Source organism: Arvicola amphibius, chromosome 12, assembly GCF_903992535.2.
Source record: "Arvicola amphibius chromosome 12, mArvAmp1.2, whole genome shotgun sequence".
Classification (NCBI taxonomy): Eukaryota; Metazoa; Chordata; class Mammalia; order Rodentia; family Cricetidae; genus Arvicola; species Arvicola amphibius.
In genome coordinates this window covers 46,155,491-46,227,579 of record NC_052058.2, presented here as the reverse complement: position 1 = coordinate 46,227,579, position 72,089 = coordinate 46,155,491, and the positions used below count along the sequence as shown (strand labels likewise).

The 72,089-nt window shown below is 38.2% G+C and overlaps 1 protein-coding gene across 1 annotated transcript; it reads left to right on the top strand.

The window, feature by feature from the left end:
• Positions 1 to 47,146: 47,146 nt before the first annotated feature.
• On the top strand, positions 47,147 to 48,100 carry LOC119827779 (olfactory receptor 2T1). The gene has a single exon (XM_038349668.2). It carries the CDS (start codon positions 47,147 to 47,149, stop codon positions 48,098 to 48,100), a length of 954 nt encoding a protein of 317 aa, XP_038205596.1.
• Positions 48,101 to 72,089: the final 23,989 nt, after the last annotated feature.

The following is a 72,089-nucleotide window of genomic DNA, read 5'->3' as shown; positions in this document are numbered from 1 at the left end:
ATCAGAAGAGGGCATCAGATTTCATGAGAGTACAGTTATAGACAGTTGTGAGCTGCTGGAAATTGAACCCAGGACTCCTGGAAGAGCAGCCTATATTCTTAATGTCTGAGCTGCCTCTTCAGACCTACAAAGTCATTTTTAATTTTTTAAGGTAGTAAGTCATATTAGAGTAATTGAAAACTAAGGAAAATCCTTTTCGTGTCGCTATAATTGAAATGAGTTCCTGGAATACTGGAATACAAGGAACTCATTTCCTTTTCTCTCTAGAGATGGAAGATGTACAGGTCTGTGATAAAAGTGATCATAATTAATTCAATGCCTTTCCACCAACCATAAGCCCAGAGATATTTTGGGATTTGTGCTTTTAAAAGGATGCTACATCATCACTAAGCCACATTATTAAATATGTTTAATGTGTTAATTTCATAATCCATTATAAAGAGTCTCACCCTTTTATAATTTTATTTAACAGCCTACAGTAAATGATACAAAATGCAGTTTTTAAAACCAGTTTCCCATTGGTTCCTCTATGAGCCATATGGGCAGCAGTGCAGTGGAGAACTGCAGCAACATCTACAAACAGCTTTTCATCTTCAGAAAGAGTCCCAAGAGGTGGTCAAGAGAGAACTCAGCCAGACCAAATGAACTTCAAGATGCATTACAGCTTCCTCAATAACAGAGTATAGGATACTTTCTATATCTCTACTCTAGTAAGGGTCTACTTTTCTGGTGTGCAGATATGTATACACTATATATGTGTTAATTATTTATGTATAAAACTACGAGAATAGCAGCATCAATACCTTCATTCGTTATCACTCTTGTCACTACAATCACAACTCTTTTTACAACTTATTAAGTTTGTTCTTAGACGTTGCATACAAGTCTATAAGACTTTCCTGTTCTCTCGTCTCTGCCACCTCCTCTCTCCCTGCCTCTCCCGGCAATCCCCTTTCCTTTGAGAACTCCCTTTCCTCACATTCAAGCATACCTGTATGTTTTGTGATCCACTGAGTTTAACCAGGTTCAACTAGGTAATGGTTGGGTTGGAGTTCTTCTTTGGAACCTAGTGGAATTGCCCATGGGTATACAACTGAAAACAATGACAACCTGTTTCCAGGAATGTGTCCGTCGTCAGCAGGGAAGGGTATAGCCCCAGACTCTGTCCCCTATTCATTACTGATAGTTGACAGGGCCAGTCTTGTGCAGGTCTGTGAAGAAAACCATATCTGCCGTGAGTTTATGGGTTCAATGGCTTTTTCATGCCCAGAAGATGGCTTTTTCAGCCTTCCTTCCTGTCTTCCGGCTATTAACTATTTCTACCCCACCTGGTTTCTGGAATGTTCTCTGAGCCCTGGAAGGGCTGGCCTTGTTCAGGTTTGAGCACTCAGCCCTTTCTTGTCCTCAGCAGCTTGAGCAGCTGTGAACCCTGTACTGGTGAGAGAGACTTCTGTAATCAAGGTGAAGAAGAACATTTGTCTACAGGAATAAGTGTAGCTATTTAGAAAGCAGTTTGGTACTAAGTTAGTTTAAGTAGCCAACAGTACTTAGTTTCCCCCTAGCGCCTATAACTTCCCCAGCAATGCTTTTTATTGGGTTTACAGGAACAGGCAAGGGGACTCAAATACAGTCAGAGAGCTTATGGTCACCTCAACAACAGTTATGTCTCCTGCACCCAGGGGCACATCTTGGGTTGGGAGCTGGCATTGGCATTCACAGTGCTCACAGTTGTGTAAGATCATTTATGCTTTAATTTCCCTATTTTTTTTTTTGCAATCAAGGTGTGTCATCTCTTCAGCTATAGGGTTCTAAAACTAGTTCTTGTGGTCAACCAAGAGAAATGAAAAGATCTTGCATTATTTTAGGACACTTTGGGGGGCATTCTTGACATTCTTAAGCAAGAACTATAAGGAGACAGGCTCCATCTGGTACAAGTATTTTTCTTTAATAGCCTATGGATTTGAAGGAGCTTTTCCCATTGTCCATCAACCGATAAATGGATAATAATAGGTGCACATACACAGTGAAGTTTCATCTAGCTATAAAGAAAGTGGAATTATGAAATTTGGGAGTAAATGATGGTACTAAAAAAATTGTACTGAGTGAAATAATCCAGGCTCAGAAAACCAAATGCTGCCATTCCCTCTCTTATATGGCGCTGGGCACTGACTCTTCAGATCGGCGTGTTTGACTTGGAGCATCTGAAGAAGCCAGGAAACTAGCAAGGGCCCTGTGGTGTGGAGAATGCCTTAGAGAAGGGTGTGATGGGTAGTGTTTTGCCAACTTGACACAAGCAAGAGAAGCTAATCCTGGGCTGTATAAGAAACCAGGCCGAGCAAACCAAGAGGAAAAATCCAGTAAGCAGGATTCCTCTATGGTTTCTGCTTCGGTTCCTGCCTCAGATTCCTGCCCTGACTTCCATCAGTCCTAGAGTGGGATATGAACTCTAAGCTGAAATAAACTCCTTTCCTCCACAAGTTGCTTTTGGTCTGGTGTTCATCACACAACAGAAACCTAATGCAATAGAGAGAGGGATAGCAGGACAACAGGTAATGTAAAAACCGAGAGGGCAGCCAGGCGGTGGTGGCGCACGCCTTTAATCCCAGCACTCGGGAGGCAGAGGCAGGCGGATCTCTGTGAGTTCGAGGCCAGCCTGGTCTACAAGAGCTAGTTCCAGGACAGGCTCCAAAGCCACAGAGAAACCCTGTCTCGAAAAACCAAAAAAACAAACAAACAAACAAAAAACCGAGAGGGCAGTTACTAGAGTGCAAAGGGTTTAGCAGGAACAGGGAGGCGGAGATGGGAAGGAGGCTGGGGGAGGGGGGAGGGCGCTACGCAACCATTTCTTTAGAATTGAGACACGCCCTCCTGAGGCCTGAAGAAGGGTCCTGAGAGCCCCAGCTGTGTGGTGATAAGATGGGGGAGTGCGGCCTGGAGCAGACTCTGCTGTCTTCATCCCGTGCAGGGATGAGTCCTGATCAGGATTGAATGCAGTGAAATTTTATTTCAATTTTTACAAAACAGATCTCATATTAAGCCATAAAGGAGTTTTACCAAGTAACATTTCTTTTTGTATTTGCCATTTGATGATCTTTAAATTCAGACATTTGGGTCAAAGAGAAGAAATGGTGGATGTTTGCTTTTTCTTGTGGCATTTTCCACAGAACCGGAGAAGGTGCCCAGAAGATGGTCCAACAGCCTGGCAGTGAGCCTTCAGATGGTGGCTATGCAAGAAACAAGAACGGAACTGGGCCTCTTATCTGCTCAAAATGAAGGCCTTGTACCCAGATAATCTCCACCTTCTATGGGTCCAACTGAATAAATAGAAACCTTTGCAGAAGTAAATTTGTTCAAGAAATGTGTCAGGAGAATCTTCATATGACAGAACTTTTCTTTCTAGCTGGAAATAAAAAAAAAAATCCAGAGAGTCTGTGTATGAATTAAAGAACTAAAGATAAGCACAGAGGTACACAGCGTCTACACAAAAACAGCTTTCACCTAAAAGGGAATAAGATAATTTATTCTAAAGCTAAATATAAGTGACAATGGACTGGGAAAGATGTTCCGACATAGCAGCAGTTTGACAGCTTTTATAATAAGAAAACAGTAATATCATAGATCAAGGGGCACTTTTCAAACACGTTATCCAACACTAAGGGGGTGGAGAAATCTCAGCTATAGGAAGGACAACCAGCAGGGCAGCCGAAGTGCAGGCGCTTCTTATTCTCCTGCGTCTATTTCACAAGTACTGTATCACAGAGATGCGCCACCATGCGCAACTTTCTGCAATTCTGGGGCCGGAATCCAGGACTTTAGGCATATTAAGCATGCACACACCAGCTAAGCTATATTCCCTCCTATAATCTAATGCCGAAACACTAATATTATTACTAATAGTCTTAATTAACACTAATAGTATTACTAATAGTATTAATAACCATCTATCATCTAATACTGAAAAGAAAACTTCAGGCAATGAGTAATAGAATGCAAATTATAGTAGAATCAAGGCAATGAAGCAAACTAAAAAGAATAAAAGAGGTTCGTTTAGAAACCATAAAACATTATGCACTTAATAAAATGTTTAATTCAGAATACAAGGAAGTTTACATTTTCTTGAACGAGAGGTCATGGATCAGGAAACTGAATCTTGAAACTGATTGATTACTAATAATTGTTCTGGTTCCAAGATGTAGATGTTTTATGTGGATGTTTTTGTTTTGTTGCAATATGATTTATTGAGAATTTCACATGTGTGGATATAAACTGGAGTAAGTGTGGGGACGGGGAGGAGCCTTAGAGAGGGTAAGAGCAGGATACAGAGACTATAAAGAATGGGACTGTAGAGCCAGAACTGTGCCCAGAATACCTCTGGAAGATCTACCCCCTAGGATTCTGTTGCAGGTTTCAGTGCCACCAAGATCTGGGCACACCTACTTCCACCTCTCCCTGACCTAGGACCATTGAAGCCCTCCCTTCCAGGTTTGTATCACCAGAGCCAACAGTTGTCTCTCTTGAGACCGTGACTCAGAAATCCTCCCAGAGGGACAAGAAAGACATCTGTGCCACAGCGTGGTTCTCTATTGACCCTGCTTGGAGGAGAGGCGTGGGATGTCCACACTGTACCAGGTCACCCTGTCCAGATGCCTCTGGAGACAGGGACAGAGATGAGAGTTCTATTAAATGTTGTTCAAACCATTGTAAACTAAAAAAGAATGAAATGAAAAGAACAGGGAGATTTAACTGGGACTGGGGGATGGAGGGCAATACAAAGGGAGGGGAGAGTGATAAAGAATACTAAGGGTTCCATAGTTATGTGCATGCACATACACATGTCAGAACTAAGATGTGGTTATTTGTTTAATGACAACTTCAGCTGAGCATGCACATAACTATGGATACATGAGATGTGGAAGATTGATTGAGCAAAAATTCTTAAGCTGTATTAGCTAAAAGTGGTGTCTGAACTTGTTTAATAAGAAAGTGTTGAAGAAAATCATCCAGGCTAGCCGGCTGAGAAGTATACATACGAGAGTCATTTGCACCTGCCTAGTCCATGGATTTATGCTGTGTGTCTGTGTTTGTACTAGTTCCGCTTTGTTTTATTACCATGGCTCATCTTAGCATGATTCAAAAACAAGAGCAGTGATACATCCTGCAATATTCTGTTTGTCCAGGATAACCTTTTCTTGATTTTCTGGGCCTCTACAAACATTTTTGGGTTGATTTTTGTCTGTGAAAAGGGTTCTAGTGCTTTGAATGAGGCTGCATTGAATCTGTAAATTTTTTAAATGAATTTAGTCAGTTTTGCAGATTAACTCTTCCAATCTATGATCATGGGGTACTCTTCCATCTTCTGGTGTCTTCTTTCTTGAGAGTCTTAACATTTTCATGGTACAGGTCTTTTGTTTCCTTGGTAAGATTTATTTCCAGGTAGTGTGTGTGTGTGTGTGTGTGTGTGTGTGGTGTTGTGTAGGATTGTCTCCTTCTTTTTCTATATGGTTTTCATAAAAGTCATTGATATACATGATAATTTTGTACCCTTTGTCTTTTCTTAAGATGTTTTAGCTCTAAGAGACTTTTGGTGGCAACTCTTTTTTTCTTCTTTTCCATTTATATTCTTTTTATTTGCTTTTCTTGTGGGATTGCTCTAGACAAGACTTTAAGGACTATATTGAAGTGAAATGGAGAGAGTGGACACTCATGTTCCTGATCTAAGTGGAAATATTTTGAATATGTATGATGTTACCAATAGGATTGTTGTACATAGCCTTTGCATACATTGCCTCCATCCCTACTTTTTCCATGATGTTTATTATGAAGGGTTCTAGATTTTGTCAAAGATGTTTTCTCTATCTACTGAGATGACCATGTGTTTTCTATCTTTGAGTCTACTCTTGTGATGAATTGCCTTTTTTTTTTTTTTCGAGACAGGGTTTCTCTGCAGCTTTAGAGCCTGTCCTGGAGCTAGCTCTTGTAGACCAGGCTGGTCTTGAACTCACAGATGAATTGCCTTTAATGATTTATGTATGTTGATCTATTCCTCAATCACTGGAATAAAATCAACTTAAGTCATCAAGAATGAAATTGTTGATATCATATTGAGATTGGATAATTTTGTGTATATGCTCATCAGGAGTTTGGTCTATAATTTTCTCACTTTTGTGGTATCTTTATCTGTTTTAGTATCATGGTAATACTGACTTCATAAAAGGTATTTGGAAAACTTTTTTATTGATTAATTTGAGTATATTTTTTATTAGTTATCCTTTGATGTTCTTGTATAACTCTACAGTAATCTGCCTGGTCCTTGTTTTTTAGTTTTAGTTAATTTGATGGCTATTCTTAGTTGTCAAATTGACTACATCTGGAATTAACTAAAACCTCAAAGTAGAAGGCATGCCTGTGAGGGACTTCTACTTAATTTGAACTGGGAAGATCTACTTTAGTCCCTATCTTTGAGGTAGGAAGATACACCTTAAATCCAGATCTTTAATGCAGATCTAATCTGGGCCACACCATCTCCTGGAAGCCATATAAGCACATGGAAGAAGGAAATTTTGCTTTCATCATGTTGCTAGCAAGTCTATTACTTCGCAGGCATTAGAGTACACTTCCAGGATTTCAGCCTATAGTGAAGAGCAGCTGAGAAACCCAGCCTCATGAACAACTACTGGATTCTTGGAGTTTCCACTCATACCCAGCCATTGTTGGATTAGCTGGACCACATCCTGTAAGTCATTCTAATAGATCTCCTTTCTACACATATATTTAGAGACTCATTCTGTAAGTTCTGTTAGTATATTACATGCATCTAGAAATTTCTCCATTTCCTTTAAGCTTTCCTATTTAGTGTAGGAGAGGTTTTTAAGGTATGCCCTTTTTACTTTCTAAATTTCATTGTTTCCTGCTGTAGTGTTTCCCTTTCTATCTCTAATTTATTAATTTGTGGTTATTTTTTCCTTCCTTTGGTTAACTTGGGTAAGGATTTGTTAACTTTATTTCTTCAAACAAATATATCCTCATTAATGCTTTGCATTTTTGTTTCTATTTTGTTATTTTATTTCCTATTTTTATTATTCCTTCTTATTTACAGTTTGCGGGTTTTCTTCATGAATCTGTGAGTTGTGGGGTTTCTGTGGATTTTTAGACCTTACAATATGTCAGACCTGGTCCCCTACCCTGGGTCTTCAACTTCTGCTCTAACTGCTGAAAGTTGTGAAATCCCTCCACATAATCTTATCAAGCATTCTTTTAAGCAAAATACAGTGAAGTATTTTAATGTATACCCTTGGTGGTTCTATTACTTTTAATCGATAAATTTAATTTATTTGTACTAAAAGTAATTATGTACAGGTTAGGCTTTACCAGAGCTATTTGGTATCTTGTTCACTAGTTTTATTGAAGTTTGCTTCTTGTTATTCTCTGGGGTCTTACTTTGTTGTTAAGTCATTTACTTGGCTTTAAAAATGTGCTGCTTATATTTTACATTTTCTGTTGTAGATTTTCTGTCCATTGTTACTGGGGAGTAAGAGAATATTTTGAATGTAAAGAAGCTATTTCAAAAATAGCTGAAGCTAAGCAGGAGCAGAGAGATAAGAAGCATATAGAAGCGGACTGGTGAACGAATAACAGAATGTATTGAATCTATCCCACAGATGCTTTTTAACTGTCAAGAAAAGTGAAGAATAAAATTTTCAGGTAAATGGGTAGAACTAAAGAGCATCCCACTAAATGAGGTCACGCAGACTCATAAAGAAAATACCGTTCCACATATTTAAATGTGAGTATATAGCCTGGAGCAGACAAAGAAACCAGAAATGTAAGGCAGCAGGCATGGCCGGAGGGGGAAGGGCAGAGGCCCTAGAGAGAGGCATAGTAGAAACAAGAGCTTTGACTGGAAAACGGAAAAATTGGGAGGTGAGGTCTGGGTAAAGAACGGAGAGCGGGGTCAACACTGAGGGTGAAGGAAGGAAGAGGGATAGATAATTCTAAAGTTGTTTGAAAAAGCCATAGGAAACGGTATTATTATTTCACGTTTGTCTAAAATTGCATACATATACATATAAGTTTACACACACACAGAATCACCACTTAGGAGTAACAACATTTCCCACCCACCCTTCACCCCAAATCCGTAGATTATCTAGCAATAACATACAGTATCCAGATTCTCTGTGTATTTTTCATTTTTTTTCTGTGGCTTTATTTTAAACTCTATTTTTTTTATTTTTATTTTTAATTTTTGGTTTTTTGAGACAAGGTTTCTCCATGTATCTTTGGCTGCCCCGGACTTACTCTGTAGACCAGGCTGTCCTTGAACTCACAGAGATCCTCCTGCTTCTCCCTCCCAAGTGCTGGCATTAAAGGTGTGTGCTACCACACCCAACTACTGTATCTCTTTCTTTTTTTTTAAAGGACTTTATCATTTTTCTTTTCCCTCCCAAGCCTAGATATATTTTTAAACACACTGTAACCCGTTTAGAGGTTTTTTGCCTTTGAATCTATCATTACTGTATATCTCTTTTTCTGTTCATGTGATTCTTTAATTTGTTAAGTAATATGACTAGGATTAACGCTATGGCTTTAACAGCTAGATCCACCCATTCCTTAGCTTTCTGAGAGTCTCTAGTTTCCTGACATAGGTACTGGCAGCTGCCATGTTTATTGCTACAACTCTATGGATTTTCAAAGTCCCTGCTACCACCAAGAAGCATGCTATCAAACATTTATAAACATCATTTAAGTGTTTGGTCGTGGGGCCTCTTAAAGGAGCTGCAAAGTTTTTTCAGCTAAAGCCGAGTCAGGAAGCCTCTCTTAAATGAGACAGCCTTGCCTCTAGCAAATAGAGCCCACCCAAGAAAATGTCGTTACCAAGAGACTGTGCTTAACTCTGTTCTTTTGTTTCTAGTATTACTTCCAAGCTCTCAGGTTTTATGTAGATATAGTTGTCCATATTGGCACCATTTGTTGACAGAGGTTTCTGTCCTGCCCAGTCCTGCAGTTGTTTAGTCCCAAAGAAACACAGAGGCTACACTGATTATAAACTGGTTGGCATATTGCTCAAGCTTTCTTATTAACTAACTCTTACATCTTACATTAACCTATAATTCTTGTCTGTGTTAGCCACATGGCTTGGTACCTTTTATCACTGAGACATTCTCATCTTGCTTTCTCTGTGTCTGGGTGATGACTGCAGGCTGAGCCTTTCCTTTTCCCAGAATTCTCCTATTCTGGTTTCCCCATCTATACTTCCTGCCTGGGTACTGGCCAGTCAGTGTTTTACTAAACCAATACAAGTGACAACTCTTTACAGGGTACAAGATCATTGCCCCACGGCACCATGGCACATAATATATATTACCATTCCAAATGGAGGAAGGGGAACAAAGTGAGTAAATAAATGCTGCACTAAAGCAAGATGGCCCACCACTCCGTTGTTGGAGTAACATAAAATATCTTGGACTAAAGTGAAAGTCCTGTACAACAAGAGCTTTAAGTCTTTGGAAAAAAAAGAAATTGAAGGAGACACCAGAAAATGGAAAGATCTCCCATAAACTTGGATAGGTAGGATTAATATAATAAAAATGGCAATCCTGCCGGGCGGCGGTGGCGCATGCCTTTAATCCCAGCACTCGGGAGGCAGAGGCAGGCGGATCTCTGTGAGTTTGAGACCAGCCTGGTCTACAAGAGCTAGTTCCAGGACAGGCTCCAAAGCTACAGAGAAACCCTGTCTCGAAACCCCCCCCTCCAAAAAAAAAATGGCAATCCTACCAAAAGTAATCTACAGATTCAATGCAATCCCCATCAAAATCCCAACATAATTCTTCATAGACCTCAAAAGAACAATATTCAACTTCATATGAAAAAACAAAAAACCCAGGGTAGCCAAAAAATCCTGTACAATAATGGAACTTCCAGAGGCATCACCATCCCTGACATCAAGCTCTATTATAGAGCTATAGTAATGAAAACAGCTTGGTATTGACATGAAAACAGACAGATGAACCAATGGAATTGAAATGAAGGCATGGATATTAGTCCAAACAGCTATGAACAGCTGATTCTTGACAAAGAAGCTGAAATTATACAATGGAAAAAAGAAAGCATTTTCAACAAACAGTGATTGTATAACTGGATGTCAGCATGTAGAAGCATGCAAATAGATCAATATCATTCTGCACACACAAAACTCAAGTCCAAATGGAAAAAAGGCCTCAATATAAATTCAGCCACACTGAACCTGACAGAAGAGAAAGTGGGAAGTAGTCTTCAACACATGGGCACAGGAGAACACTTCCTAAATGTAACACCAATTGCACTGACACTGAGAACAGCAATAAATAAATGGAACCTTCTAAAAATGAGAAACTTTTGTAGAGCAAAGAAGACAAAAAGGCAGTCTGCTGAATGGGAAATGATCTTCACAAACCCCACATCAGAGGACTAATCTTCAAAATATATAAAGAACTGAAGAAACTAGACATTAAAATACCAAATAATCCAATATAAAAATGGGGTACATATCTAAACAGAGAATTCTCGACAGAAGAATCTCAAATGGCCGAAAAGACACTTAAGAAATCACTCAACCTATTTAGCCATCAGGAGAATTCAATCAAAACGACTCTGAAATACTATCTTACACTAGTCAGAATAGCTAAGGTCAAAAACACCAATGATAGCTTATACAGGAGAGGATGTGGAGTAAGGGGAACACTCCTCCTCTGCTGGTGGGAGTGCAAACTTGTACAGCCACTTTGAAAATTAGTATGGTGGTTTCTTAGAAAATCAGAAATCAACCTGCCTTAAGATCCAGCAATACCATTCTTGGGCATATACCCAAAGGATATACACTCATACCACATGGACATTTGCTCAACTGTGTTCATAACAGCATTATTTGTAATAGCCAGAACTTAAAACAACCTAGATGCCACTTAACTGAAGAATGGATAAAGAAAATTTGGTACATTTACACAATGGAGTACTAATTAGCAGAAGAAAAAAAAAAAACAGTGACATCTTGAAATTTGTATGCAAATGGTGGATCTAGAAAAAAAAAGTCATTCTGAATGAGGTAACCCAGACTCAGAAAGACGAGCATGGTATGTAATCACTCATGAGTGGATATTAGTCATAAAGCAAAGGATAATGAGTCTATAGTCCACGACCTCAGAGATGCTAGGTAACAAGGAGAACCCTAAGAGAGACATACATAGATCCCCCTGGGAAGGGGCAATAGTCAAGATCTTCTGAGAAAATTGGAAATAAGAGGGTGAGGGGAGGTAAAGGGGGGATGAAATGGGAGGAGAAGTGGAGGGAGGAGGAAAACTTGAGGGGACAGGGTGGTCAATATTGGGGAAGGATAGAGGGAGAGAAAGGAAAGGTATCTTGATTAAGGAAGCTATTATGGTATCAACGTAATACTTACAAACAGTATTTTTTAAAATAAATATAAGACATTACATTTATAAAAGGAGTTTGGAAACTTTTCTTTATTTTTGGATGATTTGAATAATATTGGTTTTAATTCTGTTGTGAAGTTCTCGGCTTTTATTTGTCATGAGAACATTTATTACTGCTTCGATCTCATCACTGGTCAGTTATTTACTCCATCTTGGTTTAATTTTGGAATGTTATGTATCTAGAAATTTATGCATTTCTTTTAAGCTTCCAGTTTCATTGAATGGAGATTTTCAAAGTATGTCCCTGTACTTTTTTGAACTTTAATTGATATCAGCTCGACATCTCCCTTTTCATTTTTTATTTTATTAATTTGTGTATTCTCTCCTTTTCACTGATGGTATGGGTTTGATAATCTTGTTTATCTTTTCAAAGAAACATCTCTTTGCTTTCTTTATATAATTTTCTTCATTTCTGTTTAATTAATTGCAGCCTTAATTTTGGTTATCTTTCCCCATCTACTGTTTTGGGGTTTTGAATGGCCTTGCTTTTCCAAAACCTCAAACCCATAACTTATTAACTTAAAACCATTAACTTATTAATTTAAGATCTCCTAAAAGGCTTGATGCTGGCTCTAACACTAAAAACTTTCCGATTAAGACTGTGGCCTTCATTGTGTCTCATGTATTTTGATATATTGTGTTTTTATTTTTGTGTAATTCCAGGAATTAAATTTTTTTTCTTCTTAAATTCTATGAATTTATGGGACTTGAGATGAGCTGAAGGTGACCATTCCTACATTAATTCTCCATAATGAATAATGTTGTATGTTCAGGTTCAGTCCATTCCTTAAAAGAGGAAGGAGCAGATAAACATCAAAGGTTGCAGTTGAGGTTTGGAAACTTTTAACCCAGGTATAATCTAATTTAAGTCCTCTAGCAATTTTTGGAAATCCTTTAGAGTTTTTAAGGTGTTCTTCCTAAGTTCCACCCTTTGAAGAGCCATCACTGAAGCCTTTATCAACTTTCCTAAACATTAGATTCAGGTAGTACATTGGATTTTCTTAGGAGTTATAATCAGTCCATAATAAGTTGATACATTTTTTTGCTTTAGCAAACAATTCTTTTAACACTTTATTATTTTTAACAGAAGGAAGACTATAACTCATACAATGTATAATAAAAGCAAGAGTAAACAGCTCTCTAGCTCTCTTTAAAGCAGCAGTAGCAAATTTTCAGCTCAAAATTTGTCTCTTTGCCAGTATAGAAACAATCCTTTAAATTTAGCATTATAGGAGACCACTCTTTAGGAATAGTAACTAACAGGTGTTAAGGCCTGGTTGTAAAGCTGCCATGAATTCCATGATGGCATTTACTAAATGCATATCCTGCCACTGAAGCCATTATTCTGACTTATCTTTGTTAGATGACTGCCAATAATTGAGACACCATTTCCCCTTAAAGAGCTGCAACCAGAGATAACCCAATATAAGTATACAAAGACCCAATATCCCAGCCCTACACAAAATATTAGAAGGAAAACTCCAACCCAAGGAAGTTGGCTACATCAACAAAAACACAGACAACCGATGGTCTCATAAGCAGCAAATCCCAAAGAAGGGAAAAACGCACCAATTAACATAAAAACAATGAAAACTAAATTAACAGGAGATAGCAATCACTGGTCATTAATATCCCTTAATATAAATAGACTCATTCACCTATAAAAAGGCACAGGCTAACAGATTGGATACAAAAACAGAATCTATCCTTCTTCTGAACACAAGAAACACACCTAACCTCAAAGACAGACATCGTCTCAGAGTAAAGGGTTGGGAAAAAATATTCCCATCAAATGGACCAAAGAAACAAGCTGGTATAGCTATCCTAATATCTAACAAATAGACTTCAAACTAAAATCATTTAAAAGAGACAAAGAAGGACATTTCATATTAATTACAGGAAAAATTCATCAAGAGGAAATCTCAATAATGAACATCTATGCCTCAAATACACGGGCGTATGTAAAAGAAACACTTAAAGCTTAAATCATACATTAACCCCACACACTAATAGTGGGAGACTTCAACAGTCCACTCTCACTGCTGGACAGGTCAGACAAAAAATGAACAGAGAAATAAGAGAACTAACAGATGTTATGACTCAAATGGACTTAACAGACATCTATAGAATATTCCATTCAAACATAAAAGAATATACCTTTTTCTCAGCACCTCATGGAACCTTCTCAAAAATTGACCACATACGTGGTAACAAAACAAACCTCAACAAATACAAAAACATTGGAATAACCCCATGTATCTTATCAGATCACTATGGTTTAAAACTAGAAGTCAACAGCAATACTAATTCCAGAAAGTCCACAAACACATAGAAATTAAACAATGCTCACCAGAATGATCAATGGGTCAAGGAAGAAATAAAGGCAGAAAATAAAGACTTCTTAAAATTCAATGAAAATGACCACAAAACATACCCAAATTTATGGGACACAATGAAAGCAGTGTTAAGAGTAAAGTACATAGCACTAAATGCCTACATAAAGAAGTTGGAAAATCCCACACTGGTGAAATAACAGAACATCTGAAAACTTTAGAACAAAAAGAAGCAAACTCAACAAAGAGAACTAGATGGCACAAAATAATCAAATTGAGAGTTGAAATCAACAAAACAGAAACAAAGAAAACAATATAAAGAATCAATGAAACAGAGAATTGGTTCTTCAAGAAAATCAACAAAATAGACAAACCTTTATCCAAACTAACCAAAAGGCAGAGAGAGAATATCTAAATTTACAAAATCAGAAATGAAAAGGGGGACATAATAACAGACACAAAGGAATCCAGAGAATCATCAGGTCATATTTTGAAAGCCTGTACTCCACAAAACTGGAAAACTTAAAGGAAATGGACAACTTTTTGGATAAATAGCACTTACCAAAATTAAATCAAGAACAGATAAGCAAATTAAGCAGACCTATAACTGCTGAAGAAATAGAAACAGTCATCAAAAGTCTCCCAACCAAAAAAAAAAAAAAAAAAAAAAAAAGCCCAGGACCAGATGGTTTCGGCTTAGAATTCTACAAGATTTTCAAAGAAAAACTAATACCAATACTCCTCAAATTATTCCACACAATAGAAACAGAAGGAACATTGCCAAACTCTTTTTATGAGGCTACAATTATCATGATACCCAAACCATATAAAAACATTACTATGAAAGAGAATTACAGACCAATCTAACTCGTGAACACTGATGCAAAAATACTAAATAAAATATTGGCAAATCGAATCCAAGAACACATCAGAACCATCATCCACCATGATCAAGTTGGCTCTATCCCAGAGAAGCAGGGATGGGTCAAAATATGAAAATCTGTCAACGTAATCCACCATGTAAACAAACTGAAAAATAAAAACCACATGATCTTCTCATTAGATGCCAGAAAAGCTTTTGACAAAATACAACATCCCTTCATGATAAAGGTCTTGGAGAGAGCAGGAATACAAGGAACATCCTAAACATAATAAAGGCAATATACAGCAAGCCAACAACCAACATTAAACTAAATGGAAAGAAACTCCCAGCGATCTCACTGAAATCAGGAAGACAAGGTTGTCCACTCTCTCCATATCTATTCAATACATAGTTCTTGAGGTTCTAGCTAGAGCAATAAGACAGCAAAAGGAGATCAAGGGTATAAAATCAGAAAAGAAAAAGTCAAACTCTCACTGTTTGCTGATGATATGATAGTTTACATAAGTGATCCCTAAAATTCTACCAAGGAACTTCTACAACTCATAAACACTTTCAGTAATGTAGCAGGATACAAGATCAACTCAAAAAAAATCAGTAGCCCTCTTGTACACAGATGATAAATGGACTGAGAAAGAAATCAGAGAATCATCACTCTTCACAATAGCCACAAATAGCATAAAATATCTCAGAGTAAATCTAACCAAATAAGGTGAAGACTTGTATGGCAAGAACTTTAAATCTTTGAAGAAAGAAATTGAAGAAGACATCAGAAAGTGGAAAGATCTTCCATGCTTTTGGGTACGTAGAATTAACATAGTAAAAATGGCAAACTTACCAAAAGCAATCTACAGATTCAATGCAATGCCCATCAAAATCCCAGCAAAATTCTTCACAGATCTCAAACGTACAGTACTCAACCTCATGTGGAAAAGCAACAAACCCAGGATGGTTCAAATAATCCTGTACAATAAAAGAACTTTTGGAAGAATCATAATCCCTAACTCCAAACTCTACTACAGAGTTATAGTACTGAAAACAGCCTGGTATTGGCATAAAACAGACAGTAGGACCAATGGAACTGAATCAAAGACCCAGATATAAATCCACACACTTTTTGAACACCTGATTTTTGTCAAAGAAGCAAAAAAATATCAAATGGAAAAAAGAAAGCACATTTAACACATAGTGTTGCCATAACGGGATTTCAACATGTTAAAGAATGAAAATAGACCCATATCTATCACCATGCACAAAACTCAAATGGATCAAAGACATCAACATAAAGCCAGCCACACTGAACCTTATAGAAGAGAAAGTAGGAAGTACACTTGAACGCATTGGCACAGGAGACCACTTCCTAAATATAACCCCAGTAGCACAGATACTGAGAGAAACAATTAGTAAATTGGACCTTCTGAAACTGAAAAGCTAATGTAAAGAAAAGGACACATTCAACAAGACAAATTGACAGCCAAAAGAATGGGTAAAGATCTTCACCAGCCCCACATAAGACAGAGGTCTGAGCTCCAAAATATACAAAGAACTCAAGAAATTGGTCATCAAAAGACCAAATAATCCAATAAAAAATGGAGTACAGAGATAAACAGAGAACTCTGAACAGAGGAATCTAAAATGGCTGAAAGACACTTAAGAAAATGTTCAACATCCTTAGTCATCAGAGAAATGCAAATCAAAACAACTCTGAGATTCCATCTTACACCTGTCAGAATGGACAAGATCAAAAACACTGATGACAATTTATGGTGGAGAGGTTGTGGGGAAAAGGGAACATTTCTGCATTGCTTGTGGGAATGCAAGTTGGTTCAACCCCTTTGGATGTCAGTGTGGCGATTTCTCAGAAAATTAGGGAACAACCTTCCTCAAGACCCAGTAATACCACTTTTGGGTGTATATCTAAAGGATGCTCAATCGTGCCACAAGGACATGTGCTCAGCTATGTTCATAACAGCTTTGTTTGTCATAGCAAGAACCTGGAAACAACCTAAATGCCTCTCAACCAAAGAATGGATAAGGAAAATGTGGTACATTTACACAATGGAATACTACACAGCAGAAAAAAATGACACCTTGAATTTTTGCAGGAAAATGAATGGAGCTAGAAAACATTATTTTGAGTGATGTAACCCAGACCCAGAGAGACAATTATCACATATACTCGCACATAAGTGGTTTTTAAACATAAAGCAAAGAAAACCAGCCCACAATCACAATCCCAGAGAATTAGACAAAAATGAGGACACTAAGATTTACATAGATCTAATCTACATGGGTAGTAGAAAAAGACAAGATCTCCTGAGTAAATTGGGAGCATGGGGACCTTGGAAGAGGGTTGAAGGGGGAGGGGAGAGGCAGGGAGGGGAGCAGAGAAAAATGTAGAGCTCAATAAAAGTCAATTAAAAAAACGAGAAGAAAGCCATCCCTCTAATTCCTCAGCAACCAATGTGGCTGCCTAAGAAATACCTGGAGAAGAGCAATAGACATGCTAATATGGAATGGGGTCGGGTTGGGGGAGTTTCAGGGGCTCCACCCTTAGACAAAAAACTATGGCAACTAAGGAATGCGGAGAGTAGGACGAGTCCTCTGATTGGTTATCAAGTGTCAGGTGGTGAGTCTTGAAACTATATACATACAAGTAATATGAAACAGACTGAGCAAATTTTGTTCAGATATTTAGCCACATGGAAGTCATTGCTTCACACACACATATGTGTGTGTGTGTGTATGTATATATATATATATATATATATATATATATATAATTTACATGAACATATGCATGCGTATGTTCCAATGACAACTACAGAGAAAGAAGCTATGATTTTGAGAAGGAGTGGCCCAGGGTATAAATGGATGGAAATGCAAGGAGGAAAGGGAAAAGAGAAATGGTGCAATCATATTTTAATTTAGAAAAACAAAACAAAACAAAGAGAAGCTCTGAGTAGAAAAATGTCAAACCCTGAAGGAAAAGTGGGTTATGAGCAGTAGACAATGATATAGATGACATTAATGACAACTTACGAATACAACACCATGATATAGAGAGGTATTGAGAAAAGGCTTTTCAGTCAAATGAGATACTGGGCTTCTATAGATTGAAAAGCTCATCATTTCAGCAGGGCGGTGGTGGTGCGCACCTTTAGTCCCAGTACTTGGAAGGCAGAGACAGGCCAATCTCAATGAGTTCGAGGCCAGTCTGGTCTACAAAGCAAATTTCAGGAAAGCCAGATCTACACAGAGAAACCCTGTCTCGAAAAACAAATCAATAAAAAACCCTCATCATTTCTCACTGAATTTCTATACACATAGTTTATGACACACATTATTTAATGTCAAGAAAAAGTCATTTTAAATTAGAATAAAAAAAATTTGAATTTCTATTTTTAATAAATAAATGGAGTGGGTAGTCTTTGGTATCTATTATAGATAATACAGCAAATAGTAAATCATGATGGTATTGCTTTTATTGTATACTATATGAATGTAAATGCTAACTTCTGCTCATAAGAGAAATAAACTTTAGGACTTACTTGGTTTTTCCAAAATTTTCTTCAGATTGCCTACCACGTATATACATGCTTGTGTTCAAAAACATACCTTTCATTAAATTTTATAAAATGAAATGTTTATAATTTATTATGTATGTTTTGTACTTACTCCATTTAATTTTTCTCTTTTATATATTTGTTTTATTTCTTCATGAAATTGTATTCATCAGTTGATTTCAATGTCATATATTTGTATGTAAAATTATATAAGACATAATATTAAAATATATTAAATATAAAGAAATATGATGCAAATTTATAAACAGAATGACAAAAATAGTTGTAAAATGTGTATGATCCACAAAAATAGTCCAAAAAAATCTAGAGCAGTAAATATTGAATCAGCAATTTACCTGTATCAGACTGTATTTAAACATGTAATTTTTACAGTAAAGTGATTACTAATTACTTTAGTAATTAAAATATACAATATTTCCATAAAAGATACATCCATGAGCAAAGAATATTAAAACAAGTTTTATAACCTGCATAGAAAGTTAATTTATATTCAACCAAAATGCCAAGAGTATCTAACAATAAAACAATTTCTTCAATAACGAGAAATTTAAATTAATTTTTAATTTTACACACATGGGGTTAGGGATGTTCACTAACAAAGGCAGCAAGGTACCAATCAAAGGAAAATAAATGTTCCTGTGTGAATTGTGGAACAGAAAGTTCTTAACAAGAAAGTAGTTTTTTAGAGACCCATTAAGTCATGCTTTGGGGATTGTGGCAGAAAACTTTTAATGAGTTTGATAACACTGAGTTCCCAGGAAGTCTTGCCAAATAGCTTCCCAATTATCAAGAGCTAAAACTTTATTTTGTTCCCGTATGACTTGTGGTTAATTGGATCCTTAATATACCAAAGGAACTGCAGTGAATTGTCTTAGAGCAATATGGACCCTTTAGCAGCAAATTCAAAACATACAAAGGCTCCAGTGTGTCTTTCTCCTTTGACAGTTACATGTTGTCTCCTTGACTCTGCCTATTCTCTCTATATCTCTGCTCCAATTTCCCATCTGGTTGAATTCTGCTAAGCCATTGGCCAAAACAGCTTTATTCATTAACCAATAAAAGCAACATATATACAGAAGGACATCCCACATCATCTCCCCTTTTCTGTCTAAATAAAAAGGAAGGTTTTAATTTTAACATTGTAAAATTACATATATAAAACAGTTATCAAGCAAGATTATAGTAACAATATTTAGTCCATTTACATTTGACAAATTAGGGAAAATACTCTATCATCTATCCTATCTTTGTGAATATAAGTTTTATATCTAATTTATCTTTATCATAACTGAGGAAAAATATAATTGTAACTATCTATTCTTCAACTCCATCAAAGACCCCAGAAGGATATAATATTACTTAAATAACATAAAGTATATTGTAAGCAACTTCCCAAACTTTAGAATTGACAGAGACATCTTGCTGCCTGGGCAGTCACTCAAAATTCTTCTGTAACCTTGGATTATCCATCTTCAACCCACAGGCCCATAGTATCTGGCAGACTTTTCATGAAGCAGGAAATTTGAAAGACTGTTTCACCTATCATGGCAGTTTGTCAGTCACTTTCGTCTGTATCCTGCAGAATGTCTGTCAGTTTCTTCTGTGAATCAGGAATCCTGAAGGACCATCTTGTATTTTGGAATGTTCAGCAGTTACGTTTCTGTGTGTACTGCATGTCCAGTTTATACAACATGCCATCAAGCAATCTAGGCAAGAGCAGTTTCTTACTCAAATGGTTAGCATTGTTACATTGAAGGCAAATTCTATAATAAGTTTCTTCAATGACCATAAATCTCTCTGAAGTAATTGGTGCTGCCAGAAGCAGACATGTTTCACTGTTGAGAAAAGTCCAAGTTCCTAAAACATTTTAAATGCCATGTTTTGTAGGTCTTTGAAAAATACATATTCATCTGAAATATATCTCTGTATATCTAGAAAACCTAACTAATATGATGACAATATGACTATTATAAATAACTATCTATTAATCTGTATTTCTTAATTATACATTACATTTTAAATGAGTTGCACAAACACAATACCATAAACAAGAGTAGAAATACGTTGTAACAAAATTAACCTTAAATTTGTATCAATTGACCAAAGTCCATATCAATGCAAAGTATTCATCTCTATATCATACCCACCTTTAAATGAAAACAAACACTAATAAACAATATTTGGGAATTTGGACATAGTTTTCTCCAATCTGCTTTTTGCTTTTTGTTGACTGAAGTATTTTTAGGGTTCATGAAGACCTTTTGTGGGGCCTTGTTCCATCAAACCACATTAGCCTGCGAAGAGTCCACAGGTTCTCATCTTCTTTGGAAACAAAAGCAGAACCCTTCTCTCTATTACTGGACTCCAACATTTACTGAAACACCTCTTCTGTGATGTCCCCTGAGTCTTACACCATAATCTGTAAAGTCTGCTTCCCTTTTGCAATTCACAGCCTTTTGTCCTTCTGTTTGGTGAAGCTCACATAAGATCCTCCCCCTTTTTAGCTGATAACAAAAGGAGTATTTTATTTTAAAAAAGATAGACCTTTTAAAAAAAATAATAAACACATCAGTTAGATTTCTCAGCATTTGTTTTTAGAAGTCTGCTTTATTTCACTTAATGTACTGTTCACTATATCATTCACATAATTTTAAATGATAGGGTTATATCTCCTTTTTGAAGGACAAATTGCACTCCATGATGCAGGGAATGGATTTCACATATTCTATAATTCACCTACCTGATATGATCACTAACTTTATTCTATTACCTTTCCAGTTAAACATTGAAGTTACCACAGTAGGACAACTGTGTCATTGGTACCTTGATCTAATTTCTCTGAATATCCATAGAGAGTATCATATTATCTGGTATTTCAATTTACGTTTTTCCCCTGCAACTCCCATATTGTTTTCCATAATGGCTGCACTAACTTGCATTTTCATCAGGTATGTTCAGTATGTTCAGAGGTCTTATTTTTCAACATCTTCACTCAGCATTTGTTAATTTCTGCTTTGATAATTGTGGCCATTATTGTTTGTCATAGCCTGCATCCAAGCAATGATATTGGCTGCCGGTCCCACCTAGCTTGTTTATTCTTGCTTGGAAGAAAGCATGTGGATTGAGATATTTCAGGTAGAAATAACAGAGACTCAGAAGAAATAGATGTAGGATGAATTCGGGAGGACTATCAGTGAATACTACAGCCTCGAGTTTATTTTTCATAGCCTTTTTATACCCCAAGGCAAGGGGGAGGGCAAAGCAGGTTCAAAACATTGAGGAGCAAAACATCCAGTAACTACACCTTAGGTTAGACATCCTGTTATCTAGGCAAGAAGGGCAGCTACTTCACCTTAGGCCTCTTGTTTGACCTTGAAGGAACAAAACAAACTTAAACTCTCTAACCCTAAGTCAAGAAGGAACAGAGTCACTTCTATGGGCTCCCATAATTGTGGAGATAGATAATTGTGGTTTTGACTTGCATTTTATTTATTGCTAATAATTTGCAATATTTTCTTGCATCTTTTCGTCATTTGTATATGTTCTTTTTAAAAAATAGCTACTTATGACATTTGCTTACTTTAAATTAAAGTTTTTTGCTATGCTATTTTTAGAGATCTTAAGAAACTAAACATCCATATACCACATAATACTATTTAAAAAATGGAGTATGTCCGGCAATCTTGTCTACTTCCAATATCCAGGAGGATAACTGTATGTTTTTCTTTGGATTCACCTTCTTATTTAGCTTCTCTAGGATTTTTTTTAATGAATTATAGGCTCGATGTCCTTTATTTATGGCTAGAAACCAATTGAGTGAGTACATCCCATGTTCATCTTTTTGGGCCTGGGTTACCTCACTCAGGATGGTGTTTTCTATTTCCATCCATTTGCATGCAAAATTCAAGATGTCATTGTTTTTTACCGCCGAGTAGTACTCTAATATGTATATATTCCACACTTTCTTCATCCATTCTTGGGGGTGGGGTGGGATGGGGGATTGGGGGATGGGGAGAGAAAAGTGTGAAGTGGAGGATGGGAAGAGCTTGGGGGAATAGGATGGTTGGGATATAGGAAGGGTGGATATGGGAACAAGGAATTATATATCTTAATTAAGGGAGCCATTCTAGGGTTGGCAGAGACTTGACTCTAGAGGGGTTCCCAGGTGTCCAGGAAGACACCCCCAGCTAGTTCCTTGGGCAGCTGAGGAGAGGGTACCAGAAATGTCCAGATCCTATTGCCATACTCATGAATATCTTGCATATCACCATAGAACCTTCACCTGGCGTTGGATGGAGAAAATGACAGAGCCCCACATAGGAACACCGGACTGAGCTCCCAAGGTCCTGAGGAGGAGCAAAAGGAGAGAGATCATGAGCAAGGAAGTCAGGACCGTGAGGGGTGCGTTCACCCATTGAGACAGTGGGACAGATCTAACGGGAGACCACCAAGTCCATTTGGAATGGGACTGATGGAACAGGGGACCAAACCGGACTCTCTGAATGTGGCTGACGGTGGAGGAGGACTGAGAAACCAAGGACAACGGCGATGAGCTTGAACTCTTGTCAGTTTGGTTGCTCACCTTCCTGGACTTAGGGGGAGCTGGGAGGACCTTGGACTTAACATAGTGAAGGGAACCCTGATGGCTCTTTGGCTTGGAGAGGGAGGGAGTGAGGGTATGGGTGGAAGAGAGGGGAGGGAAGGGGGAGGAGGAGGGCAGGAGATGGAAATTTTTAATAAAAAAATGAGAAAAAAATGGAGTATGGATCTGAACAGAGAACTCTCAACAGAAGAATCTCAAATGGCCAAAAGACACTTAATGAATTGCTCAACACCCTTAATCATAAGGGAAATGCAAATCAAAATGGCTCTGAGATACCATTTTACACCTTTACATTTCAGAATGGCTAAGATCAAAATCTTTTATGACAGCCTATATTGGAAAGCAAGTAGAGTAAGGGGAACACTCTTCCACTGCTGGTGGGAGTGCAGTCTTGTAAAGTCATTTTAGAAATTAGTTATGGAGTTGTCTCATAAAATTGGGAATCAATCTACCTCACGATCAAGCAATTCTATTCCTGGGCATAAACTCAAAGGATGTTCAATAATACTGCAAGAATACTTGCTCAGCTGTATTCATAGCAACATTATTTATAGAAGACAGAGCCTAGAAACAACCTACATGCCACTTGACCAAAGAAAGGATGAAGAAAATGTGGTACACTTACAAAATGGAACATTACTCAGTTGTTAACAAAACCAAACAAAACAATGACATCATGAAATTTTCAGGCAAATGGACAAAACTAGAAAAAAACATTCCGAGTAAGGTAACCCAGATCCATCAAGACAAACATGGTATGTACTCATTCATAATTAGATACTAGATGTGAAGTAATACTATTAATGAGTTTTACTTTTGGGAAATTATGTTTAAACTGTTATATAAACCTCTTACCAAAAGACATTCCATGGTTCCCTATGATACTCCCCTTATGATTTATTGTACAATTTTTGTAGCTTGGGGTCATCTGCTTGAGTGCTCTGTCTAGAGATAGGGATCTACTTTCTTTCTTTTGCATATTGGTTTCCTAATTTTTCAATAGTTTTTATGAGAAAATCTGTTTTTTTATGTTGTATTCTTCAGATTTCTGTGTAGCATCATCTGGTTGATTTAGTTCTGGGCTCTCTTACCTATTTTATTTTTATGCTTTAAAGCAAGCACCTATTTTGTTATTTTATAGTTTTCTGGTCTTTTAAAAATCATTTTTGTTGAGCTATATATTTTTCTCCACTCCCCCCATCTTCTTCCTTCCCCTGCTACCCTTTCCAATGATCCCCATGTTTCAAATTTATTCAAAAGTTCTTGTCTTTTTCTATTTCCCATGTAGATGAGATCCATATATGTCTCTCTTAGGGTCCTCATTGTTGTCTAGGTTGACTGGGATTATGAATTGTAGGCTGGTTTTTCTTTGCTTTATGTCTACAAGCCACTTATGAATGAGTATATATTATATTTGTCTTTCTGAGTCTGGGTTATCTCATTCAATATGATGTTTTCTAGATCTATCCATTTGCCTGCAAATTTCATGATGTCATTTTTTTCTGCTGTGTAGTACTCCATTGTCTAAATGTACCACATTTTCGTTATTCATTCTTTAGTCGAGGGGTATTTAGGTTGTTTCCAGGATATGACTATGACAAATAATGCTGCTATGAACATAGTTGAGTGCTGTAGAATAATGGTCTTGTACCCTGTGAAGATTTGTTATTTGTATTCTAATAAAATGCTGATTGTCCAGTAGCCAGGCTGGAAATATAGGTGGAGTGACCAGGCAGGAAGTATACGCAGGGCAACAAGAACAGGAGAATTCTGAGAAGAGGAAAAGTCAGTCTATAGTTGTCATCTAGAAACAGAGGAAGCAAGATGAGACTGCCTTGCTGATAAAAGGTACCAAACTGTGTGGCTAACTTAGATAAGAATTATGGGTTAATGAAAAATCTGGAAATTAGTTAATAAGAAAGCCTGAACTAATAGGCCAATTATAATTATAATTATGAGCTTATAATTAATGTAGGACTCTGTGCTTTTCTTTGGGATTGAACGGTTGTGAGACCAGGTGGGACAGAAACCTCTGTCAGCATTTGAGCACATGTCCTTGTGGCATGATTGAGCATCCTTTGGGTATATACCTAAAAGTGATATTGCTGGGTAGGTTGTTTACTAATTTTCTAAGATATTGCCATATGGATATCCAAAGCAGCTATACCAGTTTGCACTCCCACTATCAATGAAGGACTCTTCCCTTTACTCCCAAACCTCTCTAGCATAAGTTGTCATCAGTATTTTTGATCTTGGCCAGTCTTACAAGTGTGAGATGGAATCTCAGAGTTGTTTTGACTTGCATTTCTCTAATGGCTAAGGATGTTGAGCATTTCCTTAAGTGTCTTTCAGCCATTTTAGATTCATCTGTTGAGAGTTCTCTTTTTAGGTCTATACCCCGTTATTTTATTTGATTATTTGTTCTTTTGATGATTAATTTATTGAATTCTTTGTATATTTTGGAAATCATCCCTCTGTCTGATGTGTGGTTGGTGAAGATCTTTTCCCATTCTGTAAGCTGCTATTTTATCTTGTTGACTATGTCCTTTGCTTTACAAAAGCTTCTCCATTTCAGAAGGTCTCATTTATTAATTGTTTTTCTCAGTGTCTGTGCTGCTGGGGTTATATTTAGGAAGTGGCCAATGCATTCAAGTGTACTTTAGTGTGGTTGGTTTTTTGGTGAGGTTTTGATGCATTTGGACTTGAGTTTTGTGCGTGGTGATAGATATGGATCTATTTTAATTCTTCTACATGTTGATATCCAGTTATGCTAGTACCATTTGTTGAATATGTTTTTTTTCTGTTTTATATATTTTTTGCTTCTTTGTCAAAAACAGGTGTTCATAGGTATGTGGCTTGATATCTGGATCTTCAGTTCAGTTCTTTTGGTCCTTCTGTCTGTTTTTATGCCAATACCAGGTTATTTTCAGTACTGTAGTTCTGTAGTAGAGTTTGAAGTCAGGGATTGTAATACCTCCAGAAGTTCCTTTCTTATTCAGGACTGTTTGGCTATCTTGAGTTTTTTGCTTTTCCATCTGAAGTTGAGTATTGTTCTTTCAAGATCTGTGAAAAATTTTGCTGAGATTTTGATGGGCATTGTATTAAATCTTTAGATCTGCTTTTGGTAAGATTGCCATTTTTATTATGTTAATTCTATCTATCCAAGAGCATGGGAGATCTTTCCATTTTCTAGTGTCTTCTTCAATTTCTTCAATGATTTAAAAGTTCTTGTCATACAGGTCTTCAACTTGTTTGGTTAGAGTTACTCTAAGATATTTTATGTTATTTGTGGCTATTGTGAAGGATGATGTTTCTCTGATTTCTTTTTCAGTCCATTTATCTTCTGTGTAAAGGAGGGCCATTGATTTTTTTGAGTTAATCTTGTATCCTGCTACATTATGGAAAGTATTTATGAGTTGTAGAATTTCCTTCATAGAATGTTTAGGGTCACATATGTAAATTATAATATCAACAGCTAATAGTGAGAGTTTGACTTCTTTTCTGATTTGTGTTCCCTTGGTATCCTTTTATTATCTTATTGCTCTAGCTAGGACCTCAAGAACTATATTGAATAGATATGGAGATAGTTGATAGCCTTCTCTTGTTTCTGATTTCAGTCAGATCGCTTTGAGTTTCTTTTTGTTTAGTTTGTTGTTGGCTGTTTATTTGCTGTATATTGTTTTCATCATGTTTAGGTATGTTTCTTTTGGAGCAGCTTTCTCCAAGACCTTTATCATAAAGGGGTATTTTGTTGAAGGTTTTTTCAGTCTCTAGTGACATAATCATTTTTTTTCGGGTTGTGTATATGGTGAATTGCATTGACAGATTTTCATATGTTGAACCATCCCTGCATCTCGGGGACAAAGCCTACTTGGTTATGGTGAATGATTTCTCTGATGTGTGTTTTGATTCAGTTTGTCTGTATTTTATTTAGTATTTTTGCATCAATATTTGTGAGTGAGACTGGTCTGTAATTCTCTTTCTTAGTAATTTCTTTGTGTGGTTTGGGTATCAGGATAATTATAGCCTCATAAAAAAAGTTTTGCAATGTTCCTTCTGTTTCTATTGTGTGGGACAATGTGAGGAGTATTGGTATTAGTTCTTCTTTGAAAATCTTGTAGAATTCTGTGCTGAAAACATCTGGTTGGTCCTGGGATTTTTTTGGTAAGGAGACTTTTGTTGACTGCTTAGCAGTTACAGATCTGTTTAATTTGCTTATCTGATCTTGATTTAATTTTGATAAGTGATATTTATCCAGAAAGTTGTCCATTTCCTTTAAATTATCCAATGTTTTGAGTGAAGGTTTTCAAAATATGACCTAATGATTCTCTGAATTTCTTTCATGTCTGTCATTGTATTCCCTTTTACTTCTGATTTTGTTAAATTGGATGTTCTGTCTCTGCCTTTGGATAGTTTGGATAAAGGTATGTCTATTTTGTTGATTTTCTTGAAAACAACTCTTTGTTTCACTGATTCTTTGTATTATTTTCTTTCTTTCTATTTTGTTGATTTCAAAATAATCAATTTGATTATTTTCTGCCATCTACTTCTTCTGTGTGAGTTTGCTTCTTTTTCTTCTAGAGTTTTCAGGTCTTCCATTAACTCACTAGTGTGGGATTTTTACCAGCTTCTTTTTGTAGGTGTTTAGTACTATGAACTTTCCTCTTAAAACTGCTTTCATTGTGCCCCATAAATTTGGGCATTCTGTATTGTCTTTTTCATTAAATTTTAGGAAGTCTTTAATTTCTTCTTTTATTTATTTATTCCTTGACCCATTAATGATTCATGTAAACATTTTTTCATTTCCATGTGTTTTGTACTTTATGAAATTAGTGTTGCTGTTGAATTCTAATTTTAAGCCATAGTGATCTGATAAGATATATGGAGGTATTCCAATTTTTTTATCTCTTGAGGCTTGCTTTGTTAACTAGTATGTGGTCAATTTTTGAGATGGTTCCTTGAAATGCTGAGAAGAAGGTATATTCTTTTATGTTTGAATGGAATATTCTATAGATGTCTGTTAAGTCCATTTGATTCATAACATATTAGTTCACTTATTTCTCTCTTAATTTTCTGTCTGGTAGACCTTTCCAGTGGTGAGAGTGGGGTATTTAAGTCTCCCCCTATTAGTGTGTTGGGTCTAATGTGGATTTAAGTTTTAATAGTGTTTCTTTTACATATGAGGGTACCCTTGGAATATACCCAAGAGATGCCCTATCATACTACAAAAGCATTTGTTCAACTATGTTCATAGCAACATTATTTGTAATAGCCAGATCCTGGAAACAACTGAGATTTTCTCTTGATGGAATTTTCCTGTGACTAACATGAAATGTCCTTCTTTGTCTCTTTTGATTGATTTTAGTTTGAAGTCTATTTTGTTAGATATTAGAATAGCTACACCAGCTCATTTCTTAGGTCCAGTTGATTGGAATATTTTTCCCAACCCTTTACTCTGAGGTGATGTCTGTCTTTGAGGTTGAGGTGTGTTTCTTGTATGCAGCAGAAGGATGGATTCTGTTTTCATATCTAATCTGTTAGCCTGTGTTCTTTTATAGGTGAGTTGAGTCCATTCATATTAAGGGATATTAATGACCAGTGATTGCTAGCTCCTGTTATTTTAGTTTTTGTTGTTGGTGATGTTATTGTATGTTTTTTTTTTCACTTCTTTGGGATTTGCTTCTGTGAGATAATCTATTATCTGTGTTTTTGTGGATGTAGCTAACTTCCTTTGGTTGGAGTTTTCCTTCTAATACTTTGTGTAGGGCTGGATTTGTGGCTAGGTATTGGTTAAATCTGGTTTTGTCATGGAATATCTTGTTTTGTCCTTCTATGATGATTGAAAGTTTTGCTGGGTATAATAGTCTGAGATGACATCCATGGTCTCTTAATGTCTGCATAATGCTTGACCATGACCTTCTGTCTTTCATTGTCTCCAATGAGAAGTTGGGTGTAATTCTGACAGGTCTGCCTTTATATGTTACTTGGTCTTTTTCTTTTGCAGATATAATATTCTTTCTTTATTCTGTATGTTTAGCGTTTTGATTATTATGTGGCTAGGGAACTTTCTTTTTTGGATCCAGTCTATTTGGTGTTCTGTAAGCTTCTTGCATCTTCATATGCATGTCTTTAAGTTGGGAAAGTTTTCTTCTATGATTTTGTTGGATATAGTTTCTGTGTTTTTGAGTCAGACTTCTTTTCCTTCTTCTTAAGTTTGGTCTTTTCATGGTGTCCTATATTTCATGGATATTTTTGTTGAGCTTTTGTTAGATTTTTTTTGTCTGATGAGTCTGTTTCCTCTATTGTATCTTCAGAGCTTGAGATTCTCTCTTCCATTTCTTGTATTCTGCTGTTCATGTTTACATTTGTGGCTCCTGTTTGGTTGAAATTGTCACTACAGCTGTTGACATTCACATACCCAAAGAGTCTAGAATGTTTGGGTGGAAAGTTCCATCCCAAGTCCCTCCCCTGGGAGTTGCCTCTATCTAGACTCCACCTCCAAGAATGCCTGCCAAATGATGACTCCTCCTCAGAGATGCTCAAGACCACTCCCACAGGCTATTTAAACTGCTCCCCCGAACAAACATGTGGTTTCCTGGTCTTCCTACACCATCTTCTCTAAGGGCCTAGAAGGCCACCCAGGAGTGCTAGCATCCCTTAAACCTGGGCTCTCTCTAATTAGGTTTTGTTTGGTCTGTTTTGGATTATTGCATCAGCAGAGAGGCTTATCAGGCCATAAAACTTTTCAGTTCCTGATTGTTTTCTCATATTTTCTGTTTCCAGAGCTCCCTCAGTTTGTGTTTTCTTTATTGTCTCTATTTTGGTTTTCAAGTCTTGAATCATTTCTTTCATCTGTTTGATTGCTTTTTCTTGGTTTTCTTTAAGGGGGATTTGTTGATTTCTTCCAATTTTTTGTTTGTCTTTTCCACCATTTCTTTGAGGGAATTTTTCATTTCCTCTTGAAGGGCCTCAAACCTTCTCCTAAAGTTATTTTTTTGGTCATTTTCTTGTTTTCACAAAAGGTTCAAATTAGGAGAGATTGATTGTAGACTCTTAATGACTACCAAAAATTGCTAGGAGACATTTCCCATCTATGGTACACTATTGGGATAGGTCCTAATGACCTGATTAACATAAACAAAACCTTAGATGGTGACAAGGATTTAAATAGTCCCAGGGAATTGTCAGTTGAAGCTGAGAGAGAATTTACTTTAATTGAAGAGAAATTAGAGATGGCACCTGTGGATCATGTGGATCGGAATCTTAACTGCATTCTGGTTATTGCCCTCCAAACAGTCCCCTACAGAAATTTTAATGCAGAGGAAAATATTATCTTAGAATGGATCTTTATACCATATAAACTGAGTAAAAAATTAAAAACTCATGTAAAAAATGTCTCTGAGTTTATTCAAAAAGGAAAATTGAGATTTCTTCAATTAGCAGGAATAGACCCAGCAGAAATTATAGTACCTTTTAATAATAGTGAAAATGACAAATTATTGGATGAAAATAAACCTGGCAAAGAGCTTGTAGTAATTTTTTTGGAGACATTAACAACTATCCCAAAAGCAAGAAAATTCAACTTATAAGGAAAACTAGCTAGATTCTTTTTTGCATTATACAGGACATACCAATAACTGGAGCCTCTACATTCCATACTGATGCATATAAATAAGGAAAGCAGGTTACAAATCAGAGAATTTAAGTAAAGTAGATCAAAGCAGTTATGATTCTGTAAAAAAGTCAGAATTATAGGATATTCTCACGGTACTAAGGAATTTTAAAGAAGTTCTCAACATAGTTATTGATTCACAATATTCAGAGAGAGTTGTTTTGCATATTGAAACTGCTGAATTATACCAGATGATACAGAATTGACTTTATTATTTATTCAGCTACAAGATATAATCAGGAAAAGGAAATATATATATATATATATATATATATATATATATATATATATATATCATCCAATCCCATATATGTCTGCCAGGTTTTCTAGCACAAGGTGATGCAGAAATTGATAAATTATTGATTAGAAATGTGCTGAAGACTTCAGAATTTCATAAAAAACATTGTGTCAATAGCAAAGGTTTAAAAAAGACTTTTCCATCACATGGCAAAAGCCAAGGACATTATGAGGAATTGTCCTATTTGTTCTTTATACAACCAAACACCACTACCTGCAGGAAGAAACTCAAAGGGTACTCAAAGGAATGAACTCAGCAGATGGATATGTACCCTTTTGTAGAATTCCAAAAACTAAAATATGTACACCATGCCATTGATACCTATTCAGGTTTTCAATGGGTAACTCCTTTAAGTTCAGAAAAGGCTTATTCAGTAATCACACATTTGCAAGAAGTTATGGCTTTTGTGGGTATACCTGTACAAATAAAGACAGACAATGCTCCAGCATATGTCTCTAAGAAAATGAAACAGTTTTTTGCTATATCAAGGCTGAACAAGGTATCTCACCATAGGGAATGGGCTCCAAAAAGCTGGTTCATGCACCCAGGATAAGTCCTGGCTCCACTGCCAGGGTCCCCCAACAACATATCAAGCCACATAACTGTCACCCATATTTAGAGTGCTTATTTTGGTTCCATGCAGGTTCCCCAGCTATCAGTCCATAGTCCATGAGCTCCCACTAACTCATGACAGCTATGTCTGTGGGTTTCCTAATTGTGATCTTGAACCCCTTTGCTCATATGATCCCTTCTCCCTCTCTTCAGCTAAATTTCAGGAGCTTAGCCCAGTGATTGGCTGTGGATTACTGCATCAGCTTCCATCAAAAATTAATGATGTTTTAGCTTCAACTCTTCTATTGATGTTTTTTGTAGGTAGAAAGTCCATAACAATGCATTTATTAGGAATATAAGAACCTTCAAGTGAGGTTCTTTGCTTCTAGAACTGGTCACTGGAATTGTGTTCACTGAGATGTCTAGAGTTTGGGACCACGCAAGTGTTTTGGTGTCTGACTTAATCTAGTTGTGTGACAATTTTACTTATGAGTTCATTACAATAAAGTAATTAAAAAATAAAGTGGTTTGATACAAAATGGATACTCTATAATCAGGAGCCTTCCTTTACACCAATAAGTAACATCCCAAGGAAGAGATCAGGATGATAATTCACTTTACGGTTGCCACCCAAAATACCAGGGACTAAATCTAAGCATAGAAGTTGAATATCTCTACCATGACAATTTTGAAGGACTCCAGAGAAGCTGAGTAAGACACTTGAGGGTGAAAAGACTTGCCATATTGGTGGATTAGAAGAGTCAATACTGAGAAAGTGGCTATCCAACCAAAACAATCTGCATATTTAATACATTCCTCATTGGAATTAATCTGTGTCTTGACATCTAGTACACCTTTTCTGAGACTGGATGCCCCAGAGTTTGGTTCATATATGTTTTGGATTGTAGTATCTTCTTGGTTGAATTCTGTTTTGTCAGGTAGCAGGATAGTGATGTTTGCTTGCCTCCTGGTCCCAGTTTGGTTAGAATGATTTTCCTATCCTTCCACTTTCAAGTCGAGCCTATTTTTTTCAAAGTAAGATGAGTTTCTTGTATGCATTCAAGAGCTTTTTATTAATCCATTTTCATAATCCATTCACCTAACTTTTATCTTTTGATTGGGGAGTTAAGGCCATTAATATTTAAAGTCATCATTATTGAAAAGGGTGTGCTGATTGCTGTCATATTGCTGTGGGTGTGGGAAGAGCTGCTGAGATGTTTTTCTTACCTTACTTTGCTGTTGCCACTGGGCCCCACAGAGCTGCCTCAATACCCCCATCTGTCTTAAAGAGGAAGTCAGCATGGTGAACTCGGTTACTTCAATGGAGCTAAGTACCATTTTCTCCAAATATCAATGATCCTAGGTTATAGATGTGTATTATAATTTCATCAAGATAGTGTGGACTTGACTTCTAAAGAATAGTAGTTATTCAAGGTGGCTGTACAAAGAAAAGATATGGTGTTAATACTTCTTCGCCTCAGAGAGAGAAGAGGCTCTATGATTCTGCAATTGCAAAAACATCATGTGACTGTATACCCTTCATTTCTACGAAGGAAGACAGCCATCAAAGCTTATATATGAATGACTGCAGCAAAAGGAGCAGCATTAGAATATAATACCCAAATATGGGATTGCTGCTAAAGCAAAAAGCACAGGTTGGGCAATTTAAAACACAGAAATTTATTTTTTATCCAAATCAGGGGCTAGCATTCAATATTGGAGTGACAACTAGGTTTGATCTTTTCTGAATTTTGCTCTGTGGTTTTCTAATGAATATCTTCTTGCTGTTCCTTACACTCTCACTCAATGGTGCCTATGTGATGTGGGATTCCCCTCTGTATGCTGTGAATATCATTGGTTAATAAAAAGCTGTTTTGGGCCTGTGATAAGGTAGAGCAGAGCTAGGTGGGGAAAACTAAACTGAATGCTGGGAGAAAGAAGGTGGAGAGGGATAATCCATGTAGCCCCACTGGAGACAGATGCCTGAACTTTATTTACCTGGTAAGCCACAGTCTAGTGGAGATACACAGATTAATGGAGATGGGTTAGTGATAAAAGAGCAAACTAGAAATATGCTTAAGCTATTGACCAAATAGTATTGCAAATAATATAGTTTCTGTGTGGTTATTTTGAGAGTCTAGGCAGCCAGGAAATGAATTAGTGGCCTCCTATAACATCAATGCCTACTCACTTCTTAAGATGCCAGTTTTACCAGAGTAAGGCCCCACACTGAGGAACTCACTTAACCTTGATTACATAACTTAAAACTTTTTTCCATAATAAACTCATCCTGGAAGTTTGATTTTCAGGAAAGCATCTTGGGGAACACAATTTGGTCTATCATCTCATAAGTATCTGTAATTTTATTTTTTATTATTGATGACTAGTAGACTACTAGAATATAGGAGAGTTTACGTTTTAGAAACATATTCTAGTAAGAACATTTTCAGAATTAATTATTTAACTGTGAAAAAACATACACAAGATGTATATATTTTTGTTTTACTTTATAGTTGAGTCAGCATTTTATGATGTAGCCCAGCTTGGCTTTGGATTGGTCCATTAATTAAACCTTCCTAAAGATTTTAGCTGATAAGATTTGGACATTTTAGGGTCCCTATTTTAAACTCCAACAAGTCACCTAAATTTGTCATGCTGAGGATAGGTTCTACAGCTGTGACCCCAGATCTGAAGCTGTGCATCATTTGGACCTCCTAGAATCTGCAACTTTCTGTGTTATCATATTGCAGACAATCCAGACAGGAAAAATGGATGCATCACGTCTTTATCTTTTTGACTTCCTTGAATCTGTAGTTTCCTATCCTGTGGATGTAAGGAACTACAGATTCCAATGGAAGATGAGTCATGTGCCCCTTGGCTTTGTAAGGGTTTATACCTTGGGCTCTCTGTGCTTTACTTGGCACATTAGATAGAAAGAAGTGGAGTTACTGGGCATAGTGTCAAAGAACCCCAAAGCACTGGATTCCACAGGAGACTATACATCACCTCTGTCCTTCAGGTATAAAATACAAAAGCACTCTCCAAGTACTGATCTAATCTGATCAAAAGATACCTCTTAAGAGTCACCACAGCATTTCCTTTTCTTCTCTTTTCTCCCTGCCTTGAGGCTGACTCCTTCTTCTCTGCTCAAGTTGCAGTCCCTCTCTTTTACTGGAAACCAGATGCTGGAGGACAATTTAGGGTGATAGTCATTTGTATTTGTCAGAGTTCTGTGAAGGAGTAGAGCCAATAGAGTAGATATTAAAATGGGTACTTATTACTTTCATCTATATTATGCCTTCTGTGTAGTCCAAAAATGGCTGTAAACACACTGGAGAGATGAAAACCAGGCATCTGTCAGGTTCATGAAGCTGATGTCTTAATAGGTAGAGTATGTTGCTGAAGGCCAGGAAGACTTCTGGAGAGTCATTGGTCTGTAACCTACATTGGAAGAGCAAAGAATTGATTTCCAGCATCTGTAAAGGATGCGAGCAGCAGCAGAGTAGATGAGTCATCATCAAGGGACAAAGGCAATCAGGCAAAGCAACTGTGCTTTTCCTTCAGACCTCCAGTATCTAGGCCACAGCCTGAAGTACTGACCAGTCCAAGTGAAGGTCTTCCCAATTTGTTTTATTCTTCTGTAAAATACTTTGACAAAACTGCTCAGAGGTGTGTCTCTTAATTGATTTCAGATCCAATAAAGTTGACAACCAATATTAACTACCACATCCTCCAAAGGTAAAGTGTTTCTGTTTGAATAGCAGATAAGACCTGGATGCAGATATGGTAGAGTGCTTGTGTCATATGTTGGGAGTATTAATGTCACTGAGTTGTGTGAAGGATTCTAGAAATGGAAAACCTGGGTAAATGAACAGGAATCACAGATGCAAGCATAAACAACAGAATACAAGAGATGGGAGAGAGAATCTCAGGTATTGAAGATATGACAGAAGAAATAGATTCATCGGTCAAAAAAACCATTAAAGCCAATAAAGTCATAACACAAAGCATCCAAGATTAAGGAGATTAATGGGATACAAATTGGAAAGGACAAAGTCAAACTTTTGCCATTTTCAGATTTTATGATAATATACATAAGTGACCCCAAAAATTTTACCAGGGAACTCCTACAGCTGATAAATACCTGGAAGGATATGGCAGGATACAGATTAATTTTAAAAAATCAGTACCCTTCCTATATACAAATAATAAATGGGCTAAGAATGAAATCAGAGAAACAACCCCCATTACAATAACTACAAATAATATGAAATATCTTGGGATAACTCTAATTAAACAAGTGAAAGACATGTTTGACAAGAACTTTAAATATTTAAAGAAAGGAACTGAAGAAGACATCAGAAAAGGGAAAGATCTCCCATGCTCATGGATAGGTAGGATTAACATAGTAAAAATGGCAACTTACCCAAAGCATTTTTACAGATTTAATGCAATCCCCATCAAAATTCCAACAGAATTATTCACAGATCTCAAAAGAACAGTATTCAACTTTACAATGAAAAACAAAAACCCAGGATAGCCAAAACAATTTTGTACAAAAAGGAACTTCTGGAGACATCACCATCCCTGACATCAAGCTCTACTATAGAGCTATAGAAATAAAAGCAGCTTGATATTGGCATAAAAACAGACACTTGGATCAATGGACTCAAATTGAAGATCCTGATATTAATCCATGCATCCAAGAACACCAGATTTTTAACAAAGAAGCTAAAATTGTACAAAGGAAAAAAGGAAGCATCTTCAACAAACTGTGCCAGCATAACTGGATGTTGACATGTAGAAGAACGCAAACAGATCCATATCATAAAACTCAAGTCCAAATGAATCAAAGACCTCAACATAAGTCCAGTTACACTAACCCTGATAGAATAGAAAGTGGCAAGTAGCCTTGAACACATTGGCAAGAAGCCTATTCCTGAATATAATACTAACAGACACTGACATTGACAGTTAATAAACGGGACCTACTGAAACCGAGGAGCTTCTGAAAGGCAAAGGACACAGTCAATAAGGCAAAATAACAGCCTACAGAGCGGGAAAAGATCCTAATCAACCCCATATCTGACAGAGGACTGATCTCTAAAATGTATAAAGAACTCAAGAAGCTAAATATCAAAATACTAAATAATCCAATTAAAAATGTGGTACCAATCTAAACAGAGCATTCTCAACAGAAGATTATTAAACAGACAAAAGTCTCTTAAAGAATTGTTCAACACCTTAGTCATCAGGGAAATGCAAATCAAAATGACCCTGAGACACCATCTTTTACCTGTTGGAATGGCTAAGCTCAAAAACATTGATGACAGCTTATGCTGGAGAGGATATGAAGTAAGGGGAACACTCCTCCACTGCTGGTGGGAGTGCAAACTTGTACAGTCACTTTGGTGAAATCTGTGTGCCAGTTTCTTAGAATAAGTGGGAATCAGTTTACCTCAAGATCCAGCTATACCAATTTTGGACCTATACCCAAAGAATGTGCAATTAAACCACAAGGACAGTTGCTCAACTATGTTGATAGCAGCATTATTCATAATAGCCAGAACCTGGAAACAACATTGATACCCCTCAACTGAAGAACAGATAAGGAAAATGTGGTACATTTACATAATGGAGTACTACACAGCTGTAAAAAACCATGACCTCATGGAATTTGCAGGCAAATGAATAAAAGTAGAAAAAAAATCATTCTGAGTGAGGTAACCCACACCCAGAGAGACAAATATGGCATTTACTCACTCATAGGAGATTATAAGGAGTAAAGTATAGGATAGCCAGCCTACAATTCACAGCCCCAGAGAGTCTAGAGAACAAAGGAGGGCCTAAAGAGGGATGCATAGATTCCCTGGGAAGGGGAAGTAGAAAAGATCTTCAGGGTAACTGGGGGCAGAGTTAGGAAATGGAGGGATTGGAAATAGAGAGAGTGGGTTGGATGGGCTAGGGGCAGGAGGTGGGTTGGAGGCAGGAAGGAGGGTGAGAGTCACAAAAGAGACGTTTTGATGGGGGTGCAATTTGCAGTTAGTGAGACACCTGGTGATGGGGAAACCCCAAGAACCCAAAAGCATAACCCCAACTAAGACTCCTAGCAATAGTGCAGAGGGTGCCTGAACTGGCCGTCAACTGTAAGCAGTTGGGGACTTCCCTAATTGCTATTAGAGATACTTTAGCCAGTAACCGATAGAGGCAGAGGCAGAGATCCACAGACAAGCACTGTGCTGAGCTCCAAGAGTCTGGCAGTAGGAAAGGGACGAGGAATTGTAAGAGTCAGGGGGTTCATGATCGGGGAACCCACAGAGGCAGCGAACCTGAGCTGTCCCTAACCAATAGGTAGGGAGCCTGCCAAGCACCGACCTAGGCCAATGTGTGTGACAACTGTATAGCTTGGTCTCTTAATAAGGCTTCTAACAGTGGGAACAGGACATTTCCCTGGCCCTTAGCCGGCTTTAGTAACCTGTTCCCCAGGCTGGATTACCCCACCCTGCCTTAACATAAGGGGAGGAGCTCTGTCCTTCCTCAACTTGCTATGACTTGCTTTGTACAAGCCCATGGGAGGTCTGCCCCTTTCTAAATGGAGATGGAGGAGGAGTGGATGGGGAACGAGTAGATGGGAAAGCAGAAGGGGCCCGGAGGAGAGGAGGGAGAGAGGTGAAACTTGTTGGTATGTAAAATAAATGGGAATATGTTAAGAAAAGATGTAGAATTCCCAGTTCCTTCTCTGTCATCACCAAGTCTGCCTGCATGCCACCACACTCCCAGGAGCCAGCCATGATAAGCTTAAAATATGAACAGATCTCCCAAAGGAAGTTCTTTACTTCCAACCATTATCATATGCCAGAGTAGGACTCAACCATAGATAAGTTTAATGGAGTTGTGAGTCTCAGTAGTTTACCCTGAAGCAATGCCTAGTGTTGCAGGGAGGACCATAAACTAAGATGACCTGAGCACCACCGAAGAACCCAAGAAATGCCTAACATTCCAAACACTGTAGATAGGATCACCTGCCAGCACACACTCACCAGGACTCCCCTACACAAATATCAGCCAATCTGGAGTCCTGAACCTCAGAAAGCCCTCACTCCCACCTTTACTACTATAAAGACCCAACTCTAACTGAGCTCTGGGCTCTCCATTCATTCCAATACGTTGGACATGCAGAGAGATTGAATTTGCAAACTTGCTTAAAATAAAGGCTCTTTGCATTTCCATACGGAACTCAGTCTCCTAGTTGGTTTTTAGGGGACTTCACAGATTTGGGCACAACATTCCCCACTATGATGACAATGGACTCAACCTCTGAAACTGTAAAATACCACTTCAACCAAATGTTTTGCTTTGTAAGAGTTTCCGTGGTCATGGTGACTCTTTACAGCAATAGAACCCCAAGTAAGATAGAAATCAAGAACCAAGATGATGCCCACTCCTATCATTTATGTTCAGTATAGTGCTTGAGATCTTAGTGGAACAGTAAGAAAAGTAAAATAAATAACAATGGAAATAGGAAAAGGAGAATCAAATTACCTTCATTCTCAAAGTATATGATTCTGTATTAAGAGATTCTAAAGACTCGGCAGAAATTCTTACAGCTGAGTCTCTTGACAACCCTCAGGTAGCTCCTTAAATTAAGATATATGCTTCCCTGCTCCCATATCCACCCTTCCTATATCCTGAGCATCCCATTCCTCCGAGCTCCCCCCATTCTCCCCTTCACAATTTTCTCTCCCCATCTTCCCTTGGCCCAGTCTCGCCCAACCCTCAAGTTCCCAATTTTGCCTGGCGATCGTGTCTACTTCCAATATCCAGGAGGATTACTATATCTTTTTTTGGGAGTTCACCTTCTTATTATCTTCTCAAGGATCCCAAATTTATAGGCTCAATGTCCTTTAATTATGGCTAGAAACCGATTATGAGTGAGTACATCCCATGTTCATCTTTTTGGGTCTGGGTTACCTCACTCAGAATAGTGTTTTCTATTTCCATCCATTTGCCTGCAAAATTCAAGATGTCATTGTTTTTTACCGCTGAGTAGTATTCTAGCATGTATATATTCCACAGTTTCTTCATCCATTCTTCCACTGAAGGGCATCTAGGTTGTTTCCAGGATCTGGCTATTACAAATAATGCTGCTATGAACATAGATGAGCATATGCTTTTGTTGTATGATTGGGCCTCTCTTGGGTAGATTCCCAATAGTGGAATTGCTGGGTCCTGGGGTAGGTTGATCCCGAATTTCCTGAGAAACCGCCACACTGCTTTCCAAAGTGGTTGCACAAGTGTGCATTCCCACCAGCAATGGATGAGTGTACCCCTTACCCCACAACCTCTCCAGCAAAGGTTATTATTGGTGTTTTGGATTTTAGCCAATCTGACAGGTGTAAGATGATATCTCAAAGTTGTTTTGATTGGGTTCCCAGGTTTCCAGGGAGATGCCCCCAGTTAGTTCCTTGGGCAGCTGAGGAGAGGGAGCCTGAAAAGGCCAGTTCCTATAGCCATACTGATGAATTTCTTGCATATCACCATAGAACCTCCACCTGACGATAGATGAAGAAAATGACAGAGCCCCACATTGGAGCACCGGACTGAGCTCCCAAGGTCCTGATGAGGAGCAGAAGGAGGGAGAACATGAGAAAGAAAGTCAGGACCGTGAGGGAACCTCCAGCTGGCGACAGATGGGGAAGGTGACTGAGCCCCACATTGGAGCACTGGACTGAGCTCCCAAGGTCCTGATGAGGAGCAGAAGGAGCGAGAACATGAGGGAGAAAGTCAGGAACGTGAGGGGTGCGTTCACTCATGGAGACGGTGGGACAGAACTAAAGGGAGATCACCAACTCCAGTTGGAATGGGACTGATGGATCATGCGACCAAACCCGTCTCTCTGAATGTGGCCAACAGCGGGGGCTGACTGAGAAGCAAAGGACATTGGCGCTGGGCTCTGATTCTTCTGCATGGACGGGCTCTGTGGGAGCCTTCTCAGCTTGGTCGATCACCTTCCTGGACCTGGGGGGAGTTGGGAGGACCTTGGACTTAGCATAGAGTGGGGAACCCTGATGGCTCCTTGGCCTTGAGAGGGAGGGAGGGGAGGTATGGGTGGAGGGAAGGGGAGGGAAGGGGGAGAAGGAGGGGCGGGAAGGGGGAGGAGGAGCGGAGGGAGGGGGAGGAGGAGGGAAGGAGATGGAAATTTTTAAATATAAAAAAAATAAACCATGAGAAAGAAAAAAAAAGAAATTCTTACAGCTGAAAATGTAAACAATGAAGATTAACAAACACAGATCAGTAGTTTTCCTATATATGAATGACAGACATACCAAAAAAGAAACCAGGAAAACAATCTCATTCACAACAGCCTCAAAAGTCTAAGGAAGTGAAAGACTTTCATTCATGCATGCATGCATTCATTCATTCATGCTTAAATAGAGAGAGTTATGAAGTGTTTCAGTAAAATGGGATCTATGGGAACAGGAGGACAGATTTGTAATATTTTTAACTGTAATGTTAATGTCATAACCCATGTTGTTTATAAAAATTGATTTGGTATTTCAAATTGAAGTTATTATAAATGAAACACTTTATGATGTATCCCTAAAATGAAGTATAAAGGACATTCACTAGTACATGCTTTTGATCCCATAAATTTAAACAGTACATGTGTTGAAGATAGACCATTCAGGAAAAAAATGCTATTGTTTTCCTGGGTCAGAATAGTTCACGGCTGGGAGGGGATGCCATGATCAGAATATTGTTTAATTTTTTTTCAATAAAAAGGAATAGTTCATGGCTATAATTTGTTGCACTTAAAGAAACCTGTGGTATATTTTGAGAACAACCCAAATTGTTGATTATATGTAAACATAAAGACAAATTATACAGAGGTACATGTATATCTATGTTGATGCATAATAGTTGGCATTAGAATATTTATACATACATAAACTATACACATAAACCTAAATACATATATCCTCATGTGATAACAGCTCTCCATATAATGTTTTGTGAATATTTTTGCCATTATAGAAAGGGAGAACTTTCTATGCTTTTTTTTTTTATAACTTTCAGGCACATAGTCATTACAACTTTTAAAACCAATAATTATTAAGCTACTAATAAAATACTAAACTATAACAAAAATCAATTTTTCTTTTGTTTATGACATTTGCTCTGTTGAGGACATGGCAGGAAGTTTCTGAAGAAATCCTCAGGCAACCACACACAACATACAATTTTTGTCATACTTTGTCAACACTTTGAAATCAGCAGCAGAAAGGCTTTTTTAAAACCCTTGTGGCTTTGGATACGTTCTTCTCCATCAGAACATTTCCCATTGGATGAAACCAGCCTGTCAGAAAGCCCCCTGAGGAATACTGACACGAGACCTGCTCTGTCTGTCTCCACCCGTGACTTTCCAGAAAACTATTTAATGTCTCCTCACTTTGGGTACTCCCTATGTTACCAGTGACCTCCATCCAGAAGCTCCAATGGATTCAGTATCCTTTAATGGGAGGAGGTTTTCCTCCTAAAAGAACAGAAAAAGTTGCTCAGGGGTATTTATTCTCCCTCGGCTGCAAACTGTCTCCCTCCAGCAATTGGAAGCGAGCAGTGTTACATTTCTCTTGGAGACGGAAGAATTTGGGGTACGAGTTATTTTTCTTGCATGATACTGTCTTTGGCTGATTGGTATTACTCAAGTTACAGTTCTTAGCAATTTGTATGCATCTGTTTATATAGAATTTATCACCATACGTGACGGCTACCTCTAGTCCATAAATAAATATAAAGGTCTGTGTGTGCTGCATCTTGTAATGTCCTGACCAAAGGTAAGCACACAGGTGGGCTGTATCCTGTTACAGAGTCCCATGATTGCTTGGTGTCTCTGAATCTTAGTGCAACCTGGAAGTCCATTAAAGGTCGCAATATTTTCCTGTAGAAACAGAACACCTTCCATCTTCTAAAATGTCCCCTTTCACTCTCTCCAACATTGAACTTATTAATGTAAAGTTGTGGTAGCATGCTGGGAGTTTATTAAATTATGTATGACCCACCCCATCCTTAAAACATACCTTCTGTATTAAATGGACGTGGCAGCAAACTGATCTCTTAGTGTTTCATCTCAGACTGATATCACTTAGTTGGAGCATCATGAAATGAATAGTATTGGATGGCAATGATACATGTTCCTTCTATAATTTCTACTAAAAGGTGTGTGCTGTCATGCGTTTAATAGCTAGTATTGCGATTGTATGGTGAGAAATGATGAGGGATGTGAAGTGGCATAGGAAAAAATGAGCAAATTATTTTAAGTCTTTTAAAATTCAAACTATTGGATGAATAATTTGTGGTTTTCCTTAAAACATTATAAAATTATAGATTAAATTAAGCAATGTTGCAAATGATCTAGGAGCGCCTCTGCTATACTTAAATTCTTTCTTTATTCCACCCTCATATTTGAACACCTGTTATTGTTAAAAATCAGACAGGAATTCAAGCAGGAAAAAACTAAGTGGTGACCATCGCCTCAGGGTTACTTCAGTAGCACACCCTATGTGTAAATGACCGGCTGTCCACAGCACTGAGATGACCGCTTTGGATTTGTATTCTCTGTGTGCTATAGTCCAGCACAGTTTCTCTGAAGTTCTGGAATACAGATCTAAAGCAATTTTATGACTCAGTGGTTGTCTGTCATCCCCAGACCAAATGCAAAGTGTTCTCAGAATCAGATTTCCTGTCGGAATATGGAGGAAATTTCACAGGAAAAGGCAGCGTGGAATACAGCAAGCACAAAGCATCTTCTACAATATGTTAGCATGTCTATGTACTTCATCTGACACCGGTTCATTCCTTAGGAATTAACTAAATGTTAGTCGAGAAATAGATTGGTTCAGAACAAAATATTAGAAAGGAAGAGTGTATGGGGGGGAAGAGGAAGGAACGGGCAGGGAGAACTGTAATTATCTCAAAAAACTCAAAAAATTACAAAAAACAACCTATTTGAGAATAACAGATAAAACACATTTAAACACAAGCATCCTGATTCTCTGCACAGTGAAATGTCTGTATTTCCATCCCAACATCATAGTTATGGACGTGGATGAGTGTGGAACGGGGGTGTGAGGACAGGGATGAGTGGGGAGCTGGGGTGTGAGGACAGGGATGAGTGGGGAGCTGGGGTGTAAGGACAGGGATGAGTGGGGAACTGGGATGTAAGGATAGGGATAAGTGTGGAACTGAGGTGTAAGGACAGGGATGAGTGTGGAACTGAGGTGTAAGGACAGGAATGAGTGGGGAGTTGGGGTGCTTTATGTAACGACGAGGCATTTTTGCAGATCTCATTTTGAACCCAGCCTCTTTCCTTATTATCAGAGGAGGAGACCACTTACATTTTTCTGCAATGGTTATGTAGAATTCAATATTTCAGAAGAATAAAGGGGTCATCGAGTAGTTGGAGAGCCCAAAAATGAGGCTACATGTGGCGGGTTCTAAGTTAAGCCAGTGAGGAGCATCCTCAGCCTGGGTGTGTTCTGAGGAAGATTGTGTGTGAGCTTTGAGGAAGATGGTATGTAAAGGCCCACTAGTGACCACACAGAAGCATGTGAAGGTTACAACCTACACTTCAGGTAGCTGATTGTCTTAAAGACAGATTTAGATTTTACACACCCAGCTAAGACTGGGTCCTCATGTAACAATGCAGGAGGGAGACGTGCACATTTAAGGAAACGCCTCTCACCGAAAAGGAGAGGGTGTTCGAAAGTACCAGTAGGAAACAAATGGGCCTCTTTATCTCTATGTATGATATTGTGAAATTAAATGCTAGTTAACCCCGAGAATGAATTTTACCCAGAAAAATCATACCTATCATACACAACGTTTATTTGCTATTTTGTGGTCACCCAGCCTAAAATCCAAGCATGTCCGTGTCCCCCCAAAACACTTGGGTTTCCCACAGGCATTATACAGTGTTTCTGTTTTTCACAGAGTAAATGTAATTTCCTCAAGTGAAGGGATGTTTGAAGAAAGAGATCCAGAATATAACCCCTGAAGGAGTTTCATGCCTGTACACCTGGTGATCAGGAGGTATTGACAATTTAAATTTATGATTTTGCTTGAATATGTGTATTACTTAAATGAAATATTAGAAATCCTTACATATTTCTCAATAGTTTTATAAACCATTGCTACTTTATATGATATAATATAATATTATTTTCTTATTTAATTTCAAATTTGCAAAACTCTATATGCCTTGCCTGAAAACCCTTGCAATGGAATCAACTGTAAATTTGATGTGTAAATACTGAGTCAACAATAGGATGGGTCCAGTATAAAAACAGAGACATAATATTTTCCTGTAGTCAATACTAGGAAAAAATGTAACTTAAATTCATCCTTAGCTCCGGCTGTTTCGTTAGATCAATCTAATTTACATAAGCACTGAAGCTCAGAGTCTGCAGAGACAATTCCACATCAGAGAACTCAGTCACATCATAACCAAGGAAAGAACTCAGCTCACCTAGTTCCAAAATTTGTCTTACTGTATTGTCTACTACGTCACCCCAGAGGCAAATTTCTGAATGAAAGCACAGAATCATTGCAGGTGCCTCTGATTGTTTTCTTCTGTACCCAATCTTCACAAAAAGGATGCAATGGGTGATCAGCAGAATTCAACAAGCATGGTTTGGCTCGCAGTCTTCCCTTGTACCAAGTGTGTAGATAATAAACATGTCGGACCGTTGATTTAGACTCAGTTCACAGTGAAGAGATTCTCTTTAACAGATCAGCTCCTCCATGTGCAGGCGGCAGGAGGGGAGGGCTGGCAGCTGTAAGAAGGAAGGATCCTTGGTTTTAGACTTCACTGTGCTGTGGCTTTAAGGCTAGCTTACTGCTGAAGAATGCCAAACAGCAGAAAATTCTTAAGATCTATTTAGGAGTGAGTATGAAGGTTAGAGATAAGTGTTTAGATAGGAGGAACAACGGACGGCTTTTCTCTATTATTAGGGTCAGAAGTCTCATGGAAGTGACTCAGAGCTATGAAGCAGTCAGAACGTGAATAACGGAGGCTATTCTATAGCAGAGATTTTTCTGCACTTATGTATCTTAATGAGCTCTATTAAATAAACTAAAAAGTCAAAATAAATTGGAATATTATAAGTAATAATTAAATCTTATATAGTGTTAGAGTAAGTTGTTAAACCTGGTACCCAAACTTTTGAAATTAGAAAAATAAAGTAAGTATGATAAATTAAGCACCCCGGCTATAGCAATTTATAATATTGCCCCATTGTAAGCGATTTTTTACCAATCGAATTAATGATTACATATATCTAAAACAAGCAGACTTTTATGTTTGACACATATGTGAGCGCTGTTGTGGATGCCGGGCCGCTGCTCTGGGAGGTAGGGTGAAGAGAATGGATTGAGACTTCTGTTTACGGAATGCTTCCAACACGCTGCCCACCAGACAGGCGCAGCTCCCAGGCCTAGGGCTCACTGATCCTCACTCTTGACTTATTGCAAAGGTGATGATGGATACACAGCACCTACAACTGTACTCTTCACGATGCCGACACCCTTGTATTCTGGTGATCACCTCACATGCTCATGGGTTTGGAGTGTTTAGTGGAGCTTTCGATTAGAATTAATTCACAGGGAGTTTGGGAAAAGGTCTCTAGCAACCTCAGCCATAAAGCACATAAAAGATCGTCCTTGACTTACACATACTTTGCTGTGGTAATATTTTCCCCTATTGAAATCTGAGATTATGAGATACACAGTCATGGAGATTTTTTTAATTATGAACACTATAAAAATTCAAATTTCTGAAAGCAGTGGTAAACACTCACCAGGACTCAGGAGACAGAGGCAGGTAAATCTCTGTGAGTTCGAGGCCAGCCTGGTCTATAAAGCGAGTTCCAGGACAGCAAGGGATACACAGAGAAACCCTGTCTTGAAAAAATTTCAAATTTCTCAAAACAGTGTGTTGTAGCTCAATATCCAATATGCATTTTATGTTTTTCTTTGTGCTTTTTCTTCTGAATCCTAATTGCTAATCTCACTCACTAATGCTTATGCTAATCATAATCATGACTCCATTTCCTCATCCTAAAATGAAATTTTTGTTCTTAAAAGTAAGAGTGTTTTTCAGACCCTTTGATGTCTGAGTTAGCAGGAGCACTCTGCCTTCCCAGTGCATCTCACCGTACACGCTTCGTTGTTACATGTGTGAACAGAAGCAAGTGTTCTCTCATAGTCTAACACTAGGCAAATGTTAGATTACACACGCAAGGCTAAATGGTAGGGAGACAATGCCCAGCCCAAGTCAGCAATGTTTTGATGATGGTAGTTTTGCTGACCATTGCTGATACCCTTCATAACAATACCAAACAAATTTCACCTAAGGTAGGATAAGCCGTACCCAGCCTTATACACACTAGACCATGGTATAATACATATGCTTAGGTGATGTAAAATATGAATATGACTATGGTACAGTAACATCTACTGACATCTTGATAAATGTACTTAAGGAAGTATTGATTAATAATGATAAATTGTGCTTAAGACTTGTAGATATTAATATTCTTATATAATTCAGCTGTTGTGTATCAACTTAAAAATACTGGGAAAACTAGTTTTGAATGTTTTCTTTCATTGACCCCATAGGTTGTCATTCTAACTCTCTGGAAGCATCACGATTTTATTGGGAAAGTTTTACATCACATCAGCTATATCATAGGATCAATGGAAGGGTACAATGCATCGTCCACTGACTTCATTTTCCTGGGGCTGTTCAACACAGAGGAAACCTCGGGTCTTGTGTTTGCCACCATCTCTGTCATCTTCCTCACCGCTCTGGTGGCCAATGGCATTATGATCTTTCTGATCCACACGGACCCTCACCTCCACACCCCTATGTACTTCCTCCTCAGCCACTTGTCCTTCATCGACATGATGTACATCTCAACCATTGTGCCCAAGATGCTAATCGACTATCTGCTAGGGCAAAGGACCATTTCCTTTGTGGGATGCACAGCTCAACACTTCCTGTACCTTACCCTTGTGGGAGCTGAGTTCTTTCTTCTGGGCCTCATGGCCTATGATCGCTACGTGGCCATCTGCAATCCACTTAGGTACCCTGTCCTCATGAGCCGCCGAATCTGTTGGATTATCATCGCAGGCTCCTGGTTTGGGGGATCTTTGGATGGCTTCCTCCTCACCCCAATCACCATGAGTTTTCCTTTCTGTAGTTCGCGAGAGATCAATCACTTCTTCTGTGAGGCGCCTGCTGTGCTGAAGTTGGCATGCGCAGACACGGCCCTCTACGAGACAGTAATGTATGTGTGCTGCGTTCTGATGCTGCTGATCCCTTTCTCCGTAGTTATCGCGTCCTATGCCCGGATTCTGGCCACGGTCTACCATATGAGCTCCGTGGAAGGGAGAAAGAAGGCCTTTGCTACCTGTTCCTCTCACATGACTGTGGTGACCTTGTTTTATGGGGCTGCCATTTATACCTACATGGTGCCACATTCTTACCACTCGCCATCCCAAGACAAGATTTTTTCTGTGTTCTACACAATCCTCACGCCCATGCTGAACCCTCTCATCTACAGCATGAGGAACAAGGATGTGGCTGGAGCTCTGAGAAGGGCACTAGGGAGGTTCAAGAGCTCCCACCCAGTGTCGGGAAACTTTTGACTGTTGCTTCCTTCTCACATGAATGGGAAATCGTTAGTGTGGCTGGGCCTGAGCTGAAGGATTCCAGTACAAGGAAGAACTGGGTGCACAGGAGGAAAGTCAGCATGAAAATGTGACTTCTCTATCTTCCATGTTTCCTCTTATTTCCTGTCCCCAACTTACCTTTTTCTCATGAGTTTTGAGTGCTATTTAACACTGGCTGAATTTTTTCTTGGCTGTGTAGCCCAGCCTGTCCTTGAACTCATGGCAGTCCTGGGGCTTTCACCTTCCGAGTGCTAGAATTACAGGCAAGCACTACAATTCATGTTTTTTTTTTTCCCATTCTTATATCTTTCTTTGTTCCTTGACTTCAAATAAGTATATAGTGGCTTCTCAGACTACAAACTGGAGAATTTCCCCTGAGAGTTACTTTTCGGGGTTGAATAGGCTATAAAAAGTAAATGGCGAGAATGGCATCAATGAGAGAAGGAATAAGATGGTATTAAGTACTTGTTAGGATACTCTGTAAGTCAAACTCACCCTCGAGGGGGAGAGAAGTGCTGCCCTGAGCTGGCAAGAGCTGGCGCAGCCACCAGTGTGTTCCTATCCATCAGGAGGGCAGCAAGATCCACTGAACACAGTTTTCTCAAATAGTCATTGTTTCTGCTAAATTCACTAAGTGGTTATTACTTTCAGTAAAAAAAAATCAGTATTTAACTTCTGTTTGTTTGCAACACAACCACAGAAACTATTTTTGGATGAAAGGGAGCCAATGAATGAAATCAGGGATAGTTGCCAGCAAAGACAGAATTAAACTGCATGAAGGGCTCCAAGACACTGAAGTAACACATAAAGATATGCGTTGAATATAGTGAAACTCTTTTCAGATGTAGTGCGCAGCGAGGTATAGAATAATACAATGATGTAGTGGAGTTCAGCTCACTGTTTTTCTCTGTACCCTCTACACAGTCCGTAACTGAACTCAGAAAAATGTGGCAAAGCATTTTACGTGTCCACCTCAGGATATAAGTAAGTTACTCAGAACAAAGGTACCACTCAGACTTGGTCATCATGTGCAGATTTTGTTGTTGTGAGAGGCACAGCAAGCAGCAAGAGCCCTGGGGACTACACGTCCTGAGAACCTCATGCGATTACCGAGCACAGCTCTGCTTATTTCTCTCAAGGTAGCCAAGTCCCTCAGAATCTGTGAGCTGTATGAGAACTCTCAGGGGATCCCTAACCCCACACTGGGCAGTGTTACTGGTACTTAACAGTGAGCGACTTTTCCCCAACATTGCTGCTAGAGCAGATTGATTCAACCATCACCCTTAGAAAGAATTTAGACATGTAGGTTATTAGTATAGTTAGATTGAGATGTTTCTGTTAATAGCTTTGATGTAGAAAATCTTGGGGGGAAATTTAAAGTTTAGAAGGGAACACTTAATAAATAGTTGAGTGAGGGACTTGTTGAGGTGGGGGAACAGGAACAGTGACAGCCTGGCTATTGCTAGCTGACTCTGTGCTAGGATGGGTTGGTGATAAAAGATGATGATTAATTCCTTGTACCCATTTTGGCCCTCAGCTTCCTGATAAGATTTAGTGAAAAAACTGTTGATGTGTGGGTATGCACTGAGGATTTAAAGTAGAGCTGACTGTTTTTCCTATTACAAAAGTTTAAATTTGTGATTCTTTTAAGATTTTTTTTAAAAAGATTACCTTTTGAGAAAAATAATAAAAGATTGTAACTACAAAATGCAGCCTTCCAGTAAAAGAACTGGCTCAGTGTAGAGGGTGCGGCGGGGTGTGTCCCGCCACCCGGCTAGCTTTACCCGAAATAATTACACGGAAACTGTATTCATTTAAATACTGCCTGGTCCCTGGCCCATTATCTGTAGCTTCTTATGGGCTGATTCTCATATCTTGCTTTAACCCATATTTAGTAATTTATATAGCACCACGAGGTGTGGCTTACCAGGAGAGATCTTAACCTGCGTCCATCTTGGAGAGGAGAAGCATGGCCACTCACTATGGCAACTGCCTGAAGTCTCCCCTCTCTTTCCCACAATTCTGTTCTGTCTACTCCGCCTACCTAATTTTCTGTCTCTTAAAGGGCCAAGGCAGTTTCTTTATTAATAATGAAAGTAACACATAGACACTCCTCCATCAGCTGAGAAAAATACCTTGCTTGCATCCACCTTGTTAATCTGGAACAAGTTGCCTAGACATGAATGCATGTGGGTCGTTGGAAATAATTTGTTTTCCATCTGTAATACATAAAATGTTTATCATGTAAGGGAAATGGGAAACATGCTGGTTTTTTCAAACTTGTACCCATTGTAATCATTCAGTTAAAAAATAGGATGTAACCACATTGTTATTTTTATGCTGCTTGAAAGATTTTTACTGCAGTTTATAAACTGTAAGGGGAAACATTAAGGAATACAGGAGGAAAACATCACAAGGGATGTAAAGAGAAACATCAGGAAAAGAGTAAAGGAAGAAATAAAGAAGATAGATTGAGAGACCCTGACATTTGAAGGTGTGTGTGTGTGTGTGTGTGTGTGTGTGTGTGTGTGGTGTTTCCCTTTTCCACTGGCCCCAGAGAATTAAATTTTGCCCTGCTCACCAGCCCCAGAAAATTTTTACTCACTCAGATAAAAAAAAAAAAATCAGTTGTGTGAATGATTAGTTTGCTGACCCATGCCTCCCTGTCTGTTCCTGAGCTTGACAGCTGGCTTTACTGCAGTAAGACTTAATTGTGGCATATTGGCAATTCTTCTAAAAAATTCCATGCCTGTTGCTGGCTTGTTTTTAGGAAACTTGACACAGTCTAGTGTGACTGAGGAAGAGGAAACATCAGTTGAGGAAATGTCCCTACCATATTGGCTTATGGGCAAGACTGTGGTGTATTTTCTTGACTGCTGGTCAGTGTATGATTGACCTTCTCACTGTGGGTGGTGCCACCCCAGGCCTGGTAGCACTGGGTATTATAAAAAGCTAAGCAAGTCATGAGAAGCAGGCCAGTAAGCAGCACAGTGTTAGGAATTTTCCTAATGCGAGCTCTCTGCCGTTGCAAAAATCCCAATCAAGCCAAGTCACAACAAGCCTAACTAAAGGATATCCTGGTTTTAATGGGATTCCTGCGCGACCACGGGAGTCAGGGGAAATACCATGATGAGACTTTCAGGGGAACATTGGGGGAGTGGTCAAGATTTTGGTGGGCTGCCTTGACCCTTCTCAGGGGAGGGGTCAAGGTTTGGTGAGCATAGGGACCGGGCCTCCAAAGATGGAGGTCCAAGACCGGGACTTACACACAGTAAGTAGTCTTAATATCAATGATTACTCTTATAAACATTAATAACATGGATTAATCCCCTATGGCTTATGGCTCAGTTTCTGCCTCCAGGTTCCTGACTTGCTGTATGTAGTTTCCTGCTTTGACTTCCCCCAATAGCAACTGTTACCTGGAAATCTAAGGTGAAATAAACCCTTTTCCTCCCAAGGCTACTTTGGTCATGGTATTTTATCATAGCAATAGAAATCCCAACTCAGAAATTCCTTGCCAGTTCATTATGCACCAACAAGTTAATGACAAACGAGGTACTCACTATGAGTTCTAATTGATCTGTAGAACAACAGACAGCATATAAGAGACTTCTGCAAGTCAGCACTGTACTGTACAACAGACATGAGAATTTCAGGAAAAGCGAGTGACAGGATGCTAGGTCCTTCAGACAAAGCTTCTTTATCATTCATTCTTTATCCACTGCACCCACACTACCCCCCAAATTTATATCCCAGTGGAGAAAAGATATGGGAAAATTCAGAAAATCAATAGAAAAGCAAGCAAAGTTCAACAGTTAGAAGCTCTATCCCATGGTATGTGGTAGCAACCAAAGCTGAACATTTATGCATCTGGCCCCATGTGTCCATACTTAGATTTATAGTATACACACATATATTTAGTAAATGACAAGCATTAATAGACAAAATAGGAAAGTTACCAATAGCCCACTGACAATGAAGTACATTATTTCATTGGGATGTGTTCATTATCATAAAGTGTCTTAATATCATGGATTAATCTTATAACATTAATAACATGCATTAATCTCATAACATTACATTGAGAGGAAGAAACAAGTCATTAAGTATTATATTTACATATAACACAGTTCAAGCAAAATCAGCCCTTGCATTTAGATGGTCGTGGGCGGGCATTGCATAGCCACTGATTTCATTTCTAAATGTGTATATAGATTACATATTCAGTCTATAGTTTCAGAAAGTTGATCAAGCTCAAACGTTTACATGATTAACTGTTTTCTGTGTATCTATTATCTCTGGTGAATAGTCAGACTGCAGCTCATGAACTACAATAAACAAACCCAGGGCAATGGAGGACTTCTGCTAAGCAGCAATGTGGTCAGGGAGCCTTCTGAGGAGGCCATAAATAAGCAAAAGAACAAGCGAAGAATGGTCCAGAAAGAGAACAATCTAGATAGAACATCAGAAGCCGACACTGTGGGATGAGGATGGCATATTCAGAAGGGTGGAAAATATTGCTAATCCAAAGAAGTTAAGGACATAATGAACCAGTGGGGGAGGGGGAGTGCACCTCTAAGGGCACTGAGCAAAGCTCAAAGGAACTCATAGACACTGAAGCAGCAAGAACCGGGCCTGCATAGGTCTACACCAGGTCCTCAGTATATGTATTATAACTTTCAGTTTAGTATTTTTATGGGACTCCTGAGTGAGTGAATGAGTGGTCTCTGATTTTTGTGCTTCTCTTGAGCTCTTTTCCTTCTGTTTTGATTTGTTTTGTTTTGCCTTATCCTACTTTGATGTGATTTTTTTAAATTTATCTTATATTTTATTTTTTTTATGTTTTGTTCTTATCTCTTAAAAGTCTGTTATTTTCTAAGAGACAGAAAGGTAAGGGAATGGACCCTGTTGGGAAAGAAAGTAAAGAACTGGGGGAAATAGAGTTTGATCTATGAGTACAAGATGATGAGTACAAGCTGCTGGATTCTTCATTTAGTTTAAAGGGACATTAAAGATGAACTCTGATGACTAATTTTGGTTTGATGTTTGCTCTCTCAGGAAAGAGTGTGCTATACCTGCATGCTTTCTGGTTCTATGTGCTAAAAAAGATATTTTTTATACATTTTTTTTGCCTCAACATTGTATTGTCTTCACAGTGCAGTTTACAAGCAATAGGTAGATGCATCTTATTTTTTTAACCAGTCTGATAGTCTGTGTCATTTGTTTGTTTTTTCAAGACAGGGTTTCTCTGTGTAGTATTAGCTCTACCAGAGCTCACTCTGTAGACCATGCTGGCTTTGAATTCACAGAGCTCTGCCTGCTTCTGCCTCCCAAGTGCGGGATTAAATGTGTGCACCACCTCTGCCCTACTAGTTTGTGTCTTTTGATTAGAGAATTTAGGACACTAATGTTCAGAGTTGTTACTAAAAGGTAATGCTTGGTCATTTCTTTCCCCATTTTATAAAAAATAGATTCTTTCCACATATGATATATCCTGATTACAACTTCTCCTCCCTCTATTTCCCCCAGTTCTTCACTTTCTTTCCCAACAGGGTCCATTCCCTTACTTTTCTGTCTCTTAGAAAATAACAGACTTTTAAGAGATAAGAACAAAACATAAAAAAATAAAATATAAGATAAATTTAAAAAATCACATCAAAGTAGGATAAGGCAAAACAAAACAAAACAAAACAGAAGGAAAAGAGCTCAAGAGAAGCACAAAAATCAGAGACCACTTATTCACTCACTCAGGAGTCCCATAAAAATACTAAACTGAAAGTTATAATACATATACTGAGGACCTGGTGTAGACCTATGCAGGCCCGGTTCTTGCTGCTTCAGTGTCTATGAGTTCCTTTGAGCTTTGCTCAGTGCCCTTAGAGGTGCACTTGTTCTCCTGGTGTCTGTAATCCCCTCTGGTTCCCACACTCCTTCAGCCTTCTCTTCTGCTGGGTTCCCTGCACTCTGAGGGCACGGATTTGAAGGAGACATCCCATTTAGGACTGAGTGTTCCTAAGACTCTCTCTGTGTGTAATGTCTGACTATGGGTCTTTGTATTTGTTCCCATATGCTACAGAAGGAAGCCTCCTGATGATGCTTGAATAAGGCACTGATCTATAAATGTACCAAAATATCAGTAGGAGTCATTTTATTAGTACTTAAAATATATTTGATGTCTTTAAAGATATCTTAAAGACACATTAAAGATTTCTAAGGTATTTGGTTTTACCCTAGGTCTCTGGGCTATCTAGTCTCTGGTTCTTGATCATCTAAGCAGTGTTGGGTATGGATTCCATCTCATGGAGTGGGCTTTAAGTCAAATTTGACTTTGGTTGGGTTCTTCCATGAGCTTTGTGCCACTGTTAGCATAGCATATTTTGCACACAGGGCAGATTGCAGGCCAAAGGCTTGGTTGGCTCTTAGCTTTCTTTTTTGATAGCTTGCAGAGCACCTTTCCATACCAAAGATACTAGAACATAGGGATGAAGGTTCTCTATAGACACCAGCTCTACCTCTCTGTGTGCAGTGAGTTGTGTGGGTATTGTCTTCAGCAATAGGGCCTTGCTGTCCATCTGTGGAGAGGAACCTATTCTCTTGGCAACAGGCTGGATAGTTTAGAGATTCCATGGGACCCCTTTGGACATCAACTAAATTGTGAATAACTGAGTCCCAACACTGGTAGCTATATTTGGTGACAAGACATGGCCATTTGGTACTCCATCTTTCTCATTATTTGGAGACTTTATTAGAATTGCCTTCTTTTATTTTAGGAAGTTTCTGGAGTGTCTATCAAATGACATCAATTCCAGCCATCTTTCTCTGTATCTCAACCTCATCTCCCTTCCAACTTCCTACTTAATCCTCTTGTTACATCCCCCAAGTTCATGCCTAAAATAAATTCTATTTTCCCTTCTCAGGATATCAATGTGGTCCCCTATATTCCCTTCCTCTATACCTGCCCTCTCTGAATCTACAGACTGTAGCTTGGTTGTCATTTGTTTAATAGCTCATATTCACAAATATGTGAATACATGCCATATTTAACTTTCTGGGTATAGATTGCCCCACTTACAATGATTTTTTTCGAGATACATTCATTTGCCTACAAATTTCTTTGAACAGCTGAGTGATACTCCATTGTGTAAATGTACTACATTTCCTTTATCCATTTTGCTGTTAAGGAACATGGTTGCAGCTGATCCTCCCCACCCCATGATGTTTTGGCCTCAATCTCAGAAGTTGTTTACGTTGATTTGCTAGAAGGAGATACTGAATGCCATGCCCGATTCAAAACTCCTGAGGATGCACAGGCAGTAATGAACGCACAGACTGAAATTAGAAAGAAACACTGTTGGAACCTCGAGGTCCTTTCTGGTGATCACGAGCAGAGGTACTGGCAGAAGATATTGGTAGATAGACAGGCCAAACTTAATCAACCTCGGGAAAAGAAAAGAGGCACGGAGAAGTTAATCACCAAAGCTGAGAAGATTAGACTGGCCAAGACTCAACAAGCCAGTCAGCACATTCGATTCTCTGAGTATGATTGAGAAAGATGGCAGCTCCCTATGGGTTTCCTTGCCAGAGTGTTCTAAGAATGCTGGGTCTGCTTCATGAATGTTCTACTGAGATCTACATTTAAAGAAAAAGAAAACCTTTATCCCTCAATGTGGAACTAAGACCTTTCTTAGAGACAAACATTATATTGTCATATTTTTTTTCAATGACGCTCATGTTGAAATTATGCAGGTCAACTTCAAATGATTTCATAAATAAATGTGTTTTGAAAATAAAAAAAAAAAAGGAACATGGTTGCTTCCAATTTCTGGCTACTATGAATAGAGCAGCAATGAACATGGTTGAACACATGTCTGTGTGATAGGATGAAGCATCCTTTGGATTTATCAAAGAGTTGTCTAGTTGGATCTTGAGGTAGATTGATTCCAATCTTTCTAAGGTACCACCATACTGATTTCCATAGTGGCTATACAAGTTTGCCCCCAAACAGCTGTAGAGGAGTGTTCCCCTTGCTCTATATCCTTGCCAGCATTAGCTACCAATTGTGTTATGGATTTTAGTCATTCTGACACGTGTGAAAATCGAATCTCAAAGTAGTTTTGATTTGCATTTCTCTGATGACTAAAGTTGAACACTTTTAAAAAGTGCTTTTCAGCCAGTTGAGTTTCCTCTAGAATTCTCTGATTAGATCCCCGTTTTAAGTTGGATTATTTGGGTTTTGATAGCTAGTCTTGAGTCTTTTATATGTTTTTGAATATTAGTGTTCTATTGGATGTGGAGTTGGTGAAAATCTTTCTCTTTAGGGTGCTGTTTGTCCAAATGACAGTGTCCTTTGCCTTATAGAAACTTTTCAATTTTATGAGGTGCCATTTATTAATTCCTGATCTTAGTGCTTGTACTGTGTTCTGTCCAGAAAGTCCTTTTGTATGCCAATGAGTTCAAAGCTATTTCCCACCCTTCTCTTATATCAAGTTCAGTGTATCTGGTTTTACATTGAGCATTTGGTTCACTTGGACTTGAATTTTGTTCAGGGTGATATGTATGAATCTATTGCATTCTTCTACATGCAGACATCTATTTTGACCATTACCATTTGTTGAAGATATTTTTTTCATTATACATTTCTGATTTCTTTAACTAAAATCATGTATCCATAGCTCTGTCGATTTATGTCTGGGTCTTCAATTTCATTACATTGGTCAATGTGTTTGTTTATTCACCATGTTGTTTTCATTATGATAGCTTTGTACTATAACTTGAAATTGGAAATGTTGATACCTCTGGAACTTCTTTTATTTTTCACGATTGTTTTAGCTTTCCTGGGTTTTTGTTTTTTCCATATGAAGTTGAGCATTATTCTTTCAAGATCTGTGAAGAATTGTGTTGTAATTTTGATGGGGATTCCATTAAATCTGTAGATTACAATGATAATATTACCAATTCATGAACATGGGAAATCTTTTTTTTTCTGATATCTTCTTCAATTTCTTTTTTCATAGACTTGAAGTTTTTATCATACAAGCTTTTTTCACTTGCTTGGTTAAAGTTACTCCAAGATATTTTATACTATTTGAGGCTATTGTGAAAGGAATTATTTAGATACATTCCTTGTATCCCTGAGCTCTCCAAGACTTTTTTTTATAATGAAGGAATGTTGTCTTTTTCAGCAACTAATGAATTGATAATGTGTTTTTTTTCTTTCAGTTTATTTATATGGTGGATTAAATTGACAGATTTTCACATGTTGAACCATCCCTGCATCTCTGGGAAGAAGCCTACTTGATCATGGTAGATGATCTTTTTGATGTGTTCTTGGATTTGGTTTGGCAAATTTTATTGAGTATTTTTTCTCCAATACCGATGAGGGAAATTGTTCTGTAATTCTCTTTCTTTGTTGAATCTTCGTGTAGTTTTGGTATAAGGGAGACTGTGGTCTCATCAAAAGAATTTGACAATATTCCTTCTGATTCTATTTTTTAAAATAATTTGAGGAGTATTGGTATTAGCTCGTCTTCAACAGTCTGGCAATATTTTGTGTTAAAACCTGACTGTGGGTGTTTTGGGATTGGAGATTTTTAATGACTGTTTCTATTTCCTTAGGGGTTTAGGTTTAATAAAACAGTTAGTCTGATTTTTATTTAACTTTAATAAGTAATATCTATCAAGAAATTTTTCCATTTCTTTTAAATTTTCTAATTTTGAGGAGTATAGGTTTTTGAAATACAACCTAGTGATTCTCTGGATTTCCTAAGTGTTTATTATTATATCACCCTCTCGTTTCTGATTTTGTTAATATAGATATTCTTTCTTTGATTTTTAGTTAGCTTGGATAAGAGTTTATCTATCTTGTTGATTTCCTTAAAGAACTAATTCTTTGTTTCGTTGATTCTTTGAATTGTTCTCCTTGTTTCTATTTTACTGGTTTTACCCTCAGTTTGATCATTTCCTGCAGTCTACTCTTGGGTGTGTTTGTGTGACTTTTTGTTTGTTTGTTTTTTTGTTTTGTTTCATGCTAGAGCTTTCAAATGTGCTATTAAGTCGCTAGTTTGAGATTTCTCTGATATGGGATTCCCCTCTGTATGCTGTGAATATGCTTTATTACCATTGGTTAATAAAGAAACTTCTTTGACCTATGGCAGGGAAGAATAGAGCTAGGCAGAAAAACTAAACTGAATGCTGGGAAAAAGAAAACAGAGTCATGTAGCCACCCAAGAAACAGGAGGTAATTAACCATGAGCCTCATGGTAAAATATAAAATAATATATGTAAGAGTTAGTTAATAAGAAGCCTGAGTGAATAGGCCAAAGAGTAGGCAATTAATATTAAGCCTCAGAGTGGTTATTTCGGAGATGTTATTTCTCTAATTTCTTTATGAAGGTCATAAACTTTAATCTTAGCACTGCCTGTATTTTACTGAATGTAGTTAAGTTCCTTGGTTTGGAGTTTTCCTTCTAGTGCCTTCTGTAGGACTGAATTTGATGATAGATAGTGTTTAAATTTGACATTCTAATGAAATATCTTATTTTCTCCATGTACAGTGACTGAAAATTTTGTTCAGTATAGTAGTCTGGTCTGGTGTCTGTGGTCTCTTAGAGTCTGCAAGATTTTATTCAGGGCTCTTCTGGATTTTACAGTCCTCATTGAGAAGTCAGGTGTGATTCTCTATAGATCTGCCTTTATGTGTTACTTGACCTTTTTCCTCAGCCACTTTTAATATTTGTTTTTTTTTGTTCTGTATGGTTAATGTTTTAATTTTTATGTGCTACAGGGATTTTCTTTTCTGATCTATGCTGTGTGATAGCCCTTTTGTATGTTGTGAATATATTTTATTCTCGTTGGTTAATAAAGAAACTGTTTTAGCCTATAGCAAGGCAGGATAGAGTCACATGGAAAATCCAAGAAGAGATATAGGGAGAAAAAGGGTGGCAGAGTTAGGGGCTGATGCCAGCGAGCTGCTGGAGGAACAAGGTATACTAGAGAACAGGCAATGACAAAAAGTCACGTGAGAAAAAAGACTAATAGACATGGGTTAATTTAAGTTGTCAGAGCTAGTTAGTAATAAGCCTGAGCAATAGACCAAACAATGTGTAATTAATATTAACCCTCTAAGAGATTATTTTCAAGGTGGCTACAGGACTTGGCAGGACGGAAAAGCCTCCATTTAGAGATCTACTCTATTTGGTGTTCTGTAAGTTTCTTGGACCTTCTTTAGCACGTTGTTCTTTAGGTTGGGAAAAGTTTCTTCTATGGTTTTGTTAAAAATATTTTCTGTATCTTTGAACTGGGAATCTTTGTAGCATGAATAAGGAAAACCCAGAGACAGAAATTGGGGTTCAACCCAAAAGCCAGAAAAGCCACGCCACTAAAAAAGTCTTTCCTCTGCCAAGGCTGAGCGACTGCAAAACTAAGCAGACTAAGTCTCTCTCTTCTCCCATTTTATACTCCCTCTAGAACTGGGATTTAAGGCATGTGATTCCCTTAGGCTAGGATTAAAGGTGTGAGCCACCACCACCTGCATTTGTTTCTGCATTTATTTTGTGTGTCCCAGGGTGGCCTTGAACTCAGAGATCCCTCTGCCTTTGTCTCCCAAATTCTGCCATTAAAGGTGTGTGTCACCATTACCTGACTTCTAGTGGCAAGATTTATTTATTAAAATACAAGTAATATACCACTATAAGTATTCTCCTTCTTCTATTCCTATTATTCTTAGGTTTGGTCTCTTCTTAGTGTCCCAGATTTCCTGGATGTTTTGTGTCAGCAATATTTTAGATTTAAAATTTTCTTTGACAGATGTATCTATTTCTTTTTATCATGTCCTCAGTGCTTGAGATCCCCTCTTCCCATGATCCCATCATGTGTACTCTGTTGGTGATACTTTTGTCTATAGTTCTTGCGCACTAACTTAGATTTTCCTTTTCCAGAATTTCTTCCCTTTGTTTTTTTCTTCATTGCTTCTCTTTTTGTCTTCATGTCTTCAACTGTCTCCTTCACCTGTTTGTTTATTTTTTAAGCTTTCTTGGCATTTTTAAGGTATTTATTTATTTTCTTCATTTTTTTGTCTTTTCCTCAGTTTCTTAAAGGGATTTTTTTTCTAATTTTCTTTTTAAGGACCTCTATTCTTCTTCATGAAGTTATTTTTAAGGTAATTTTCTTGTGCTTCCGCTGCCTTGGAATATAGAGATCTCACTATTTTGTAGGATATCTGGGTTCTGGTGATGCCATATTGCCCTTTCTGTTTTGACTGTGTTCTTACACCGGCATTTGGGCATCTGGATTTGGAATGATTATAGGTCTATATATTAATTCTTGTCTTTGTCTTTGTAGAATGGATGTTTTGTTCCTTGGTTTCTGTTTCCTCTTTGGTCTTATGACCTAAGTAGCCAAGGATTCTAGTTACTAGTGAGTCTTCATGTCCAGCAGGGTGTCAGAATTACCTCCTTGTTGGAATGGTAGTAGTCCTTCTCTCTGAGTTGTCTTATGAATTTTACTCTGGAGGTAGAGTTGCCATCTGTGTCTTTAGTTGAAACTTGTTAGACAAGCTTGGTCTCTGCAGTGTCTCAGAAGAACCCACTTACAAGTTACCTTCTGCTAGCACCCATGGTCTTTGTTTGGGTATGTTTTATCCACAGAGTTTCATTTATGGTTATCTTCGTGGGATATTCACATGATTATTGTGGTTGTCTTGTTCTTATGATCTTAGTGGAGAAAGGGGGGACTTTGGAGTTTGAGCAGCTGATTACGCTGAGGGGTTTTGTTTATTTTGCTTTGGTTTTTTGATTTCAGAGTTTTTCTCAGGATCTGTCTCCTTCTTGCTCCAAATCATTAGTTATTGACATTGGATGGAAACACTGGGTGGTTTCCCAGCATCTATTCTACCCAACACATATCTCTATCAGTCAGAACTTTGTTTTTAGTCTATTTACTTCTAGAGGTCTCCCCTTTCTCTTTGCTTGTGGACCTAGACTGGGGATTATAATATACCTCACTATTCAGTGGCATAGCATAGAGTTCTTGGTTTCTTTTACAGCTGAACGTTCAATGTTTCTGTGTTTTATCTCCTCATTCACAATTTGCTGTGAATCCCTTTGCATATCCATGATTCTCTCCATTTTAGAAGTCATAAATCAAATGTTTTCTTTCATGTTTGTGGAGGAAAAGGACAGAGATTCTTGTGTGTACATTATCAATTTCTGTCAGTGGCCATGACTGTTTCTTGATCCTTCCTAAGATCTTGCTGAAAGTCAGACTACTCTGGTTGTGAAAACAGTGGCTAAGGTTAATTTTGTCTGAAATAAATTATCATTTCATCTAACAGACTAAGTTTTCAAATCACTAGTCCGTGATTACTAGATGGGAATGAAAATCTTTCAAGTCTAGTGCTAGGGCTTCAAATATCATACCACAAGGGATGTCTCCTTGGAATGCTGAACATGTTAAACTAAAGGAAAACAGGGAACTGCAGGAACAGGAAGTTTAGTTTGAATTTCTGCTTTTCTCACTTGAGATATGGCTGTTTCGCTCTTTTCTACATCCTTTACCTGAAAGTGGCCCTCACCCAACACCCAAAGATATACAAAGTACTCAAGAACTGTCTAACCTAGTTTCTAATCATTATCTCCATGTCTTAGTCAATGTCCTATTGCTGTGAAGAGATACTGTGACAATGGAAACTCTTATAAAGGGAAGCATTTAATGGGGACTGACTTACAGTTTCAGTCCATTGTCATCATGGCAGGAAACATAGCAGCACACAAACAGGCAGTGTAGGAGAAGGAGTTGAAAGTTTTATACCCAGATCCACAAGCAACAGAAGTACAGAGACTTGGGTATGGAATTAGCTGTTTGAAACTTTAATGAAATTTTATCTTTTTGGAAATGTGTTATGCCAATAGGCCAATTTATTCCTTTTCTTGGGACACTTTTTTTCTGGATAGTTTGTCCTTTTTCTTCAGATGTCTCATTTGTCCAGTAGTTTTGTATTTCTTAGCTGGATACATTTATTCTACTGAAAAGACAAAAATGAAATCTTTCTTCAACCCTAATTTTGGGGAGATTCTCTTTTGGCAAGTTATATCTGATCAAATGAAAAGCATTTGTTAGTTTTATAGGTTAGTTTAGATTGAATGACCATGGTACTTAATGAACTATCATCTCTTCTAATTAAGAGATGTCTCTTGTTCAAATCGAATCTTTATCAGTTTGATGGTGTCTATAGCTTTTCTTCTCCTGTGGAAACAAAAGCAAAGTGTCTGCCCCAATGTAACACAAATCCTGATTTCCATTCTGAAGTCAGTACATCTTTAAAGTATATTAGTTGATTTTATTCCGTAGATTTTCCTAGTATCCAATGTTTGCAACAGTTGTACATTTCTCACTAGCTTTTAGAAAATTCAAAGGTAATAAAGTATTATGCAGTCTATTTCTGGGGTAGTTATCATCTCTCTGTTTATTTAACATATCCTTTAGAGTTTGATTTTATCTTCCTTTAACTGGCTGGTCTGTAGGATTGTGTGGCATACCTCTAATATGCTTTATATTATAATAAGAAAAAAGTGTTTCATTTTCTTAGAGACATATGCTGGAGCATTGTCTGTCTTTATTTGTGCAGGTATGTCCATGATGGCCATAACTTCTAGCAAATGTGTTATTATGCAATCAGCCTTTTCTGAACTCAATGGAGTTGCCATTGAAAACTTAAATAGGTATCAATGGTATGATGTACATATTTTAGTTTTCCAATTCTACAAAATGGAATGCATACATCTGCCAGATTTCATTCCTTTGAGTACCCTTTGAGTTACTTCCTACAAGTAGTGGTGTTTGGTTATATAAAGAACAAATATGACATTTTCTTATAATCTCTTTGACTGGTTGCCAAGTGATGGAAAAGTCTTTTTAAAACTTTGCTATGGACATGAAGCTTTTTAGGAAATTCTGAGACCTTCAGCACATTTTCAATCAATAATTGATTGATTTCTGCATTACCTAGTTCTAGACCTGGTAGATCCACATAGGATCAGACGTGTGTTGTATATATATGATGATTCCTATACCTGATTGTATCTAATAACTGAATAAATGATGAAGTCAATTCTGTATCATCTGGTATAAATTCAGCAGTTTTAGTATGCAAAACAGCTCTTTCAGGGTATTGTGAATCGGTAACAATGTTCAGAGTTTCTTTAAAGTTCTTTCGTACCATGAGAATAGTATATAATTCTGACTTTTGGATAGAATCATAAGGGTTTTGATCCTCTTTACTTAAATTTTTGATATGTAACCTGCTTTTCCTGATTTACTTGCATCAGAATAGAATGTAGTGGCTCTAGTTATTGGTGTGTGCTTTACAATGTGAGGAAGGATATAATAAGTTCTCTTTATAGGTTGAATTCTCTTGCTTTTGAGATAGTTGCTGTCAATCTCTCCCAAAAAATTACAAGCTATTTGCCAGGGTTTGCTTCCTTCTCATAATTTGTCAATCCATTATTATTAAAAAGATACTATAATTTCTGCTAATTAATGAAGTCCCAATCTTTTCTTTTACAAAATATTGGCAGAGGGTAGGGTTTTTTTTTTTAACATTCTCTCTGGGAAAATCTTCCATTGATATCTCTTACTAGGCTGAGAATTATTATAAGTAGGCATGTGAAGGCATTTTTTTCTCTGTCCTTTTCTTGTAAAGTTATAGTAAGGAAACAATCTTTTAAATCAATAACTATAAGGAGCCATCCTTTAGGCAATAGGGAAGGCAAAGGAATTCCACACTGTAGAGAGCCCATTGGCTGAATCAACTTAGTAGTAGCTCTTAGATCTGTTACCATTCTTTGTTTTCCAGATTACTTTTTAACAACAAATACTGGAGAGTTCCAAGGGCTGGTTGCTTTTTTAATATGCTGAGCATCTTGTTGCTCCTGTGCCAGCAGTTCTAAAGCATGCACTTTTATGTTGTTAAAGATCAGTGCTTAACCCATACAGGTTTGTCTGTCAATAAGTTTAAAGGTAGGACTATTGGTGCTTTTGAAATATCAGCAGCTGTTGTGCCATGTTCATTTACAACCTGAGCATTCCATGACTGTTCTTTATAATATTTTTTATTATTTTTCCCAGAATCACATGTTAATTAATGTTTTGTTTCTAAAATTGAGAGAATGTTAATCTGAGCATTCCATTGCCATAACAAATGATTTTCTCAGAAATTCATGATTATTTTTGCCACATATGGTATAATAGTCCTCTCTGTCCTTCTGTCCCTATATATTTAACTCATCTCATGCTCTGCTTTACCTGAGATAAAATTCTGATCCTTAAACACTGTACATTTACATCCTGAAAAGGCCAATTTGGATGCCAAGATTCTGATGAAATTGTTACATCCACACCTGTGTCTATCAGACCTTCTATGACAACATCATTTATTTGTCTTTTTAATTTTCAACTTTGTTCTCCTGTAGAAGTTTGCCAAAATACCTGCTTCATGGTCTCTCCTGAAGTTTTTGTTCTTTCTTTTATACTTGTTATATTATCCAGAGTAACATGTTTTTTGTTGTTGTTGTATTTGTTTTGTTTTGTTTTGGTTTTTCGAGACAGGGTTTCTCTGTAGCTTTGGAGCCTATCCTAGAACTAGCTCATGTAAACCAGGCTGCCTCAAACTCACAGAAATCTGTCTGCCACTGCCTCCTGGGTGCTGGGATTAAAGGCATGCCTATTGTAAGAAAATATGCAATATGTTTTCTTACAATAGGCATTAGGTTCTTTACTTGCTCTGGGAAGGAGTTTCCTCTATGATAGCAGGAAATGACTAAGTTGGATTTGGCATAGAGGCCTATGAGAGGCCCTCCCCACAGAGTTTCCCAAAGACAAAGGTTTACCTTGATTATTCCTTGTTGACCAACATTCATTTGTCCAATACCTGCCTTTGATACACCTTCTGCATAATCCAGAAGAGAGGGTCATTCTCAATGGATTATTCTTAGAAAAAACATTGTTTCTAGATATGCCCTGTTTACAACCCCTTTTAAGGTGACCTCGTTTGCTACAATTATAACATTTGACATTTCAAATGTTCCTCAATCCTCTAGAAATTACCTTTCCTATCAATGCATCATCATGGTCATGAAATTCAATATTAATTGTATCTCAAACTCATTCCTCCAATGGTACTGGCCTTGCCTTTAATGGCTTAATTATTATTTTGCATAGAGAATTGGCATTTTCAAAAGCCAGAGATTCAATTATTATTTGTCTAGCTTCTAAATTTGGTATCATTCTGTTTACTGCTGATGTCAATCTTGTAAGAAATCCATGAAGATTTCTTTTGGACCCTGTATGATTTTAGTAAATGAATCAAACTGTACCTATTTTTCAAATTCTGTCCTTCGCATTCAAAGCTGCTGCATATCATAAATTCAGGGTGTGGTCATCATATACAGCTCGCCTTTCTGTAGAAGAATGATCTCCTTCTCCAAGGATTTGATCTTAGAAGATTTTTATACCTCTGGTTTTATTCCACTGTTCAATAGTCTTAGCATCTTCTCTGAACCAGCTACTTCATTGTAATTGTGGACCAGGCTCTAAAACAGCTTTAACAAACTCTATCAAGTCATTATGAACAATTCTATTGCAAACTGATCACAAGTTTAATATTTGCTTCAGAAAGGTGAGTGCATGCCATTGAGACTATTGTTTCCTTGAATCTCCTTAAATCTAACATTGGCACAGGAGCGCATTCAGTTCTTATTCTATTATTTTGCAGTTCCTGTAAGGTTACTGGATATATCAAGGTTGGTTGTTTGAAAACCTTAGGCTGTTCCTGTCTATTCTTATATGCAATGTTGAAATTGGTTCTCCATTGAATTCTTCTGTCTGCTTTTGAATATCTCTGTTACCTGTTTTATTAAGTTTTTCTAAGGCCTGTATCTTAGCACTCAGACTAACCAACATTTTTAGTAATAAAACAAAAATGATAATGCTGATATTTGCAATTAATATTACATAAATCCAATCTAAATTAGTTATTCTCTCATTTAACCACTCCATTTTCAAACTGTCTAGCGTATTATCACACAGAGACACAAATTCCTCCGATGTAATGCTGTTTCCCATTTCTTCATGTGGGAAAGAATTCTCTTTTAACTAATTCCTTCCTTTAAGAATTTCCAAGTATCTTAAGAAATCTGCTGCTAATGTTGATGAAGATGTGAGGCTTCTTGTTGCTGCATAGAATAGTAAAGGCCTGACTGGATTTTAAGGCAGCTACCCAGTTTGGCTGCAGCCTGAGAAGGAGGTTCAGGGAGAGCCAGCCAGGAGAGAAGAGAGAAACCCCCAGCTACCAGGGCTGTGACTCCAGCTGTGTGGCTCCGGCCTATGCTGCTGGCTGTAAAGCCACTTGAAGGGCTTCTTTGTGAATTTGTACCCTAGACGTTGGGTACCAAAAGTAGCATGAATAAAAAAGAACAGAGACAGATATTGGAGTTCAAGCTGAAGATCAGAAAAACAAAACAGTCAGCCACTGGCTCTTACCTCTACCTCAGACTGGAAATGGGTGCTCCTGCCTCCAGGAATCCTGATTGAGACTGAGCCCTGTTTCATCTTATAGCCCTCTCATCTTATATTTCTCTCTAGTGCTGGGATTAAAGGTGTGCAACACCACTGCCCAGCTTCTATGGCTAACTAGTGTGATTTCTGGGATTAAAGGTGTGTGCCACCACTACTGCCTTCTGGCTGATGTGTGAGGCTGCTTTGCACTGATCTTCAGGCGAGCTTTATTTACTGAAATACAAATAATAAACCACTATACTTGCCTCTCTAACCTTCCTGCCTATAGCACTCATAGCTTCTCCCTTGGGCTGGAACCATTCCATGTATGCAGCTGTCTTTTGTGGGGATCCCACAATCCTGACCTCCCCAACATCTTGGCTGCTCCATTGAAATTCACCCTTCACCTTCACGGATTCCCACCGTGGCTTCTCAGAGTCCCCTCACAGTGACTGCAGTCTGCAGCACAGTTCCTGACCTTGGCGACTTTCTGAAACTGTGGGGCAAGAGTCTCTGATTCCCTCAATTCTGTATCTTCCAGCCTATAAAATCTTTATATAAAGAACACTGCCATGTTCTTCATCATCTCAGGATGGACCCTCAGACAGTAATTACATTGGCTTCTGTGAGGTTGGCTGTGGTGAAACATTTCCCTAGACAGTTGCTTTCCAGGAGCCAGGGACTCCTTTGTTTCTGAGTGTAGGTCATTTCCTCTCAACTGAATGTATTTCACAAGTCAGATCCTTTTATGGATGGGCTCTTGCTTCAAGCTGTCTTCCTCAATGCCCCTAGCAGAGCAAGAAGTTTCTCTTTAACTGGGATGATCTCTTTAGCAAATACTGGTGCTTTGGTGTCTGCGTTCTCCGTGTCCATAAACTTCAACTTGCTCCTCCGCTTTCCCTCAACAACATTCACAGTCTTTATCTCTTTATTTTCTACTCGTTGCTTTCTTTCATCGTAGAACTGACTGAGAGCAGTGAGCAATAACCACTCCCAAGCTTCACTCTTGTCTGGCCATGAAATCTCTGCCAAACCAATTAGGTGTCACTTTTGAATTGAGCTTCATTGAAGTGCCCTGGGCAGGAGGCAGGCAGATTCTCTGCTAGAGTATGGTCTGAATGGTTCTAGCTCGCTGCCAGCCGAGTCCCTAGGCCTCCAGGAACTGCATTTGCTGTTTCCTCCACCTATGACCTCTGAACCCCTCCAGAACGCACTGTGAACTTCGGTTACATCATTTGATGGATTTTTGTTCAAAAAATTCCAAGCTCTCCCAAATTCTTCTCACAAATGAATTTCAAAGGCCTAAGAAACCCACGGTCAGGCTGATCACAGCAACAGTCCTGCTTCTCAGTACCAATTCTCTGTCTTAAGTGATTGTTTACTCTTGTCATAAAGTACCCTGACAAGAGCACCTTTGGGGAGAAAGGGTCCATTTTGGCTTCCAGATGGGTAAGGTTCATGGCATGGAAAACATGTCAGAAACCAGGGAAGGCACAGTGGCAGAAGCAGGAAGCTGGTTGGTCACATTGCACTCACAGTAAGAGATCGTAGTGGACAGGAACAGGAAGCAGAATGATCAAGAAGTGGAAAGATGTAAAGCCTCAAGTAAATGGAAGCTGAAGATATCCTGGTGTAATTATTGTAATGTTCAACAAAGTAGACTTCAATCCAAAATTAATGAGAAGATAGAAAGCAGATTACTACATTTTTATTGATTTTATTGAGCTCTACATTTTTCTATACTCCCTTCCATTCCTCTCCCCTTCCCGTCAACCCTTTCCCATGGTCCCCATGCTCCCAATTTACTCAGGAGATCTTGTCTTTTGAAAACATGTTATATTTACACAATGGAGTACTACACAGCAGAAAATAATGACATCTTGAAATTGCAGATTACTACATTATTAAAGGGAACAATTTATCAAGAAGGTGTAAGGAATATGAATAGATAAGCACATTGCAAAGTTATCGATTAGCATCCCAGCAATTTCAGAAGGTATTGTAGAAGTTTCTAAATGAACCAAAAGTAGAACTTCCTTAGGACTGAATCACTACAGACACTTAAAGAGTGAAAGCCAGCAAATCATGTGCCCAGGCTTATTGGTGCACTATTCACAGAGCTGAGAAATAGAAGCAGCCTAGACTCCCAATCAACAATGAAAGAAAAATGTTTGACGTACACATAATAGAATTTCATATAGCCAAAAAGAAAAATAAAACCATGGCCTCTGTAGGGAAATGGATGGAACTAGAAATCACTACATTAAGCAAATGTCATGTTTTCTGTTACACACAAAATCTGTGTGTGTGTGTGTGTGTGTGTGTGTGTGTATAATGAGAACAGGCATTGTTTTTGTAGGAACCAGCCATGGAAAGCTAATTAGAAACAGACCACCCAAAGGGAGTTCTTTACTTCTAACCATTTTTACCTGCCAGAGTAGGACATGGCCATGCATAAGTTTAGGAGGCCTGAGTCTCAGTAGTTTACCCTGAAGCAATCCCTGGTTGCCAGAAGAACCACAAACTGAGATTACCTTAGCACTACCTGAGAACAGACCATCCAAAGGAAATTCCTAACGTTCCAACAGCTGTAGATAAGATCACCTGCCAGCACACACTCACCAGGACACCCCTAGACAAATGTCAGCCAATCAGAGTCCTGAACCTCAGAAACCCTCACCCCCACCTTTACTACTATAAAAATCCAACTCTAACTAATCTTGGGGCTCTCCATTTATTACAATATGTTGGATATGTGGAGAGACCGAGTTTGCAAACTTGCATAAAATAAAGGCTCTTTGCTTTCACATATGGGACTTGGTCTCCTTGTTGGCTTTTGGGGAACTTCTCAGATTTGGGCATAACAGTTTCCATTAATTTTCTGTCATCGTGATAAAATATGCTGGCTAACGCAACTTAAGGAAGTGGTTCTCAGTTCCCAGGTATGGTGGGGAAGTCATGAGCTTAGAGCAGCTGGTCACAAACCATCCTCAATCAGGAGGAGAGCAGTAAAACCTTGCTGTTGTCTATTTTGCTGCACGTGACAAGACTAGGATCCCAGCTGTGAAATGTGTCACCCACTGTGTCCACCAAACCCAGACTGCCCTGATCTTGTCTCCTGCCTTGTATTCTCTTTCTTTGCAGCTGTATCTCTCCTGTCTCCACTTCTCCAATGCTGGGATTAAAGGCGTTTGAATCACGAGTGCTGGGAACACCTTTGTGTGCGTTCTATTTCTTTTAGACAGATTCGATATTGTGTAGCCCAGGGTGGCCTCAGTCATGGGATAAAAGTTGTGTGCCACCATGCCCTGGCCTCTAATGGCTTAGTTCTGCACTCTGATCTTCAGGCAAGCTATATTTATTAAAACACAAATAAAATATCACCACACACACACACACACACAGACACACAGACACACACACACACACACACACACACACAGAGAGAGAGGTGAGGTTTTTTTTTTTTAACTTACCATGAAAATCTTAGCCAATCTTTCTATGGAAAATAATACCTGTTTACATTATATAATGACAGTGTATATCGCCAATGTTCAAAACAAGTGTAAAAGTTCTGTTTCGAGTAGCTAAATAAAATTATTTCATGATTTCTCAGGACTTACTTTTTAAGATTTATCATCTTTTCAGGAGTTATATGTGTACGGCTTCTCAAGACTTCTTTTCTTTTCCTGTATTAGTTAATTTTCTCACTACTGGGACAAAACACCACAACACGAGCATCTTAAGGCAGGACAGGTTTATTTGTCTCTCAGTTCACCGCGGCATTCATGGCTGCAGGAGCCCCAGGCAGCTGGTCACATTGAGTCTACAGTCAGGAACCAGAGAGTGACAAGCACTGGGCCCAGTGGCCTTCTTATCTCTTCAGTCCAAGGCATCGGAAGGGTGCAGTGCACAGCTACAGTGTGTCTCCCTGGTCATCTCATATAGCTGGATAGCTGGTCCTCTACAGGCATGCACAGAGACTCTCCTAAGTGCGTGTCTCAGGTGGTTTTAGACACAGTCAAGTTCATAAATCAGAAATAGCAACGACACCCCCAAGAGAACATTTATCCATGTTTCTGTGTAATTTTGATTTATAGTCTTCTCAGAAGGGGCTCTCCACAAGCTAAGCCACTTCTAGGACAGAAAGCACAAGTTTCTACCACTTTCCTGTAGTCTACCTTCCTGCTCTCCTCACCAATGTGTTCGGTAAATGCATTCATTTGCAACTTTTGCTGTGGGATCATAAGAGTTTATGTAATCATGTCCATGGTGGAATGTGTCATTTGGGAGGAACTCTGCTCTGTGGCCAAGGTCACACTCATAGTTGGCTAAGAACCAACTCTAACTCTCTTTGGAGTGAGAGCTAAGATTAGCATCAATATTATAAATGTAAAAAATTCACTTAGCATATTCTTTTTGAATTGAGGATACTGTAAACATTCAATTTTCAAAGACTTGCCCCCATATAAGTCAGACTGTGGGTCTCTTCAACTCACGTTGGATTACCTCCCACGTTATTTATGAATACGCCATTTGGAAATGACTATGGAATTCAAGATACTGAAGCAAGAAATACACAAAGGAAATGTGTTAGGGACCATAGTCCTAAAAGATGATAGCAGGAACCATTGTCCTAAAGATGATAGCAAGGACCATTGTCCTAAGGATGTTTGCAGAGAGCCCCACATCCTAACTATCTTGAGAACTGTTTGTTAAGGGAACCACAAAAAGAATGTTTTCCGCTTGCACAAGGAACACCGGGTTTGCTAGCTGGTGACCTTTGCTATCCCCTACCCCTCACCCCAATCCGAGTTCCTCATTCAAGGGCTATATAAGTTGTAACCATCACCCTAATAAACGAGACCTTGACAAATAGAATCTTGCTTGGTCTCCTTTCTCTCTCCAGCCCATGTTCTTTCAGGTAGCGGGCCCCTTCAGAGAACCCTGAATAGCTGACCCGCCAAGCGGGGTTACAGAAACGAACACAGCCAAGCACAAAGGTGGAGTTGTCCAGCGAGAGCGAAGTTTGGATGCCAGCGAGGATTTGAGGGAAGAGAGGAGAGCTCCTTCCCTTAAAGTAACTAGAGTTTTGGTTGCTTTATTTTGCTGTGTACTTTAAGAGGTTCCGACATTAAGTGGTCCCTGGTGGAAGGACAAACTGTGAGAAGGACTTCCTGAGTGTGTACCATGGAGAAAGTTAAGTGATTCACCTAAAATGGTGTATAATTTTTAAGAAAACCTTGTCTTGGTGTGATTTTTCCTTTATTCCTCATGGAGGAAAATGAAGACGTAAATGTAAAAGAAGAAAATGTCCCAAGCATGAATGAAATTACAGGGAAGTCCTCATCAGCTCGAGTCTCCTTGAGAAGGAGAACATGACCTTGGTTAGAGTTTAGATAAATGATGAGCCACT

Bases quoted from the DNA above. Each gene is read 5' to 3' on its own strand.
- LOC119827779 (XM_038349668.2), top strand. From the start codon at position 47,147: ATGGAAGGGTACAATGCATCGTCCACTGACTTCATTTTCCTGGGGCTG.